Consider the following 72,089-nt stretch of genomic DNA (forward strand, 5'->3'; position numbering starts at 1 on the left):
TGGATGGCAAACTGCTTAGAAAATCTATTTCAATTTCCCTCTCTGTGTTCCTCCCCACATGAAAAACTACAGTTTACTATAGAATACTACAACTTACTATAGAAGTATGTGGTAAACTGTAGTATACTGTACAATACTATACCACACACTGTACTATCCCTCGATCATGTGTAGTACTTAGTATAGATTTTTTTGTATACTGTAGAATACTACAGAAATGTCAGCAAAAACACTGCAGTCTGCAAAAACAATACCATTTTTAAACTAGAATAAATACTACAGTATTTCATTTGCATATACCCTGGCCATTCCCCTCCCCATGTCCCAATTTGAACCACCACAAGTGAGAAACCTACATGCCAAGTATAGACAATATATTGTGTTCTCTACGGGTTATAAAGAGGAGCAGAAATACTGAATGCTGTTCATTACCAGTGGTGGAAAAGTACCCAATTGTCATACTTGAGTAAAGTAATGATATCTTAATAGAAAATGACTCCAGGAAAAGTCATCCAGTATAATTCTTCTTGAGTAGAAGTTTTAAAGTAGTATCAAAAATAAATGTAATTGCTACTATATACTTAAGTATACAAAATAAAAGTTTAAATCATTTCAAATTCCTCATATTAAGCAAACCTGACTGCACCATTTCATTTTTTTTTTTTACTTGTGGATAGCCAGGGGCATACTACAACACTCAGACATAATTTACAAACAAAGCATTTTGATGGTGCCGGAGCAAAAGGCAGACATTTTACGTGCCCCCAACCGATTTTGTTTTTTAATTTTTTTAATCTGCGTTGTTTGTTAACTTTTTTAGTCTTTTGTACATAATGTTACCGTTGCCGTCTCTTATGACCGAAAATAACTTCTAGACATCAGGACTGCTATTACTCACCACGGACTAGCAGAATCCTTTTTCTTCTTTCACGACTCTGACGAGCCCAAGGCGGAGGATATACGGCTCCCTCAGGAACAGGCCCCAACCCCAGTGATCTACGTGAACAGGAGGCGGAGAAAAAGAGGCCAGAGAGCGGGCTGCCTTCTGAGAAGTCGGAGGCGGTCGAATAAACCCCCACTTCCCTCAATTCTGCCAGCAAACATGCAATCTTTGGACAATCAAATGAACGAGTTACTGGGAAGATTAAACTACCAACGGGACATTGAAAACTGTAACACCTTATGCTTCACGGAGTTGTGGCTGAGCGATGACAATATCAACATATGGTGCTCTTTCATGCCGTCCCTAGGAGGGGTGCGTCACTTGAGTGGGTTGAGTCACTGATGTGATCTTCCTGTCTGGGTTGGTTATAATCTCCACCCAGCACAGCCAGAAGAGGACTGGCCACCCATCATAGCCTGGTACCTCTCTAGATTTCTTCTTAGGTTTTGGCCTTTCTAGGGAGTTTTTCCTAGCAACTGTGCTTCTACACCTGCATTGCTTGCTGTTTGGGGTTTTAGGCTAGGTTTCTGTACAGCACTTTGACTCTCGACCACCTATACTCCACACACAGAGATGCATATAAAGCTCTCTCTTGCCCTCCATTTGGCAAATCTGACCATAATTCCATCCTGATTCCTGCTTACAAGCAAAAATGAAAGCAGGAAGCACCAGTGACTAGATCAATAAAAAGTGGTCAGATTAAGCAGATGCTAAGCTACAGGACTGTTTTGTTTTGTTCCGGGATTCCTCCAATGGCATTGAGAAGTACACCACATCTGTTATTGGCTTCATCAATAAGTGCATTGATGGCGTCGTCCCCACAGTGATTGTACGTACATACCCCATCCAGAAGCCATGGATTACAGGCAGCATCTGCACTGAGCTAAAGGGTAGAGCTGCCACTTTCAAGTAGCGGAAGCTTATAAGAAATCCTACTATGCCCTCTGACGAACCATCAAACAGGCAAAGCGTCAGCACAGGACTAAGATCGAGTGGTACTACACCGGCTCTAACGCTCATCGGATGTGGCAGGGCCTGCAAACCATTACAGACTACAAAGGAAAGCACAGCCGAGAGCTGCCCAGTGACACAAGCTTACCGGACGAGCTAAACAACTTCTATGCTCGCTTTGAGGCAAATAACACTGAAACATGCATGAGAGCATCAGCTCTACTGGAAGACTGTGTGATCACGCTCTCCGCAGCCAATGTGAGTAAGACCTTTAGACAGGTCAACATTCACCAGGCCGCAGGCCCAGACGGATTACCAGGACATGTACTGCGAGCATGCGCTGACCAACTAGCAAGTGTCTTCAACCTCTCCCTGTCCCGAGTCTGTAATACCAACATGTTTTAAGCAGACCACCATAGTGCCTGTGCCCAAGAACAAGGTAACCTGCCTAAATGACTTCCGACCCGTAGCACTCACGTCTGTGGCCATGAAGTGCATTGAAAGGCTGGTAATGGCTCACATCAACACCATCCTCCCAGAAACCCTAGACCCACTCCAATTTGAATACCGCCCCAACAGATCAACAGATGATGCAGTCTCTATTGCACTCCACACTGCCCTTTCCCACCTGAACAAATTAACACCTATGTGAGAATGCTGTTCATTGACTACAGCTCAGCGTTCAACACCATAGTGCCCTCAAAGCTCATCAATAAGCTAAGGACCCTGGGACATAAAACCTCCCGGTGCAACTGGATCCTGGACTTCCTGACAGGCCGCCCCCAGGTGGTAAGGGTAGGTAACAACACATCCACCACGCTGATCCTCAACCCCTCAGGGATGCATGCTCAGCCCCCTCCTGTACTCCCTGTTCACTCATGACTGCACGGCCAGGCACGAGTCCAATACTATCATTACATTTGCATGACCCCATTCTCATTGACGGGGCTGCAGTGGAGCAGGTTGAGAGCTTCAAGTTCCTTGGTGTCCACATCACCAACAAACTAACATGGTCCAAGCACACCATGACATTCGTGAAGCGGGCACGACAAAACCTATTCCCCCCAGGAGAGATTTGGCATGGGCCCTCAGATACTCAAAAGGTTCTTCAGCTGCACCATTGAGAGCATCCTGACTGGTTGCATCACTGCCTGCCTGTTATGGCAACTGCTCGGCCTCTTACCGCAAGGCACTGAGGCAGGTAGCCTAGTGGTTAGAGCATTGGGCCAGTAAACGAAAGGTAGCTAGATCGAATCCCTAAGCTGACAAGGTAAAAAAAATCTGTCTTTCTGAACAAGGCAGTTAACCCACTGTTCCTAGGCCGTCATTGTAAATAAGATATTTGTTCTTAACTGGCTTGCCTAGTTGAATAAAGGTTTAAAAAAATGCACTACAGAGGGTAGTGTGAATGGCCCAGTACATAAGCTTCCTGCCACCCAGGACCTCTACACCAGGTGGTGTCAGAGAAAGGCCCTAAAAATTGTCAAAGACTCCAGCCACCCTAGTCATAGACTGTTCTCTCTGCTACCACATGGCAAGAGGTACCGGAGTGCCAAGTCTAGGTCCAAGAGGCTTCTAAATAGCTTCTATTTAGAAGCCATAAGACTCCTGAACATCTAGTCAAATGGCTACTGAGACGATTTGCATTGCCCCACACCACTGCCACTCTCTATTGTCATCTATGCATAGTCACTTTAATTAAGTCTACCTACATGTACATACTACCTCAACTAACCGGTGCCCCCCCCCCCCCCACACACACACATTGATTTTGTACTGGCACCCCCCTGTATATATATATATATATATATATATATATATATATATTTTTTTTTTTACTGCTGCTCTTTAGTTACTTGTTACTTTTATCTCTTATTCTTATCTGTATTTTTTGAAACTGCACTATTGGTTAGGGGCTCGTAAGTAAGCATATCACTGTGAGGTCTACACCTGTTGTATTGGGCACATGTGACTAATCAAACTTGATTTGATTTGTGTTTAGTGAGTCCATCAAATCAGAAGCAGTAGAGATGCCAGAGATGTTCTCTTGGTGAGTGTGTGAATTGGACAATCTTCCTGTCCTGCTAAGCATTCAAAATGTAACTAGAACTTTTGGGTGTCGGGGAAAATGTATGGAGTAAAAAGTACATTATTTTCTTGAGGAATGTAGTCAAGTAAAAGTTGTAAAATATATCATTAGTAAAGTACAGATACCCCCAAAAACTACTTCAGTAGCACTTCAAAGTATTTTTACTTAAGTACTTTACACCACCATTCAGAACCAAGTCCTTGCTATCTACAGAAAATCTTTTGGTATTTCTCCAGTAGAGTTTCCTCAAGGAGAAACTCCCCCTTCAGTAAATACTACAGTCAACAAAAACACCACAGTAAATACTACATTACAGTCTGCAAAAAGCACTATAGTATTTTTTTCACGTGGGTCTCTCTCTCCCAGATTCAAATTCTCTTCTGCAGTGGCATCGGAATGCTAAGTAGAATGTTTCAGAAGCAGTAACCAATTCCACAGATATTAACGTACTGGCCTATGTATTTCATTTAATTTCATTTCATTTAATCTCTCTCTCTCTCTCTCTCTCTCTCTCTCTCTCTCTCTCTCTCTCTCTCTCTCTCTCTCTCTCTCTCTCTCTCTCTCTCTCTCTCTCTCTCTCTCTCTCTCTCTCTCTCTCTCTCTCTCTCTCTCTCTCTCTCTCTCTCTCTCTCTCTCTCTCTCTCTCTCTCTCTCTCTCTCTCTCTCTCTCTCTCTCTCTCTCTCTCTCTCTCTCTCTCTCTCTCTCTCTCTCTCTCTCTCTCTCTCTCTCTCTCTCTCTCTCTCTCTCTCTCTCTCTCTCTCTCTCTCTCTGCAGTGCTCTCCTTCCTTTGTTTGCTTGTTCCTGATCTCAGTGCTTAGTTCCCACCCAACAACAGCTGCTGAGCTCTGATAGGCTGAAGCGGGTATGAGGCGGGGCCGACCTGTTTTTATATTTTTCTTGATCTGAGCTCAGTACAGACCCCAGTTCAGTATCGGCGACAGACAGAGTCAGGAACAATCTACACTCGCTCTCACACACAACCTACATCCCCAGACCTGTCGAAAATAATGATTTACTAGCACTACGTACACAGGGAGATTACCTTAACCCAAACCTGGACTATACTACTCTGCTTTCGGACCAGGATAGCACGGGGAACTAAACGTTTTTTCTCTTCTCCTTCCTGCTGCACCCTTTCTTTTTCCTGCTGTGGTCTCTGCTGTCCGAGCAGGTGTCCTCTAACGCCCCCCAGCGAAAAAGTGCGGTACAGCCAGAAGATAGGCAGCCCGAGCAGCCTCATCGTGGGCCCCTCCAGTTTAGCTGTCCGATGCGGAGTGAGGATGAGTCCTGCTCTAGAAGCCCTTATGCAGGCAGACGGGACGCTTCCCTATCCCGGGAAAGGGGTGATGCTTGAGCCCTTTGTGCACCAGGTGGGGGGCCACTCTTGCGTACTGCGTTTCGGCGACCAGACCATCTGCAAGCCCCTCATCCCCCGAGAACACCAGTTCTACAAGAGCCTGCCCCCCGAAATGAGGAAGTTCACCCCCCAGTACAGAGGTAAGCTTATTCCCTGGTCCAACCTAAACCTACAATATAACGCTACTATCATCTGAATAACATCCATTATGCTGTGTGCGCCACTGCTACTGCCCCACATTTCTCTCCCCATCTCCCATCTTCTCTCTCTATCTTTCTACATCCACCTCGTAATCTCTCCCTGGTTTCTCCACTGATATGGTCAGCTGCAGTGTTTTGTAACATTAGCTGCATTTAGGATTACAGAAGGTCACTGGAGATGGCAGTACCACAGCAGCACAAAGGGATTCGTTTCATGGTGGTGCTTAAGTGGGGGAGTGGGGACAGACAGTATGTGACTGCATGATACATCAGGGCTCTGCAGTGTCAGGTTATGTAATGGTGGTGGGGGTGTGTATGACAGGATCTTTATCCCCTGATGGATAGGTGTGAGCCAGGCATTCTGCATTAGACAGAGACAACCCTCCCACACAAAGGTGTCCTTGGTTGGGTGTCAGTCACACAAACAGGATTTCATTTTGTTCCATTGGATTCGATCACCTTTGAAATATCACAGAGGACCAACAGTATCACTATCTTGTCTGCTCAGACCATAGTCGGCCCCAGGCCCTCTCCTGACAGTAGGGATAAAAGCCCAGTAGCCCTGCACCTGCCTGCATCTCCGAAGAGGGCTAAAGTTCCTGGAGGAAGGATCCAGTTCCCAGCATACTCAATAATAATGGGGCTGATCATCAGAGTCGGAATGCTGAGTGGGAGAGATAGCGGTGTCTGACTGGATATCAGCCTGTCATGGATAGTTAAATAAAGGTTCAATAAAAAAAATGTGTGGTTAACGAATACACACACAAACACTCTCACACACCTTGGGTGGAAAATCTCACTCTGTGTTGTTTTTCATTGACCGTGATGCTACATACGGTGTCTCCTGACACTTGCACTCACAGATCGGCCTACACACGCACATCTCACACACACTTTCTATCAAGTCACTCCTACCCTGGCCATGTGACAGAGTTGAGGCACTAGCGTGGTATCTGACTCCGCAGCAATGCGTCGTGGAACTATAAAAAACCCCCGTGTGATTTGGATGGGAGATGAAGCTGTAGAAAGAAGAGCACAGACGTCTGGTGACACTGAGAATATTACATAACAAACACATTCACTTCTGCTCAAAACACTTTTACACACACTCTCACACTCTTACAAACGTATGTTGGCCCATATACAGTCACGTTCACACACTCGCATACTCACAAAACACATGAGTCGCAGGCACTTAAACACTCATCCTCACATGCCCCGCTGACAGTGCAGCTCTGACAGTTGAAACAGGCCTGGCCAGTAGAGGGTTAACTGCTGCAGGGTAGTGACATCACTGTGCATGACATCACTAAAGGCGGGAGCTGCAGAGGAGAGATAAGCACTGGGTCCCATTGTCCTCCATGTCACTGGCCAACACACCCGTTATCACCTCATACACATAGGCCCTCTGTCTTGATGCTGCATAGAACCTTCCCTCCAGTGTAAACCAGGGATGCTTTTGTTTGTATTTCAGAAAGGCTGGGATTTGCTTTTGTTGTCAGTCTTATTATCATGTTTATATTCAATGTGATGCTGAATATCCATCCTCCTCCCTATCTCTCTCCATCTCCCAATCCCTCCCTCTCTCTCTCTAATTTATCTGTCAGCCCCTGCAGCTGTGATGTTTGCTCTTCCTGTCTTGACACCCACTGCCCCCTTCCCCCAGCCTGCAGAGAGGGTTGCAATACGCAGGCCCTTCTACAGGGGTTTATTAGGTAGAGTGGGGTAGGGGTGTGTGCATGTTTGGGGAACGCATCATAAATGATCCCAGGAATAAGTAAGTGTGTACAGTTTTCTATGAAAGTGTTCTGGAGACCCACCACCCTCCTCCCCACCACCCTGTCCTTCCCACCACCCTCCTCCCCACCACCCTGTCCTTCCCACCACCCTCCTCCCCACCACCCTGTCCTCCCCACCACCCTGTCCTTCCCACCACCCTGTCCTTCCCACCACCCTCCTCCCCACCACCCTGTCCTTCCCACCACCCTCCTCCCCACCACCCTCCTTCCCACCACCCTCCATCCCACCACCCTCCTCCCCACCACCCTCCTTCCCACCACCCTCCATCCCACCACCCTCCCCCCCACCACTCCATCCATCCCTTCCCTTTTTAATTTGTTAGTGTGTTTGGATTATTGCCTTGAAATGCTGTATAAAAAAGCAAGTCAAACCTGAATGGACTCTTAAAATATAGAGACGGTGCTCACAAAATGCCCGACTTGATGGAACTGTTGTATCTTTATGAAATATAATTCAGGTGTGTTGTTGTCATGGTTGTTTTTGAGTTTATACAGTGTATCTTTGCTGTCGTTTCCTTTGGGTTGCCTTGAAACATTGTAACACTATGTGTATCAGTTAATGTGTGGTTTTGGGTGGGTTTGGTAGTTTCTCAATAAAGGTTGGACTGAGTGTCATACATTCGAGCCTCCTGTGGTGTTTGTGTATCTCTTTGCTTCTTGGGTTCATTCTCACGTACACATTTGAAGTACTTGGGAACACATACATTGTTGTTGCTGCTGCCTCCTTGCCCCCCTACCCGCTCTCTCTCTCTCTGCTGCCTACTTGCCCCCCTACCCGCTCTCTCTCTCTGCTGCCTCCTTGCCCCCCTACCCGCGCTCTCTCTCTGTGATGCCTACTTGCCCCCCTACCCGCTCTCTCTCTCTGATGCCTACTTCCCCCCTACCCGCTCTCTCTCTCTGCTGCCTTCTTGCCCCCCTACCCGCTCTCTCTCTCTGCTGCCTACTTGCCCCCCTACCTTCTCTCTCTCTCTGCTGCCTCCTTGCCCCCCTACCCGCTCTCTCTCTCTGCTGCCTCCTTGCCCACCCTACCCGCTCTCTCTCTCTGCTGCCTCCTTGCCCCCCTACCCGCTCTCTCTCGCTGCTGCCTCCTTGCCCCCCTAACAGTTCTCTCTGCTGCCTCCTTGCCCCTCTACCCGCTCTCTCTCTCTGCTGCCTCCTTGCCCCCCCTACCGCTCTCTCTCTCTGCTGCCTCCTTGCCCCCCCTACCCACTCTCTCTCTCTGCTGCCTCCTTGCCCCCCTACCCGCTCTCTCTCTCTGCTGCCTTCTTGCCCCCTACCCGCTCTCTCTCTCTGCTGCCTCCTTGCCCCCCCCTACCCACTCTCTCTCTCTGCTGCCTCCTTGCCCCCCTACCCACTCTCTCTCTTTGCTGCCTCCTTGCCCCCCTACCCATTCTCTCTGCTGCCCCCTTGCCCCCCTACCCACTCTCTCTCTCTACTGCCTCCTTGCCCCCCTACCCGCTCTCTCTCTCTGCTCCCTCAATAGGAAAGCCTGTGTTTGTTTGTGTTTGTCTTTCTCTTTACAGAGTGTATTTGGCTGGAAGCAGGACCCAGTTGGTAAGAACTGCCTATGACTAACCAGTTACTGGGAGGTTTTGGCTTCATCATAGCATTAAAAAATACAATGCCGGGTACTAACCGCCTTCCTATCGTTCTCTTTCCCGCTTCCCTCCATCTCTCCCTCTCTCAGGTGTGGTGTCAGTCAGCTTTGAGGAAGATGAAGAGGGCAACCTGTGTCTCATCGCTTACCCCCTCCACAATGAACCAGAGAACATGGAAAACAAGGACCCCTCAGCTGAATGCGAGCCTAAGAGTAAGATGATCAAGTGGGGCAACAAGAAATCATCGTCCCTATTGCTAGATAATGACAACTACAGCAAAGACCGGGTCAGACAGAGCACTAAAGAGAACAAGAGCAAAAGGTGAGCACATACACTGTTACATCGGTACACATACTGTATATACAAATATATCCAAACACCAACATAGATTCATAGATTCTATACAGCAAATATGTACTGTATGGTGATTGGCAGATATCTAACCTCTCTTTCCTCTCTGTGTGTGTAGTTATAATGGTGCGGAGGTGCAGCAGCAGGCTGAAGTTCTCCGCTACAGCCTAGATCGGAAGCAGATCAAACACAACCCCTGGAGTCTGAAATGCCACCAGCAGCACCTCCAGAGGATGAAGGAGAACTCCAAACATCGCAACCAATACAAATTCATCCTGTTGGAGAACCTGACATGGCGTCACGCGGTGCCGTGCGTGCTGGACCTGAAGATGGGCACGCGGCAGCATGGTGACGATGCGTCAGAGGAGAAGAAGGCCAACCAGATCCGCAAATGTCAACAGAGCACTTCCGCCTCCATCGGTGTCCGGCTTTGTGGCATGCAGGTGTACCAGTCAGACTCAGGCCAGCTGATGTTCATGAACAAGTACCACGGGAGGAAGCTGAGCCTGCCGGGCTTCAAAGAGGCCCTTTTCCAGTTCTTCCACGATGGGCAGCGTCTGCGGCGCGAGCTGCTCTCCCCGGTGCTGCGGAAGCTCCGGGAGATGCAGGAAACCCTGGAGTCCTGCGAGTCTTACCGCTTCTACTCCTCCTCCCTCCTCATCATCTATGATGGGGAGCCCCCCCGCCCTCGCCCCCCCACTCGACGCCACCGCGGAGGAGAGGAGGGTGATGAGGACGAGCTCTCAGATGAGGAAGAGGAAGAGGGGGCGTTTGGGTTCACCCGTGGCTCGGCAGCTGGCAGCAGTGCTGGAGGTAGCAGTAACGGTAGCAGTAACGGTAGCAGTAACGGTAGCAGTAACGGTAGCGTCGGTCGCTCGTCCCGTGGTGCAGCAGGGGAGGCCAGCAGCCCGGCAGTGGATGTGAGGATGATAGACTTTGCTCATACGACATGTCGCCATTACGGGGAGGACAGTGTTGTGCATGAGGGTCAGGACAGCGGCTACATCTTCGGCCTGCAAAACCTCATCACCATCATCTCCCAGCTGGAGGAGCACAGCGCCGACTAATGACTGAGCCTCCACTCTGGGAAACTCAAACCTAACCTGGGAATAACAGCACTGAGCTGTAGCTGTAGCCCTGCTTTACCCTCCTCCGACAATGGCCTGGTCCTAATGGCCACCACACGGCTGGGGGTCTGACCCCCCACCTACTGTAGGGGACAACCAGGGAGTTTCTGGCCCGGGGGAGAGGCCACGCTGAAGTCGGTTCTGCACTCCCCACCCTCCCCCTGAACCAACATGGGACAGGACCACTTGTGCACTCGTTTGCATCTTGTCTCTGTGACTGTTCTCTTTCTTCCTTTCTTTCTTTTCTATGTGGTGGGAGAGATTGTGACTGAGACTCTATTAACAGGCTCAAGGACTCCTGCATCGTTCTGTCCTCCTTTCCTCTTGTTTCCACCTCTCTGCTCCTCTGTTACAGACTGTTTTCTTTACTGTATGGTCTCTCTGAGAGAGAGACGTAAAGCTTAAGTGTAGTTCTGGGAGTCAGACTTGGTGCTTATTAAACTGTAAGGTGACATGAGGTGTTTGTGGATAGAGTTTGGACTGATATTCCCCCAACAGCACAGCACACACGAGTGGGGGTTGCTTCTGTACAGACTGAACGGGGCTGGCAGCTTTGTAACGAGTGATCTCCTCGCTCTCCTATGGCTGACATTTCATATTTCCACCATACCCCCCCCCCCCCCGTACTGTTTTGTCCCTAAATCATCGACATTTAAAGTAGGGGGTAATAAGGGGATTACTTCAATACTTTGTAACTTTCTTTGTTGGTCATTCCTGAAATGGTGACTGAAGAAGAGAATATATTGATTAGGACAATAAATACTATATAGAGAAAGTGTATATAGAATCTTTATTTATTTGAAATATTTCTTAAAAATAAACTAAACAAAAAAAATGAGAAACAAAATGGAGAAAATAATTACTACATTCCATATTACTGTTCTAAATGTTCTGTTCTGATGACATTAGTGAATCTAGTTTTTTTGCAAGATACCTCTCTTGTATACCTGTGTGTCAACAGTATGTTGTATGTTGGAAGTAAAATAAAGACATTTCTTTGTGGAAAAGGACTTTCCTGTCATTGAGCGCATAATACTTCTAGGAAAGGGATGGGAGGGGCACGGGGTGTTGTAAAATAAGGTGGAGGGTGTGTGGGGGGGGGTTTGTAAAATAAGGTGGAGGTTGGGGGGGTGTTGTAAAATAAGGTGGAGGGTGGGGGGGGGGGTTGTAAAATAAGGTGGGGGGGGGGGGTTGTAAAATAAGGTGGGGGGGGGGGGGGGGGTTGTAAAATAAGGTGGGGGGGGGGGTTGTGAGAGGAAAGACAGTAAATAGAAATGACAGGGCTGTTAAATTGACCACTGAAATACTCTTGTGTCACCATGGCACACCACACTTGCAGGGAGGAAGTCTGTTTAAATAAGCCATCCTGTGGGAAAATGAGTCACTTCTTCTACACAGGTGTGGTTCATGGAGAGAATAAAGAGGACTGAATCTGATGTCACTCCTTCACCCTGTCCACCCAGTTACACCTCTTTCACAGCCAAGGTCAATGGCAGTTCACAACTCAATTAAAACAATTAACTAAATGGAGTTTATATGATTTAGAGAATGTCCCTTTGCCTGTCGATGGACTGGTCTTGGGGTCTATGAGTGCACAAAGGAAAAATTAAGGACACTTTTCATTACATGCGTCACACTATTTGAAAGTTTATCCTGTTATGCAGTTGAGATGATTTTCTTTGTTTTCAGACCGGCTGAGACGTCTGTGACTGCCACACCTGTTGTAGCACGTTTATGACCCTCGTGTTAGGGCTCAGATTATTCTCAGCAATCCAGAAAAACTACAAGAGCGGAAAATATTTGGTATTGTGTAAAGTAGTAGGCTGGTAGAACCAGGTGTTATGTTTGTTCCTTATATAATGACAAAATGGGGTGTAGGTTTACTACTTTTAATGAACATATACTTCAGCTAGAAAACTCCATGTTTAGCCATGCAAGACATTCTTCAACCCCCCGCATAGCCTGCTAGGTAGCGTAGTCTAAATGTTATTAACACATACCAACGCATCTTTTTTCCTTTAATTAAAAGAAAACTACTTTTTAATGCAACTACACGTCACATCACATTTGTTTACTCAACCTGCATAACATACAATTTTCAATAACACACATTTCTTTCCCCCCAATTTGTATTTTTTCCAACTAAATATAGTCTGTCCAACAATAGTCTATTGTGGCTCTTTTTTTTTCACATTAACAAAACATTCAGTCCAGGTGCCCCTTTTTTTCAGCAATTCTCAATAAGCCTTTCAGGGGCTCTGACAGTCCTTTTTGGTCGTTCTGCTGAAGTGCTTCCTGAAACATTTGGACAGCGTTCATTGTCAGTCAGGGTGTTCTGACTGAATTGTCCATTTCTAAAGGCATTTGACGCTTCAGCAGTATCCTCCTGATGATCCTCAGTCCCTTAGTGAATGGCTGAAGCCTAAGATCCACTCTGTTTCGTCTCAGTTGTGATCCATGCTCCGTTTGGATCTCATAGGATCGCGTTGCAACTTCTCTCTGCACACACCCTTGCTGCATCCAGGTTCCTGTAGTGATGTCTCGGAGTCGTACATGATCTCCAGGTTTCAGTTCAGGTAAGTGTCTTGCACTTTTGTTGTGTCGCTGTTTTTGTTTGTCTTTCTGTTTTTTCTTTGCGAGTTTGACTTTGTGAGCACCTCTGGGTGTTAGCAAGTCCTCATGGATGGGTAGGTTGGTTCTGATGCGACGTTCCATCAATATTTGTGCAGGTGAAAGTCCGTTCTGCAGCGGTGCGCTGCGGTAGTTCAGATTTTTAGGAAATCCTCCTTTCCATCGTGTGCCTTTTTCATCAGACCTTTGACAATTTTGACTGAACTCTCTGCTAAGCCATTGGACCTTGGGTAGTTGGGGCTGGAGGTGTTGTGTCGGAATCCCCAGTCGTTAGTGAACGATCGAAATTCGGAACTTGAGAACTGTGGGCCATTGTCTGAGTACAGTTCAGACGCAACCCCATGTCTTGCAAAGACTAATTTCAGGTAGATGATTACAGCTTTGCTGGAGGTAGCTGGCAGTGTTGCTACTTCAGGGTAGTTTGAGTAGTAGTTGGTAACAACAATGTGACTTTTGCCATTGCAGTCAAAAAGGTCAACTCCAACTTTGTAGTAGGGTCTGTTGTGTACTGGATCAGGCATTAGCGGCTCTGCTTGCTGCTTTGGCCTGTAGGTCAAACACAGTTCACATGAAGCAGTGGTCTGGCTGATTTCCTGGTTCATTCTTGGCCAGTACATTACTTCTCGTGCTCGTCGTTTGCATTTTTCCTCACCCAAGTGGCCCTCGTCTATTTTCTGTAGCATTTCTTTGCGTAGTGTCAATCTTGTCGCCTTTGAACACTATGTCATCCACATAGGTGAGCTCTGCTCTGCACATCCAGTAATCCTGTATTCTTCTCGGACAGTTGTTTTTCTGTGCGGGTCATCCTATCAGTGTTGTTTCTTTCAACTCTGTCATTGTTTGGTCAGCTGCGGTCTCTCTTTTGATCTGCTCCATTCTCTCAGAAGACACAGGAAGTGATGCTACGATCAGGTCGACGTAGGCTTGAATCTCAGTGTTTTTCTGTGTGTCGAAGCTCTTCTTCTCAACTGCTCGAGAAAGAGTGTCGGCGGCGAACAAGAACTTTCCCGGGGTATAGATCATCTTCACATCATACTTTTGCAGTCTGATCAACATTCTCTGGATTCTCATTGGATAATCATTCAGAGGCTTAGACATGATTGACACCAATGGTTTGTGGTCGGTTTCTACATCGAAGTCTTGTCCGTAGACGTATTGGTGAAACCTTTCGCAAGCGTATGTGCTCGCCAGCAGTTCTTTCTCTATTTGTGCATACCTTATCTCTGCGCCTGTCAAGGCTCTGGACGCATAAGCGACGGGTTGCCATGTGTCGTCATGCTATTGCAGAAAAACTGCTCCCAGGCCAAACTGTGACGCGTCTGCAGAAATCCTTGTGCTTTTCTCTGGATCATAGAACCTGAGCACTGGCTCTTCTGTGATTGTCTTCTTTAGGTTTTTGAAGCAGTTTTCCTGTTCATGGGACCATTCCCATTCATTTTTCTGTTCCAAAAGACATCTGAGTGGAGCGGACAGTGCTGAAAGTTGAGGTATGAACTTTGTACAGTAGGTGATCATGCCCATGAAGCGTCTCACATCGTCCTTGTTCTTCGGGCGCTCCATGTTGTTGATGGCTGATGTTTTCCTCGGGTCTGGTTTGACTCCTCTGAAAGTACGTCTCCCACGAAGGTAAGTGTTTTCACACCAAACTCGCATTTGTCCTTGTTTAGTTTTAGGTTGACGTTCCGTGTCAGTTCCAGCACTTGTCTCACTCTCGCATTGTGTTCTTCTTTTGTGGACCCCCAGATGATGATGTCATCCATCAAGGTCTCCACTCCTGGGATGCGCTTGAAGGTCATGGGGATTGTCTTGTGGTAGACCTCTAGTGCTGAGAGAATCCCATATGGTAGACAAAGACATCTGTACCTGCCCTCAGGTGTGTTGAATGTGCATAGCCTTGAGCTTGCATCATCTAGCTTCATTTGCCAGAATCCTGATGAGGCATGAAGCTTACTGAACCACTTTGCTCCAGCAAACTGCTACATTATCTCTTCTCTGGTTGGCAACTTGAAATGCTCTCTCTTGATTGCTTTGTTGAGATCTCTCGGGTCTAGACATATCCTGAGATCGCCGTACTTTTTCACCACAATAACCAGTGAGCTTACCCAGTCTGTATGTTCATCCATTTTTGTGATGACGTCCATCTTTTCCATGCGTCATTACAGTCGTTACATGATTTGCCATGTGCAGGGCATTTTTTGTTTTGTAAGGCGTGAGACATATACTGTCCCAAGATGCAAAGAAATACATAAAACAATACATGACAAAACAACAAATGGTGTATTTTCCATTTTTCACTGTGTTTTTGGAATTCTTCTCACAGACACAGGAATGGTAACGTGTGGTGCTCCTCTCTTTTTATTGCATGCACTGACGCCTCATCCCTACGCAGCTCTTTAGCTTGTGCTCTGGTGGTTTCAGCAGCTCGACACATATTCACTGCTTTATCCACAGTTAAATCTTGCTCACGCAGCAATCTCTCCTTGAGTCCATTATCAAGTATGCCATAGACTATCCTGTCTTTCACTAGTGAGTCTTTCAGATTTTCAAATTCACAAGTTTTGCTCAGTGTGTTCAGCTCAGCCAACTACGGGTCCAAACTGACTCCCTGTTTCTGATCATGAGAGAAAAACTTGTATCTCTCAAACGTGACGTTCTGGCTTGGTACAAAGTACTCCTCAAATTTAGCCATTAGCACAGTCAATGTTAAGGAAGCTTTCAATTTGTCATCATCTCCCCCTGCACCACTGGCTGCTAGGTAGATATTGAATCTCTGCTTGAAACGTTTCCAATTGTCAGCTAAATTGCCTATTAACTGCATAGGAGTAGGAGGACTAAGCCTATCCATGACGGAGAACAGGAACAGTGTCAATTTCTCTTACGTATGTTGCTCATCAACTTGCTCGTCAACAGATTCCAATGCAGCCTCACTCTCGCTGCTGTCACTCTCGCTGCTGCGGCCCGTTGTCGCAAGCTAGCATCTTCGACTACTCACGTCACTTGACTTGTGGTAGAATGTTCAATTTTCGATGCGGAAATTTGCAGAGTTACTCCTTTCTTATCTCTGTCTCGTCATAGCGACTACCAATCTGACACCATGTTATGTTTGTTCCTTATATAATGACTCCTTTTAAATAACATATACTTCAGCTAGAAAACTACATGTTTAGCCATGCAAGGCATTCTTCAACCCCCCGCATAGCCTACTGGGTAACGTAGTCTAATTGTTATTAACACATAACAACACACCAGGGAGTGGCAATCTCCCTAAGTAACATTTTGGGTTTACATGTACCCTCTGACCCTCGTATTGGAAGCCGTTGTTTCCGAGTGGCAGCAGAGCCTTTGCCTTACCAGGATTGGAAAATGCTGAACTGGGTAGGGTAATACCACAGCTTGACAATGTGGAAAGTATGTGAGGAATGCTGCTTTACACTACAGGCATGGCTCACCTGATGCATGTGTGAGATAGTTGAAGGGGCGAAGTGACAGGATACATAAAGAGGCTTAGAGGCCTTTATCAGTAGTGGAGAAGTGATGGGTTGTTAAAGTGGAGTGTCGGTTTAGAGACACCGGATATTATTTGTACTTGGATTATTATAGATTGATGGGCTCATTTTACATGACATTTTTTTGTTATCCAGATGTCTTTAGAGGGAGAGATTGTGGATGTAGTGAAGTTGAATGATGGAGGCTGAGAGAGACAGTATATTTGATCCATCATCAAGGAGGTCCATGTTGAGGATGTAATTAATGTGACACATGGAGGTTGAGAGAGAGAATGCTGAGGTCTAGATAGGCCGATGACGTCTGTGGAGTCTGACGTGTGGGCTTGATGTTTACTGGGCTGATGGAGGCCTAGGCTGTGGAGGGCGGCTTGATTATGCACCATGAAGGACACACGGCGCCTGGGGGAAAGTCACGCAGACTCCTGCCCACCCCTATGTCCACCATGATCCGATCCCAAACGGTATGAGCTGAGTGGCTCACTCAATCAGGGCCTGCAGTCAGGCGACCCACATACACAGACACGATGTGTGTGCCATCCATTCATTCACCCATGATACACTGATACTAAGGCCTCTGCTGTGTACTGTACCAAGCCTTGCACTCATATCTGCTTACAGTAAGACTCAAAGTCAAATCAAATCAAATGTATTTGTCACATACATATGGTTAGCAGATGTTAATGCGAGTGTAGCGAAATGCTTGTGCTTCTAGTTCCGACAATGCAGTAATAACCAACAAGTAATCTAGCTAACAATTCCAAAACGACTACCTTATACACTTTTATTTTATTTTTATTTTATTTCACCTTTATTTAACCAGGTAGGCTAGTTGAGAACAAGTTCTCCTTTACAACTGCGACCTGGCCAAGATAAAGCATAGCAGTGTGAACAGACAACACAGAGTGTAAAGGGATAAAGAATATGTACATAAAGATACATGAATGAGTGATGGTACAGAACGACATAGGCAAGATGCAGTAGATGGTATCGAGTACAGTATATACATATGAGATGAGTATGTAAACAAAGTGGCCTAGTTAAAGTGGCTAGTGATACATGTCTTCCATAAAGATGCAGTAGATGATATAGGGTACAGTATATACATATACGTATGAGATGAATAATGTAGGGTATGTAAACATTATATTAAGTAGCGTTGTTTAAAGTGGCTAGTGATGTATTTTCCATCAATTCCCATCAATTCCCATTATTAAAGTGGCTGGAGTTGAGTCAGTGTGTTGGCAGCAGCCACTCAATGTTAGTGGTGACTGTTTAACAGACTGATGGCCTTGAGATAGAAGCTGTTTTTCAGTCTCTCGGCCCCTGCTTTGAAGGACCGTAACGGGGAAGCTACAAAATTAGTCATAAACACATCCATAATTGTACAGCAGATTTCCAAATGGTTAGCCCTGCCTCTTACGTCACAACTTAGAGTAGTAAAGTCGCATTGCGTTCAAGGACAGTTTCAATAACAACCCATCTTGCTGTAGGCCCAATAACTGACGTCAGCTAGAACTGCCGAGTCAACAAGGACATCCTCGAATTACTGGAAACGTCATTAATTCATCTTCATTACCAAGCAGAAAACTGACAACTCACCCCCCTACCAGACCTACCGGACCAACACCAACATCAGCTATGAACTGATTTGTCATCAAAAGAAAGGCAGAGATCAGCTATTTCATCTGTGGTCAATTTCACACTCTTGTGCATATACCCTGCCTCTAGTCTTTTCTAGGAAAATTGTGTAATTCGTTATCATTATCAAGGTCGATACTAAAACTGAACTTGGCCATAGTTAATCTCTTATCAGTCGCCCAGGCTTGCAGTTTGAAGCCCTTCACTGCTCTGCCTCTGTTCCTCATGCAGTCCTTTTGTAAATCCTTGTTCCAAGCTACTCGTTATGGTGCTCTGTAATTATAGCCCCTTTCATAAGCCTCTTCAGAAACTCTCTGTGGCTTTCTTTCTCTTACTGACTGGGATTTGGTGTGTACTTTTGTACTATGTTTGGGGGTGGAGGGGTATGTGTGTATAAGTGTGGGTGACTGTGTGGGTGGGTGCATTTGATAATATAATATAATAATATATGCTATTTAGCAGCCGCTTTTATCCAAAGCTCTGCACCTGTGATCTGAGGACACTGTGTTTCATCAAGGGAACATATGGAGAGGGAGGAAATAGAGATGGACAGGGAGGGATTAAATGGTATGATAAATATTCATATACAACAGCATGAGGAATGATAATCTGTTTTGCACAAATCTAAACATGGTCAATAAATCTGTAATCCCTGTTCGTCACATGATGAGCTCTGGCTTTAATGAATGACTGATGTGATGGAGGGTTAATTTTGTTAACAATTATTTTTTTAATCAAACATTTTTCTATTTTTAAGGCAAAATAGACCCAGAAAAAAACTAGAACTAAAGAAACATTATTATTTATTTCAGTTGACTAAAATGAGAAGAGAAAAAATGTGTTCAGCAGTGGGAAGGACGGGTCACTCCAGGCAAACACAGCCTACATCAGCTGGTAAGCTGCGGTTGAGCAATCGATCAGTGTGGGCAGAGCAGCAGACAGGCTGAGCCTGTGCATGTGACTCTTGCTTCACCTAACTATCTCACCACCAGCTTTCTAGTTAGCTACCATTTGCCTGGTTAAAAAACACATGCTGCTTTACAACATTAAAAACAATAGCAGCACTGAGTTTAATAATAAAACAACAGTCTAGCTATGTTTATCTCTCCCTTGAGTAGGCTATAGAAAAGTAGGCTGTCTTTGAATATGTAATCTCATACAACCCTCACGCTTTTCCCACTGCATTTCATATACATGTTCTGTAGCCAACGTAGCCAAGTCTCCCTAACGCTTGGTCGCAAATGGCTCTTCCAATTGGACAATGACCCCAAGCATACTTCCAAAGTTGTGGCAAAATGACTTAAGGACAACAAAGTCAAGGTATTGGAGTGGTCATCAAAAAGCCCTGACCTCAATCCTATAGAAAATTTGTGGGCAGAACTGAAAAAGTGTGTGCGAGCAAGGAGGCCTACAAACCTGACTCAGTTACACCAGCTCTGTCAGGAGGAATGGGCCAAAATTCACCCAATTTATTGTGGGAAGGTTGTGGAAGGCTCCCCAAAACGTTTGACCCAAGTTAAACAATTTAAAGGTAACGCTACCAAATACTAATTAAGTGTATGTAACCTTCTGACCCACTAGGAATGTGATGAAAGAAATAAAAGCTGAAATAATGTTAATGTTAATAATGTTTTCGTCATTTTGACAATGACTAGATTAAATCATTATTCAAATGACAAAAATGTGACTAAGACTTAACGATATTTTCGTCAAAATGACTAAGACTAGACTACATTTTTTTTAAAGTGCCAAAATTAACACAGACGAGATGTGGATTAGAGCATTGTGTGTGTGTGTGTGTGTGTGTGTGTGTGTGTGTGTGTGTGTGTGTGTTACGTGCTCCACTTTCCACATTTTGGGGGATTTTCAGGTTGCCATAGTAACCGAATCAGTTCTGTAACAGAGACAAGTCTCCATGGCAACAGCACCAGTAGGCATGGAGGGGTTGGCATGTTCCAGTTAACCAAACAGTTCAGCATTTTTAGGAAAGACCTCGAAAAAGGACAGAACAGAAAAGAGGTGAGATTTCACTTCAGTTGCAGCAGAACTTCAATTCCAGTACACACAAATCTGTTCAAATCTCATGCCATCCTTCTCGTAGGTATTATTTTCTCAAAGCTTTTCTATACAGATGATGGTCTTGCTCTTGCCTTGATCGTACTACAACAGTAACACTTTGCCTCACAGTTGGGCTGACTTCGATAAACTGCCTCTTGGTCTAACTACTATATTATACTGTCCCGATTGGCCAGAAACTTTGACTTGTCACAATCTCACCTGCAGTTCATTAGGTTTTAAGAGCTTTATCAGGCTCTAATGAGGATAGTCATTGTATTAGGCCATTCATAATGTAGGCTACTGATAACACTAATAATGCTGTCTGCTAAGACCTACTGGCGCCAAAGTTCATGGAGAATAAGAGCACCTCCTCCCAGCTGCCCACTGCACTGAGGCTAGGAAACACTGTCACCACAGTCACCACTATAATTGAGAAGTTCAATAAGCATTGCCCTGCACTCGCCCAAGCCTCCCCGATTTCTCCTTCACCAAAATCCAGATAGCTGATGTTCTGAAAGAGCTGCAAAATCTGGACCCCTACAAATCAGTCGGGCTAGACAATCTGAACCCTCTCTTTCTAAGATTATCTGCCGAAATTGTTGCAACCCCTATCACTAGCCTGTTCAACCTCTCTTTCATATCATCTGAGATTCCCAAAGATTGGAAAGCTGCCGCGATCATCCCCCTCTTCAAAGGGGGAGGCACTCTAGACCCAAACTGGGTCTATATATCTATATATATCTATCCTACCCTGCCTTTCTACGGTCTTCGAAAGCCAAGTTAACAAACAAATTTCCGACCCTTTCGAATCCCACCGTACCTTCTCCGCTATGCAATCTGGTTTCAGAGCTGGTCACGGGTGCACCTCAGCCACGCTCAAGGTCCTAAATGATATCATAACCGCCATCGATAAGAGACATTACTGTGCAACCGTATTCATCGACCTGGCCAAGGCTTTCGACTCTGTCAATCACCACATTCTTATCGGCAGACTCAACATCCTTGGTTTCTCAAATGATTGCCTCGCCTGGTTTACCAACTACTTCTCTGACAGAGTTCAGTGTGTCAAATCGGAAGGCCTGTTGTCCGGACCTTTGGCAGTCTCTATGGGGGTGCCACAGAGTTCAATTCTCGGGCCGACTCTCTTCTCTGTATATATCAATGATGTCGCTCTTGCTGCTGGTGATTCTCTGATCCACCTCTATGCAGATGACACCATTCTGTATACTTCTGGCCCTTCATGGACACTGTGTTAACTAACCTCCAGACGAGCTTCAATGCCATACAACACTCCTTCCGTGGCCTCCAACTGCTCTTAAATGCAAGTAAAACTAAATGCATGCTCTTCAACCGATCACTGCCCGCACCTGCCCGCTCATCTGACTTAGAATATGTGGATAACTACAAATACCTAGGTGTCTGGTTAGACTGTAAACTCTACTTCCAAACTCACATTAAACATCTCCAATCCAAAATAAAATCTAAAATCGTCTTCCTATTTCGCAACAAAGCATCCTTCACTCATGCTGCCAAACATACCCACATAAAACTGACCATCCTGGCGCTCCAGCTCCAACAGGTGTATCTCACTGGTCACCCCCAAAGCCAATTCATCATTTTGCCACCTTTCCTTTCAGTTCTCTGTTGCCAATGACTGGAACGAACTGCAAAAATCACTGAAGTTGGAGACTCATATCTCCCTCACTAGCTTTAAGCACCAGCTGTCAGAGCAGCTCACAGATCACTGCACCTGTACATAGCCAATCTGTAAACAACCCATCCGACTACCTCATCCCCATACTGTATTTATTTATTTATCTTGCTCCTCTGCACTACAGTATCTCTACTTGCACATTAATCTTCTGCACATCTACCATTCCAGTGTTTAATTGCTATATTGTAATTACTTTGCCACCATGGCCTATTTATTGCCTTAACTCCCTTATCTTACCTCATTTGCACTCACTGTATATAGATTTTTTTTTCTTTTTTTTCTCTATTGTATTATTGACTGTATGTTTTGTTTATTCCATGTGTATTTTGGTTAAAGCTGCTGGTGCAAGCGATGTACAGTATCATTTTTTAACGTGGTACATGGTTTAACCTCCTGCTGTTTGCTTTAAATGATCAACCACAACTAACCTTGATTGTATTGATTTGTAAGAGGCTAATGAAATACACAATGGGACACGAACTGTCTGTCTGTGTGTTGAGCGCCAGAGAATTGGGTATATTGTAGGTAACAGGATCGAAGGTCCTGTAGATTCTTGTCTGGGCTGATGTCCATTCACCACAGGCCGCCTTTTATCGTCTATCATCACTACCATTCAGACTTGTACCATCAGCATTGTGTTTTGTTTGTGTGATTGTGTTCAAGTCAGGGGAACCAGGCCCTGCCACCCACTGGGCAGCCAGCCCTGCCAGGCCCACTCAATCACAGCAAAAGCACACAAAAAAAACATTACTGTTACAAAAATGGAATAGACGTTGAATTGATGTCTGTGCCCAGTGGGTGTGCTGTGCTCGTCGTAAACTATGAATGCGCTTTTGAACGAGCTGTAGAAACAGAACTTTCAGCAAAGTGACCTTTAAGCACTGGCAAGACGTGACACACAGAGTACAAAGGCCATGCACACGTGAAATAGCACATCACAAAGAAAGCACCACGTACTGCGCAGGTCTGCCTGCATCAGGATTGTTGCTGTCATCAGTGCGAACCATGGAGGTACCTATAGCTGAGAGACAACCAAAGGTGTTGTGTTGGAAATTGTAAAACAGGAAGGAGCACTGTGCTGTATCTGAACAGGTGCTTATATTACCTTAGAATGGGTCCAATGAGCCCTGGATATCAGCTGAGATCTGGCCGGCGATGATCACTGCGTGAATGGGGGTGTTCTTTACAGCTCAAAAACACCTGTTCTTGAGCTGTAAACACTGTCCTCTGCCCCTATTGCCCCTGGTCCACTTCAATATTAGGGCACTTTTGTCTTATGACTGCCTCATCACATACACCTGACCATCAAAACCCCACCATGATACACATAACAACCAAATAGACCGCTGATTGATTCTAAAACAGTGTAGTGTGAAGGTTAGTAAGATGACCCTCCAATTATTGATAGACAATACCAGAGATCAGGGCTGAATTTATATTTTATTTTGAGTATATTGATGCATTTGTCATTGTGTTTTGATAATTAATTACTTATCAAGGACACTGCTAAAGTCATATTTCACCTGAACGAAGTAACCTGTGGTGGTTGTGAAAATATGACCCAATTTATTTCTTCAGATTGCAACATTTACTTGTTTATTTGTTTGTTCATATGAACAAAGGATTTATAGGGACATATGAGAGAGAGAGAGAGAGAGAGAGGGAGAGAGAGAGAGAGAGAGAGAGAGAGAGAGAAAGAATGAATGCACTTGACCCTTCTGGCAGTCGCTGTCGTTGATGCTTGCATAAGACTGAAGGTCAGACATAAGCGCTGACTGCAGTTTTTCCTGTTCTGCAGCACTCAGAGTGAAGGGTCAAAGGTTGATCTGATAGGGATGTACACGATGAGCTCTGTTCTACTGGTAAGGAACACAGTATCTCATTTAGATAGGTACACAATGATCTCTGTTCTACTGGTACGGAACACAGTATCTCCATTAGAGAACTGAGGTAGCCCAAAAATAACTTTATAACACCTACAGTATAACACTATATATCCATATATCCACTGAAAACACACCATCACACTTTATATTACAATATTTTAATTCTTTATCTTTCTCATACACAATCTAACATTCACATAATTCACTATAAAAAGCCAATATATGTACTGTATTCACTTTGAACCCTTAACAGGTCCAATGCCCAACTCTCTGACGGGCCCTTTGTTCACAAGCTCTTTGATTTCTTCCTACTTCCTGAATGAAAGTGTTCACATTTACCTGGTGCCTTTTGAAAGAAAGTGTTCACACACACACCCTTTCATATGGTGACCTATTGTGGTTACCGCTATGTGGAATCAATTAGCAATCATGTATCATACATGTAGTTTAGATGTTCACACTTTACAAACACGTTTCATTTCTGTATTTCTTTGTACCTTTATTTAACTAGGCAACTCAGTTAAGAACAAATTCTTATTTATAATGAAGGCCTGCCTACCAAACACCTCCACGACAAGAGAGACACCACAACACTTCATAAAGAGAGAACTAAGACAACAACATAGCATGGCAGCAACACATGACAACAACATGGTAGCAACAAAACATGGCAGCACACAATGTTCCCCTCTCTGGGGCTCGAGGGCGCCAGACTGCCCTTCATTACACACACCTGTCACCATCATTACACTCATCAGCGATCATTGGACTCACCTGGACTCCTTAACTTTGTTGATTGCCCATTTATATCTGTCTGCTCCTCAGTTTGTTCCCTGTGTCAACATTGACGTCGTTACGTTTTGCCCTGTCCAGACGCTGTCCTTATTTGTTTCTTGTCTATTATCCATTAAATGTTCACTCCCTGTACTTGCTTCTCATCTCCCAGTGTCAGTCCTTACAGAATGCTGACACCACTATTTGAAGCATCGGGGAGTTCTTGTTTTTTGTTTTTGTTTGTGACGTCAGGTCCTGGTGCCACCGCCGATGGAACCGGGGGTGTCTCAGCTGGCTCATCTGACTTCCATGCCGTAGCTGGCTCGAGAGGTTTCCTTGCCTCAGTTGGCTCGGTAGGCTCCCATCCCACGTCATGCTTCAGCCGGCTCGTCGGGCTCCCACGCCTCAGCCGGCTCCCACGCCTCAGCCGGCTCGACGGGCTCCCACGCCTCAGCCGGCTCGACGGGCTCCCACGCCTCAGCCGGCTCGACGGGCTCCCACGCCTCAGCCGGCTCGACGGGCTCCCACGCCTCAGCCGGCTCGACGGGCTCCCACGCCTCAGCCGGCTCGACGGGCTCCCACGCCTCAGCCGGCTCGACGGGCTCTCACGCCTCAGCCGGCTCGACGGGCTCCCACGCCTCAGCCGGCTCGACGGGCTCCCACGCCTCAGCCGGGTCGTCGGGCTCCCACGCCTCAGCCGGGTCGTCGGGCTTCTACGCCTCAGCCGGCTAGTCCAACGCCATGCCTCAGCCGGCCCGTCAGGCTCGCCCAGGTGGGATGCAGGGTGGTGCCCCTAGAGGGGGGGGGGGGGTACTGTCACGCCTGCTCCCGCTTCCCCTCTCTGCCCTTCATTACGCACACCTGTCACCATCATTACATGCATCAGCGCTCATTGGACTTACCTAGACTCCTTTACTTTGTTGATTGCCCCTCTATATCGGTCTGCTCCTCAGTTTGTTCCCCATGTCAGCATTAATGTAGTTTATTTTTCCCCTGTTCAGACACCGTCCTTGTTTGTTTCTTGTCTATTATCCATTAAATGTTCACTCACTGTACTTGCTTCTCATCTCCCAGTGTCGGTCCTTACACAACATGGTAGCAGCACGAAACATGGTACAATCTTCTGGTACAAGGCTCAAACATCTTGTGACAGGTATACAGAGATGACCAGTTTACAGAGGAGTATCGAGTGCAGTGACGTGTCCTATAAGGAGCAATGGTGGAAAATCTGATGGCCGAATGGTAAAGAACATCCAGCCGCTCGAGAGCACCCTTACCTGCCAATCTATAAATCACATCGCATGGGTAGGATGGTCATCTGAATCAGTGTTAGTTTGGCAGCTGGGGTGAATGTGGAGCGATTACAATAGAGGAAACCATGTCTAGATTTAACCTTAGCTTGCAGCTCTGATATGTGCTGTGAGATATAGTTTATCTAGTAGACAAACCAGTTTAAAATCTATAGGTTTACCAAACGGTTAAGTGATTAACCATTAAGCGCAGTTGGATTAAGTGATGGTCAAATATATTTAAACAAATGAGAAGAGAATCATAGGAAAAGTTTTGTGAGCATTGCATTGTGAAAGGCAATTACTTTATATGAAAGATATTTCTAGATGAAACACTGATTAGGTTTGGTGAAAAGTTCCTTTGTGATTAGGCGTGTTGTACTAAGTCAATTGAAAAAGTGATTAAAGTTGTGAAAAACAGCCTTTTTGATTATCTGTTTTGAGTTTTGTACCAAGAGTTGTGAAATTTTACCAAATACTTGTGAAAATAGTACCAAAGCGATAAAAGAAACCCTGTTAAATAACCCTTTCTTTGAAAAAAAGGATGAAAAGGGTTCTAGGTAGAACCCTTTGCCTTACAAAGAACCCTCATCTCCCCCAAAAAAAGAATTGGATAAAAAACAGTTATTGATAGAACCTTATCACTCCGTAAAGAACCCTTTTGCAACCCTTTTTTCTAAGTGTGTAGAACTGTACCATAACTAGACTCTGCTAGGTACCAACACACACCATGCATTTGAACTAATCACAACTTTCTCATTAAAGCCCCAATCAGCGTAGCTGCCCTTGACTGCCACTTACCCAATGCTTATGGCTTTGATGGATGTGTGTTTAAAGAGGCGGACAACAGAGAGAGGGAGGCAGATGGCAGGGAACTGTTGTGTCTAATGAAGTCCGGGCCATCGTCATTGACCATGTGGAAAACAGAGGCCTTACCATGGCAGAGGCTGCCAGATTAGTTCACCCCAATCTGAAAAGATCAACTGTCAATTCCATCATGAGAACATTTCGGCAAGAAAACCGGTAAGTCTGCATTATGCTTTACCATTACATTTACAGTAAATGACATGTTGTAATGCATGTAAATTCACTAAACATGTTACAGTATTCTTACAGTATTATCTATAGACAGTATACTCAGTTCTACCCTTAGAATTGACAGAAGACCCCTTGGTGGTGGCCATGGCCGTGTGCTGACCGACCAGCAGGAATGGAAATGGTGAGGGCCAGGAATGACATGCGGCTGTCCGAAATAAAGCACGCCATTGAGGAGAACAATGACACCTTTGTCAATGTGGCATCCATCAGCCTACCAACAATCGCCCGACAGGTATCTCTGAAACACATTTACCTGGTGCCTTTTGAGAGAAAGAACAAACGAGTGAAACAACTGCGGGCCGAGTATGTTCAGATACAGCACTGTATACTGTATTACTGTTACTATTTGATACAAATCCTAATTCACAATATCATATTGAAATTATACTGTAAAAATAACTAACCAAAATATATTTTTAGAGGGTGCTGGTGTTTGATGCTGCTGTGAACCATCACAAGTATATCTTTATTGAAGAAGCGGGATTCAACCTGACCAAAACTCGGCACCGTGGGTGGAACCTTATCGGCCAATGGGTGACCGCCCAAGTGCCTTGACAACTTAGGAAAACATCTCCATGTGCGCAGCCATCTCTGAAGATGGTGTGGTAGAACATAGGCCATTACTTGGATCCTACAATGTTGCACACCTCATTGTGTTTCTCAATTAAATTGAGCAAGGTGTCAAGGTGAAAAGGACACCTATGTCATTGTGTGGTACTAAGTTAGGTTCCACCAGGCATGGTTTCGGGCCCATCCCCGTTTCGTGACCCTATACTCTCTTTTTTTCAGCACTATTGAGGATTTGTTTTTCAGCTTAGAGGTGGAAGGTGTACGATTGCCATTCGTGCCACCCTCCTTCTGGCTATGGATGAGGCATGTGACGACATTATTGCAGACCCATGTCAAGCTTGGATTCGCAATGCCAAAAGTTATTTCTCACGGTGCATGAACAATGAGGACATTCACTGTGATGTAGATGACCATTTTTGGCTAAATCCTCAAGACAGGCTTGATGCAAATTAATGCATGCTAAATGTGGTGTTTTATTTTCATTCATTTAATTTGTTTAATTTCTTACATTTGATTACAGACAGTACACCAATGTTGCAATTATTTATATGAATAATATATTTTGTTGCATGAATGATTGTAGAGGATGTCTTCATTGATCCCACCTTTAATTAAACATTGGATAGATATTATGGAAATGAATTTTCTGTACATTTTGTTGGGTTATGTAAGTGTATTGCCTAATGTGTAAACTGTGTAATCTACTGTAATTGACAGTACTGTAGCATATTACTTTCAGCACTTCTAGGGGCGATTTGAAACACACATAGCACTTTTTTGCTATTAGATTAACTGGTAATTAAAACAAATCAATTGAAAAGATATCGTTATGTTTTGTTTTGGTGATTAAACCAATGTTTTCATTACATTTCACAATGAACGTATATGTTGAATCAATGGTTGTGTGGTGAGAGATGTTTACAGTACAAATGAAAGCACAATGATGGGTTTTGACTGAAAGATTGGCTCCGTTACAAGTGTGACCGGTTTAGAGTTTTGCACTAAGAGTTGTGAAAATGTACTACATACACTACATGACCAAAAGTATGGGCATTAATATGGAGTTGGTCCACCCCCACCCTCCCTTTGCTGTAATAACAGCCTCCACTCTTCTGGGAAGGCTTTCCACTAGATGTTGGAACATTGCTGCGGTAACTTGCTTCCATTCAGCCAAAAGAGCATTAGTGATGTCAGGCACTGAACCATGAAAACATCCCCAGACCATTATTCCTCCTCCACCAAATTGTATTGTTGGTGTGATGCATGCAGGCAGGTAGTGTTCTCCTGGAATCCGCCAAACCCAGATTAGTCCGCCAGACTGCCAGATGGTAAAGTGTGATTGATCACTCCAGAGAACATGTTTCCACTGCTAAAAAGATGAATAGGACAGGGCTCAAAAGAAGGATGGGACATGGCTCAAAAGAAGGATCGGATATGGCTCCAAAAAAGGATACGACAGGGCTCAAAAGAAGGATAGGATATGGCTCAAAAAAAGGATAGGACATGGCTCAAAAGAAGGATAGGATATGGCTCAAAAAAAGGATAGGACAGGGATCAAAATAAGTATAGGATATGGCTCAAAAAAAGGATAGGACAGGGCTCAAAAGAAGGATAGGACATGGCTCAAAAGAAGGATAGGACATGGCTCAAAAGAGGGATAGGACAGGGCTCAAAAGAAGGATAGGACAGTGCTCAAAATAAGGATAGGACAGGGCTCAAAATAAGGATAGGCCAGGGCTCAAAAGAAGGATAGGACAGGGCTCAAAAGAAGGATAGGACAGGGCTCAAAATAAGGATAGGACAGGGCTCAAAATAAGGATAGGACAGGGCTCAAAAGAAGGATAGGACAGGGCTCAAAATAAAGGATAGGACAGGGCTCAAAATAAGGATAGGACAGGGCTCAAAATAAGGATAGGACAGGGCTCAAAATCCTCAGATGAAAATAATACAACAAATGTTTTGTTTGAATCAGTAATGTTACACATGCACTACTCTTTATTGCAGCAGCCAACTGTATGACTATCTGTGCCTTTATATAAATAACACAGACAGAACTGTAGGGGTTGGGGGAGCTGTCTTTCTCCAGTTGTGTGTGCATAATCTGGAATAATCTGGATTAAGACTGTGGACTGGACAGCAGTACTGAAGCACTGTGTTTAATGCAGCTGGGTTATGTTGTTGCTGCATCTACAGTATAACACCACAGACAGTAAATGGTATAGAGATACTGCTGACGTTCCCAGGTTAAGTGGGTGTGATACTCATAAATTTAACCTGAGCCACAATAGTACAGGTCAGAACACAGGCCCTGAGCCTTTCTGAGGAATGAAGAAGACATGTCTCTACAGTAATTGTGTTACGATGTGGTGTTATGGGCTACTGTTCTGGACAATTGAGCTAAAGGGTAATTCAAAATGTTTATAGAGTTTTGCATAGCTATAGATGCTGTGTATAGATTTGGTACAATGTGTTCAGAGAATAATGAACTGTTTCATGTTTGTGAGTGTGTGGATGAGTGGAGGCAAAGAGAGGATATTGGAGGTAGTAGAGTGAGCTCTCCATTGCTGTACAGTAACCGCATGGTGGAGAGAGGGACTTTCTGCTCTGTGAGTGAGTCATATTGTGGTTCTCTACTCTGCCCGACTGGACAATATGTCTTTAAATGGCACACCCACAGTATCTCCAGTCAGTGCTTAAGTGAACCTCTTGTCTGCGTCATGGCCCACTACAGGTCAGAGAACAGCTTCCTTTCCCACACCTTAGCAACTCAGCTACGTGTGTGTAAGTAAGAGAGGTGGGTGGTGTAGGTATTTAAGTGTAGTTTCCTGCAAATTACACAACGCCTGAGGTTGTGAGTGGCAACGAACACTATGGTGATGTCATTATTGGTTTGTGAGAGTAATTGTCAATGAGACACACAATGACAAAAAAATCCCACTGAGTGATGTCATTTACACCCAGTAAAATGTGCAGCTATTTTCTGTTATGTTTTGTCAAATTGTATTCTGGTTTTCTGTTTTCTATCAGGTGTGCTGTGTTGTAAGACACCTTTTAAATTTTTTGTTGTGTTAGAGCACGTCTTTTGTTGCGATAACTACTATTAGCAGATAGCCATGTTTACTACACTGTTAGCCATTTTTGTAATTTTATCAGTAACTTACTGTATTTATCAACAGTATGATACTGTTTACAGTAGATACAGACAACAGGGTCCAGATGCTACAGGCTGGCCACTGGCAGGGCCAACCAAGCATAGAGCAGCAAACCTTGTGAAGATGTCAGTACACACAATACACTACAGCGGCCTATCATTCCTCCAGTACTGTACAGTACACAGTCAATCAGAGAAGTCTGTGTCTGTCAGTCTGCAAGCAAAAGTAATAACCCAAGGCAAGTAAAGAACAGACACCATTTTTGTAAAAATAAATATTTAACTAGGCAAGTCAGTTAAGAACAAAAATTCCTATTTACAATGACGGCCTACCAGAAGGTCAAAGGCCTCCTGCGGGGACGGGGGCTGGGATGTTTTTATTTTTTATATATATATATATATATATATACAGTTGAAGTTGTAAATTTACATACACTTAGGTTGGAGTCATTAAAACTCATTTTTCAACCGCTCCACAAATTTCTTGTTATCAACTATAGTTTTGGCAAGTCGGTTAGGACATCTACTGTGTGCATGACACAAGTCATTTTTCAAACAATTGTTTATAGACAGATTATTTCACTTACAGTTTACTGTATCACAGATCCAGTGGGTCAGACGTTTACATACACTAAGTTGACTGTGCCTTTAAACAGCTTGGAAAATTATGTAATGGCTTTAGAAGCTTCTAATAGGCTAACTGAAATCATTTGAGTCAGGAGGTGTACCTGTGGATGTATTTCAAGGCCTACCTTCAAACTCAGTGCCTCTTTGCTTGACATCATGGGAAAATCAAAAGAAATCAGCCAAGACCTCAGAAAAAAATTGTAGACCTCCACAAGTCTGGTTCATCCTTGGGGCAATTTCAAAACGCCTGAAGGTACCACGTTCATCTGTACAAACAATAGTACACAAGTATAAACACCATGGGACCACGCAGCCGTCATACCGCTCAGGAAGGGGATGTGTTCTGTCTCCTAGAGATGAACGTACTTTGGTGCGAAAAGTGCACATCAATCCCAGAACAACAGCAAAGGACCTTGTGAAGATGCTGGAGGAAACAGGTACAAAAGTATCTATATCCACAGTAACAACGAGTCCCATATCGACATAATCTGAAAGGCCGTTCAGCAAGCAAGAGGCCACTGCTCTAAAACCGCCATAAAAAAAGCCAGACTACGGTTTGCAACTGCACATGGGGACAAGATTGTATTTTTTGGAGAAATGTCCTCTGGTCTGATGAAACAAAAATAGAACAGTTTGGCCATAATGACCATCATTATGTTTGGAGGAAAAAAGGGGAGGCTTGCAAGCCAAAGAACACCATCCCAACCGTGAAGCACAGGGGTGACAGCATCATGTTGTGGGGGTGCTTTGCTGCAGGAGGGACTGGTGCACTTCACAAAATAGATGGCATCATGAAGAGGGAAAATGATGTGGCTATATTGAAGCAACATCTCAAGACATCAGTCAGGAAGTTAAAGCTTGGTTGCAAATGGGTGTTCCAAATGGACAATGACCCTAAGCATAGTTCCAAAGTTGTGGCAAAATGGCTAAAGGACAACAAAGTCAAGGTATTGGAGTCACCATCACAAAGCCCTGACCCCAATCCTATAGAAAATTTGTGGGCAGAACTGAAAAAGCATGTGCGAGCAAGGAGGCCTACAAACCTGACTAGGTTACACCAGCTCTGTCAGGAGGAATGGGCCAAAATTCACCCAATTTATTGTGGGAAGCTTGTGGAAGGCTACCTGAAATGTTTGACCCAAGTTAAACAATTTAAAGGCAATGCTACCAAAAACAAATTGAGTGTATGTAAACTTCTGACCCGCTAGGAATGTGATGAAAGCAATAAAAGCTGAAATAAATCACTCTCTACTATTATTCTGACATTTCACATTGTTAAAATAAAGTGGTGATCCTAACTGACCTAAGACAGGTAATTTTTACTAGGATTAAATGTCAGGAATTGTGAAAAACTGAGTATAAATGTATTTGGCTAAGGTGTATGTAAACTTCCGACTTCAACTGTATATAGGACAAACACATCACAACAAGAGAGACACCACAACACTACATAAAGAGAGAACTAAGACAGCATTATAGCATGGCTGCAACACATGAAAACACAGCATGGTAGCAAAACAACATGGCAGCAGCAGAACATCGTAGCAGCACAAGACATGTTACAAACATTATTGGGCACAGACAACAGCACAGGGCAAGAAGGTAGCGACAACAATACATCACGCAAAGCAACCATAACTGTCAGTAAGAGTGTCCATGATTTCATCGGATATGAGTAGACAGATATTGGAATACATGAGAGAAAGATGTTTGACCCAGCATCAGAGGATACATTCCAGGGAAAGAAAGAGAGAGAGAAAATTTGAAAAGAGAGAAAGATGGAGAATAGAGTCAGAGACACCATCAAAGAGAGAGAGAGGGGGAGGGAAAGAGAGAAAAGGAAAATATAGAAAGACGGGTAGAAGAAAGAGAGAGTTATCTGAGTAGTCATGTCCTGGGCTGTTTGATTGTTCTTGGTGTGTTCCAGCGAGCCAGCAAACAGACAGGAAACAAGAGGAAGAGGATAAGACAGCAGAGTAGAGAAGAGAGGAGTGACTCACTCTGCTCAGTCCTGTGGTTGTGGTGGTCTTGTGATTACTGCTCCCATTGCTTTCTTGCTCTCTCTCTCTATCTCTCTCTCTCTCTCTCTCTCTCTCTCTCTCTCTCTCACTCACACACATTGTTACTGTCTGTATCTACAGATTCTTTCTTCTGGTGAAGACACAGCATGGTGTGGTGTGGTGTGGTGTGCATGCGCGCGTGCCTGCCTGCCTGCCTGCCTGCGTGCGTGCCTGCCTGCCTGCGTGCGTACCTACGTGTGAGCGAGCATGCGTGTGTCACACCCTGGTCTGTTTCAACTGTCTTTGTGCTTGTCTCCACCCCCCTCCAGGTGTCGCCCATTTCCCCCATTATCCCCAATGTTTTTATACCTGTGCCCTCTGTTTGTCTGTTGCCAGTTTGTTTTGTTTGTCAAACCTACCAGCGGGTTTCCCCTTGCTCCTGTCTTTTTCTAGTTCCTGTTTTCTAGCTTTCCCGGTTTTGACCATTCTACCTGCCCTGAGCCTGCCTGCCGCTCTGTACCTTGTCACACCACCCTGGATTATTGACCTCTGCATGCCCTGACCCCGAGACTGCCTGCCATTCTGTACCTTACGGACTCTGATCTGGATAACTGACATCTACCTGCCCTTGACCTGTCGTTTTGCCTGCCCCCTGTTCTAGTAATACACTTTTGTTACTTCGACACAGTCTGCATCTGGGACTTCTCCTGAAACGTGATAGCATGTGTGTTTTCATACGAGCATGTCTGCGTGACTGTGTTTGTATCTGTGTATGAGGTACCCCATGCTCACACTATCTAACCTTCACTGCACCTGTCCCTACAACAACCCCTCAAGGCCTTGCCTTCACTTCCTCTCTCAGTTTCTCTGACAACTGTCTCATATTAACTCCCACTTTCACTTCCTGGTTTAAGCAGTGGCTGTCTTACAACAAACAAGAACAGGGCAAAGAAACCAGTCCTGCCAGGAAGACATAAAGGGAGATAAGAAAACAACAACATCAGTACAGGTAAAATGTATATGTAAAAAAATATATATATTTATTGTAGTCCAATGTTTTATTGTGGTATTGAAAATATTTCATCACCACTATCAGTAAGAGTGATATTATTATTTTTGAACCTTTATATAACTAGGCAAGTCAGTTATTAAGAACACATTCTTATTTACAATGACGGTCTACATCGGCCAAACCCGGACGATGCTGGGCCAATTGTGCGCCACCCTATGGGACTCCCAATCACGGCCGGTTGTGATACAGCCTGGATTCAAACCAGCGTGTCTGTAGTGACGCCTCTTAACACTGAGATGGAGTGCTTTAGACCGCTTCGCCACTCGGGAGAACAATGCCATTTGTTCAGATAACAGATGATTTATTGATCTATTAAATAATTCCTTCAGGCATCAGTCTCACTTCAGAATCCAAACCGGATGTAATATATTTCTTGCCACTAGTTGGCTTTGTGACGCTAGTCTGATTTCCAATAGCGAACACTGTAAACAGAAAGAGTTGCGTACTTCTTCACCCAGCACGGTCACTGAGCTGGCAAGCTAAAGTTAGCTAGTGAGTCACAGAAATGTACGTTCAGTCTGTTAATTATTTCAGTCCGATTGGACTTATCCTACTCAAATCAACATGGCTCAACATAGTTTTTCGTTTTTGACCTCGACATTCTTGCTGGATAGATACTTTGATAGCTAACATGTGGGCTAATCTCCTGTGGATGCCTCCCTCTAGTTCCCTAGAGCAGCAGACCGGTTAGTCAACTTTGCTTTCGAACATTGTAATCATCTGTAAAGTTGTTTTACATTAAATCACACTAGCTAGCTAGCTATATTTTGTTAAAAAGCCTGTTGATGTAATTGGTTGTTTATTTGGAGCTAGCTTACTAAGCTATCACTAGCTAGCTAGGTGGTTAATGTGGCGTAGGCAACAGTACCTTTACAGTGTTACTGAATGACAACAATATAGCCTTGTAGTTGGCAAGTTGGTTGATATGGGGTGCAGTAGGCTATAGTACAACAGTACTAAATGATAACAACGTGCCTTGTCACTAGCTAGTAGTTGGTTGATGGGGTGTGGTAAATTAGGCTACAATACAGCAACAATAGCCTTCCTACTGTTCTGTTATTCGTTGGGTCTGGAAATGGTTAAATTAGATAATATTATAGAAATATCACACATTCCTGCAGCTGGGGTGGTGTCACATTGTCTTTATCCATACCATAGCTGCAGCTATGCCTTTTACTTGAGAGCTCTGTCTTTGCCAGGTCTCCCTTGACAAAATAATGTTTTTTTTGACCTGGTAAAATAAGCTTGTGTCCACTCTCACTAGATATAATTGTGTGGTTCGGTGGCAGATTTTCAAAAGAAAATAGACATATACAGTATATCATCAGCAATTTTCAACCAGATAAGATACACAGCTAACCCACATTTAATTGAATTCATAAATGTGGACACTAATTATTGTTAATATTCCAATCCTCTAGGCCCTCCATTCCCAAACCTGAAGCCCCCTGTCCCCAGCAGGAAATACCAAGAAAAACTTCCTATTGAGGAAATGTAAGATAACTAACTCAATGTCATATTTAGATTTAGGGTTACTGACATGAACAGAAGCATATACAAGCAATTTATCAAATGTATTTTATAAAGCCCCTTCTTACATCAGCAGTTGTCACCAAGTCCTTATACAGATACCCAGCCTAAAACCCCAAAGTGCAAGCAATGCTGATGCATAAGCACAGTGGCTAGGAAAAACTAGAGAGGAAAACCTAGAGAGGAACCGGGTTCTGGGGGGTGGCCAGTCCTCTTCTGGCTGTGCTAGTGGAGGTTATAAAACAGTACAGCGTTTTAGGCCAGATCGTTCTTCAAGATCGTTCTGCCTCAGGTCCTGCAGCCTTTATTTAATTGTTGTAGACTAAGCCCTAGAGGTTTTGTAACGTCACAGGATTTAGCATACTTGTCAATCCAGATCTGAATATTTGATATCCTTTTTACTGTACACTGTTTTTTTTTCTCCTAAGCTAATCACTGAATGTCCTACTACAAGGATGTGGTCAGGTTGACACACTTATGAGCCACAATAACACAGATCACACACACCACAGATTGCGAGGGCAAGTACAATGATCAGTTGGGAAATTGAAGTCTGCTGCATGGTTGCCCCACATACAAACACACTTAATTTAGGTTAGTGTGTAGTCTAGGCTTTATCGTTAAAATAATATAGTGTCTATCTTTCAGATCTGTCAACTAGGCTCGGTGGGTGTTTCCACAAAGATGTTCCAGACCTGGAGTGGCACGCTGGAACTTCCAGAGGCTTGTAGACCTGAAGCAGTGTGAGGTAGGTAATTATCACACACACGTATACACACTCACTCTGTTTTGGTGTATAATTATTTTCACTTATGAAAATTGTTCCTCTCTTTTAGATCTGACACCCCTACTAGCTCAACCACAGTTCTCACAGCTGCAGTCGTCTGCTCCTGCACCTGCTACACCGGCCACGACAGGTGATTCAGGTAATTATCACATGCTTGTATAGACACACGCATACTCTTCCTCACTTTGGGCTCTATTCAATCACATCCACTTTAGCCGACATCTGCATAGCAGTTGTTTTGGCGGTGTCTGAGATGAAACTGTGTTAGAGCTGTCAAATTCACCAGCGGCTCCTGGCATTATACCTAAAGCGGACATTGCCGTTGGCTGCACAGAGTCGTATTAACAGAAATCTCATGCAGCCCTGTTTACAAGTTAGAACACGGGAATTTGAGATGTAATCTCCACCTCATTTAGGCTGATATAAATCCTCATTATTTAGTTGAATGATTTAGAATTTGAGCATTATTTCTCTATAACCTGCACTTTCTCATTCTGAACTTGTAACGCGAGTAGGACGGGTGTAGTTTCGTGTCAGTGATCAACAGCAGCTTCTTCCTGATTTGACAGATCCTACTCAGTTATACCTCAGACACCGGCAAAACATCAGCTATGCGTGTGTCGGCTATCGCCGGTTAACTCTTAATCTGATTGAATCTAGGCCTTACACTCATTCAGTCTGTTTAGTTGTATGATTATTGTCAGTTAAGAAAATTATGCCTCTCTTTTAGATCTGCCACCCCCAGCAGTCCAGCAGTCCTCTGCTGTGGTATTTAATTTACCGGCTACACCGGTTCCTACTACACTGGCCGTGAAGGGAGAATCTTTTGAGGATTCCCAGATGGATACAGGTCATTTAGAATGATATTACATACACATACGCTCACTCACACCAACAGATGTGCACACAAACATGTTGTTGAACTGTATACTTACTGTCACGTTGTGCATCTCTCTTTCAGATCTGCCATGCACTCCACCACTACCCCAGACAGCCTCACCCAGAAGTGCATGCACCGGGCCTATCACAAAGCAGAGATGGGTGGCTGACAAGGAAAAATAAAATACAACATGCACACACACTCTCTCTGTTACACACACATTATCCCCAATGTAAATAAATTGTAATTATTTTATTTTAGGATTGGAGATATCTTACGCCTACATATTCATTATCAATAGCTACACAATTACTCTATCCAATCAAAGTGTGATTGATAATATTGTAAGATTATTGCTTAATTTGTAGTTTGAGGAAATTCTGTGTGCTTTTTTTCTGAGTTGAAAAACATGCCTCCCTCTCTCTCTCACTCACACACACCCAATGTAAATACATTGTTTATTTTATGTATGCTCTATTTTATTTGAGGATTGTGTGCAATAAAGTACATTCACAGTTAAAGCAACAGTTTGGTTTATTGGATATTTCTCTGATTAAAATAAATAAATGACCAAAAGGAAGTTGGCAGACCTACAACCAACCCCCTGGGAGTGTGTGTAGGTTTTGTCATCTGGAGCTGACACGGCCCCAACAGCCCTCACATATGTACAGGGTTCCCATGAGTGGCAGGCAAATATGTTTGTTTTGCAAAATACGTTTTTATGTACCAAGGCCATTCCCTGGCTACCCACCCAAATCGCTCAGGCTAAACTGACTTTTGTTCTCCACAATGAATGTATGTAAAACTCAGGATGAGATATCAGGCAACCAAGGCCAAGGAATGGCGAAAGAGATGACCTGGAGGGAGTTCCAGACCTCAGCTTTTTATGAAGCAGAAAACCACAGATGGTTGGCTAACAACAAAAAATGACACACACACACGTAAACACATTGTAATTACTTGTTTATTTTATATGTATGCTCCATTTTATTTTAGGTTTGGAGATATTTAGGGCTACAGATTGTTATCCATTTCCCACAACAGACATATGCAGTTGTGCTTACTCAGTTGGTGGAGAGGTCATGGTTAGGAGAAATGGTGGCTGACAAGGAAAAATAATAGAGTGACCAATAGTTACTGTATTGTGATAGTTTAGTGTTTTAATTACTCAACAAGTAGCGCCCCAAGATGGGATCCAACTGTGTCTCAAAAGCAGTATAAAAGGTCAAATAAGGTCACCAGAATTTCTGTTACAAGTCTGGCTCCCACGAATCAGGTGCAGGTGCTTACGCCAATCCACCTTCCCTATCCACAATGCCCTAGCAAAACCAAAACATACTAGAATGTAACAGCTCTCTCTGTTGCCCCTAGTGGCCATTTTACACGTCATTTCCCGACATCCTCAAACATGGATGCACGTCTAACCTGGCTGATTATGTCACCACTCTGAACAAACAATGCTTTTTAAAAAAGTAGACAGTGCAGGTGTGCCATGTATTTGTGCATATTTTTGCATTTACGTTCAAATGTCTGCAGAAGTTAAAGTGTTGCCCCTTTCTTCTCTTGTGAGGCATGTCCCAACATATACATGGTAATACAACGGTCAACAAACATGCCTGTCAATACAATGTTCAGTTCAATTAGCTGTAGCATGATATCAATATATTGCACAATACTACATACTCACCCAGATACATCTTGATATTAGGAAACTACAAGCCGTTAAAACAAATGGGTCATTCTCTGACTAAAATATCCTGTCACATTTGAACATAACAAGTCATTCCAAGAAATCATCACACAACTGTTTGTGTTATTTGGTGTTTGTACCTACTCCACATTTCACAACTACATACGCATTTCCACATTTCACATATTCCTATTTCGCAACTGTTTGAGCCACAATATTACATTACAGACCCATTCTGCCTCCTGCTGGATATATTTAGTACTATTTGACAGCATGATCCCTTTGCATTGTAGAGTGATGGGGACACCTGCTGGTGGCAGAAAACATGTGGACTGCTGATGTCCTTGAATGATTTGATTCATTTAAAGGCGTCCTTTTGCTTCCCATCTGAAAAAGTTATTGCATATACTATTTTCTACATTGCAGAATAATAGTGAAGACATCAAAACTATGAGATAACACATATGGAATCATGTAGTAACCAAAAAAGTGTTAAACAAATCAAAATATATTTGAGATTCTTTAAAGTAGCCACCCTTTGCGTTGATGACAGCTTTGCACACTCTTGGCATTCTCTCACCCAGCTTCATGAGGTAGTCACCTGGAATGTATTTCAATTAACAAGTGTGCCTTCTTAAAAGTTCATTTGTGGACAGTTTCATCAAGCTCTATGATGAAACTGGCTCTCATGAGGACCGCCACAGGAAAGGAAGACCCAGAGTTACATCTGCTGCAGAGGATAAGTTCATTAGAGTTTCCAACCTTAGATTGCAGCCCAGATAAATGCTTCACAGAGTTCAAGTAACAGACACATCTCAACATCAACTGTTCAGAGGAGACTGTGTGAATCAGGCCTTCATGCTTGAATTGCTGCAAAGAAACCACTACTAAAGGACACCAATAATAAGAAGAGACTTGCTTGGGCCAAGAAACACGGACAATGACCCAAAACAGCTCAAATAAGCAAAGAGAACCCCTTCAATGAGTAGGTGTTCTAAAACTTTTGACCGGTAGTGTATTATGACGACATTTTGTGACGTTGTTGCTCGTTTTGGTCTTCGGCAAAGGTTTCTTTGGATGTGCTCCCTCAGAACAACAGATCAATCAATACATGCTTTATTTCAAATGGGTATTGTGTCCATTCCTTATGTCACAGCTTACTGGAATACATTTGTCAATAATATCTGCTGGAAAAAAGTCTGGTTATTACAACACAAATACCTGCTCGTTAACAAGGTCAAAGATGTCTCTTTCAGAATGATCCATAAGTATTACCCTGCGAATCAATACCTGAAGAAACTCAAAAAAGACATTAACATTAACTGTACTTTTTGGGTTGAGCATCCAGAAACAGTTTTGCATTTATTTTTGTCATTGTCTACATGTAAAGAAATGACGGAAAGATATTCATAGTTTTATAATTGCTAATATTCTTGATGACTTTTGTTTTTTATGGGAGAATGTGCTGCTCAGTTTCCTTAACTGTAATAAGGATAAAGAAAAACAATTGTACCTCATCAATCTAATTGTGCTAATGGCAAAATGTAATATTCATAAATGTTAATTCACGAATGAACACTCTTCCGTGTTTTCTATAAGGAATTTGAACAGTACATTAAGACCATTCTACATTCTTCCATTAAGAAAGCTGTTAAAACAATCAATATGTGTGTATCTTTTAATGTCTTTGCATAATCTGTAGTTTGTTGTACTTCCTAGCATATGTTATCATTGTCTGTTTGCATACTTCTTGTATGTATACTGGTTTTTCTGTATATTTTATTTAAAAAATAATACGATTTATTCGGATGCTCCTGCACACATTTTTTCCTGAGGCAAGCCGAAGTTCGGTAGCTGAAGTCTACACCCCTTCGTTGGTGATTGGTCAACAGTTGGGATTCTTCGATTAAGTGTTTGTTGCACTGAGCTCACTAGCTTGTGGTCACAGATAGAACAAGAACATTGAGCTAACTAACAATGGATTAGTCATAGATAGAACAATGAGACAGATATTTCACCGGATGTATAAATGTGAAGCATCCTCTTAGCGTTTACACTCACTACCAAGTATGGTAGAGAGAGGAAGCCCACTGGCTTGCAGCGGGAGAAGATGGAACAAGGTGGATTTTGGCCGACATTCTGCACATTTTCTCAATAGTTTTTTGTTCCAAACAAGAATCTGTTATGAACAGAGTGGACTAAGTTTTGTAACATTACCCTTTGCAAAAATTCACATTGTTTAAAAGGAGTGTCAAGGCAAAATGAGTTACTGCACACATGCATTTTAAAGAGGAGGCGTTCTCTAACAGAAATATGCAGATGTATGCTAGAACGCGCCAGAGGGATCTCGCTAGCTCATGCTTGGCCCTGCCCACCTTCTTGCTGGTGCTGCCCACTATGACTCATTTGTTCCCATTGGTCTTGTTATTCTTTAAATTACGGATCGCAACCAACTGAAAAGTGCACACAGCGCCACCTACTGTACTGGAAAGTGAGGCTCGTTATTCATCTATAAATCTTATCTAGCCCTGTGTTCCACCAACTGTTCTGGAGTGTGAATTCATTACACTTTGAGACACAAAAAAGGGAGGGGAAAAGGGAAGAAAAATTGCCCTACCAACTAACCCTACACCCATTAAAACCTCACCAGTATTCCACTACATGGCCCTGATCTTACACCAGACCGGCAGCCTGGGAGGACGGGACTCTATCATTCAACACATCTTGTAACTCCTCTGCAGTAAAATCACACGTACACTAAAGTACCACTCTGCAGCTGCCACCACAACATCTATTTTCTGAGATGTATGTTTCATTTCTGCGTTACACTTAATAACCATGGAGATGAACACTAAGAAGCCAACCTTACCAAAGCACATGTTATTCCTACCACTCTATTGGCCTCGGTCTACTGACAAGTAACCTCTTAAGATCCCTTGCCCTGGACCCATCTTCCTCTACTACTCTCTTCACTGCCTCAGCATAAGACACCTCTGATCCTGGAAACCTCAACCTGTCTTTCTCTCAACGGACACTTCTGCTCTCCAACACCATAGTTCCCCCGTATAGTTAACAAACACAACCTTTCCCACAGATACTACACATTCCTTTTTGCTCATGCCCTCCTTCACACTTCTCACATCCAGGAACGTGCCCTCCTACACACTGCTGCAACATGACCATAAGCTTAGCACCTAAAACACCATAATGGGTTCTGGACAATAGCTCTCACGGGATAACTGACAGATCCTAACTTGACTTTGTTGGGTAAAGATTGCATCAAAACTCAGCAGGACAGACAGTGTCTTCTCCACCTAGTCTGCGTCGCACCAAATGGCAGGCATCACAGACATCGGGAAGTAATTCATCTTCCCTCTCGTCAACTTTGCATATTCAGCTAGCCATTGGCTCGACCAACTCCGTCCCCCCCCCCCCCCCCCCCTAGTTTTTCAAGTGAAGGTCTTTTAATGGAGCATGCGAGGCAAAGACATTTACTTCACCTAGCCGAGTTATGCTAGGAGGAAAACTGAACCTAGTATGCAGACGCCTTCAGGAAGAAAGTTGTATGGAAAAAAATGTCACTTTTGGAGTAACAACGACAATCTGCTTCTTTAAAGGGAAACTTCACCATTGTTCAACTTCATATTCATCATCTTCAACAACATTCCAACATTAACATATATGAATATGGTGGGTTTCTACCACAGGAGGTTGGTGGCACCTTAATTGGGGAGGATGGGCTCGTGGTAATGGCTGGAGAGGAATCAGTGGAATGGTATCAAATACATCAAACACATAATGTCCATGTGTTTGATGCCATTCCATTTGCTCCGTTCTGGCAATTATTGTGAGCCGTCCTCCCCTCAATAGCCTCCACTGGTTTCTGTGTTTTGTAGTAAAAACGGTAGAGGAAGATAAGTGTTTCCAATGACATCATCGGTGTGTATCGTGTGATCTTGACCAATTTACTAATTGGTTTATAATGTCATTGGAAACATTTATCTTGCTCTATATGTTTTACTACAAAACATAGAAACTGTACAATTGTCACAAATGTTGATGTTAAGGTGGTGCTGGAGAGGATGAATATAAAGTAAAAAATAATGTTACATTTCCCTTTAACTGCTAATGTCCCATTATTACATGATTGTTTGTAAGCATTATTGGGCTTATTTGTTCATGTTTAAACAACATCAGTATTGTATGTATAACCCATAATAATATACACATCAAGCATTTTAACAGTAGCTAGCGGTGTGTGGGTAAAATCACCGGGGAAGCCAATCCAGGGAAAAAAAAGCCATATTACAACCTATGTGTAACCTGTTAGTTCATATGCCTCGACACTGTGATATATACTGTAGGCCTCAGGCCAAGACAATAAGAAGACACAGTGGCAGAATAAATTCAACCAGACATTTGTTTCATTACAAAACCGGAGTTTTGACTATTGATTTAGAACCACACAGAGTTAAAGCAAGTCGCAAAGAAAACAGGAACTGCATCCACTATTCCAGCATCATTTCAACTTCAACATTTTATCATAATCTTATCACCTATGCTTAGTCTAATACATCCACAACTAAAAAATATAAAAAACGATTTAGTCCAATCAAAGTAAGCTAAATATGATGTGGCTGTTGATGGTACTGATTTCTGTGTGTGTGTGTGCACGGTGTGTGTGTGTGTGCGCGGTGTGTGTGTGTGTGTGTGCGTGGTGTGTGTGTGTGCGCGGTGTGTGTGTGTGTGTGTGCGTGTGTGTGTGTGTGCGCGGTGTGTGTGTGCGCGTGCGTGCAAGAAGAAAAAACATGTTGACTCACAATACTTGTAGAGAAATGCCAATGCCATCCTCCTCTTTCATGTTGCCTAAACGGTCTATGACTCTGTCATACAGTACATGCTTTTGGTTTTTATTTTCCTAGGCCACCTGGTTAAAAAACTTGCTTGCTAGCCTAACTTCCTTTCATGTGCATCGATGCGCCAGGCCGGCTAGTTAACATTCGCATACTACGTCTAGCTACATGTTGAACTTCAACCCTCTCAGTCCAGGGGTACGATATAATTTATTTATGGTTGGATCAGAATCCCTGTTATAATCATTGGACAGTATGGTGAATTAAGTAAAACCACAAGTCCAAATCCTTATAGCCATCCATGGTTAATTTAGGAGATGGACGATTTTAGCTCGCTAGCTAGCCACCGGAGGACAATAACATATAGAGATGAGATTTGTCCTGTCAATAATGATGTTTGGCTTGTGATGTGATTGGTCTGAAGCTAAATCCAAACTGGCTTCCCTTAAAACGTTTTTTTTTTGTGCACCAGGACCATTCACCGATGAGCTCACTCAGTGTAGCTCAATGCTGATTAGCTATGATTTTATTATTATTTATCAAGGGAAGCCAAATGCTTGTCGTCTTCCCTTGCATTCAATGCTATGGGCGGCAGCAATGTCATACTCTTCCTGACCAAACAGCATCAGATAATGTAGATATGCTACACATACTGAGACAGAGGGGCGGTGTTTCGTTCATTCGGATGCTTTCTCCGATGGAATACATTCAGCCTCTTGCGAATTGAAGAAAATGAAACACAGAGACTATAGAAAAATAATTTTGTATGTGTTTTCTTGGTAATTTTGGGGGGGAAGCAGGCCACTGTATTTACACACTGTCACTGACCCTGAATCTGCCAGGTCTATCCACTGAAAGATGGCTTGGTTAGAATCTGTTAGATTATTCTTTGGACACTGTGCTAACACTGTGCCAAACGAGCTTCAATGCCATACAACACTCCTTCCGAGGCCTCCAACTGCTTTTCAACCGATTGCTGCCCGCCCCCTCCCGCCCGACTAGCATCACTACTCTGAACGGTTCTGACTTAGAATATGTGGACAACTACAAATACCTAGGTGTCTGGCTAGACTGTAAACTCTCCTTCCAGACTCACATTAAGCATCTCCAATCTAAAATTAAATCTAGAATCTGATTCCTATTTCGCAACAAAGTCTCCTTCCTTCACAAACATACCCTCGTAGAACTGACTATCCTACCAATCCTTGACTTCGGCGATGTCATTTACAAAATAGCCTCTAACACTCTACTCAGCAAATTGAATGTAGTCTATCACAGTGCCATCCGTTTTGTCACCAATGCCCAAAATACTACCCACCACTGTGACTGTCGCCAAACCCACTGGCTCCAGGTCATCTATAAGTCTATGCTAGGTAAAGCCCCGCCTCATCTCAGCTCACTGGTCACCATAGCAACAGCCACCCGTAGCATGCGCTCCAGCAGGTATATTTCACTGATCACCCCCAAAGCCAACACTTCCTTTGGCCGCCTTTCATTCCAGTTCTCTGCTGCCAATGACTGGAACGAATTGCAAAAATCACTGAAGTTGAAGTCTTATGTCTCCCTCACTAACTTTAAGCATCAGCTGTCAGAGCAGCTTACCGATCACTGTACCTGTACAGAGTCTATCTGTAAATAGCACACCCAACTACCTCATCCCCATATTGTTACTTGCTCTTTTGTACTGCAGTATCTCTACTTGCACATCATCATCTGCACATCTATCACTCCAGTGTTAATGCTAAATTGTAATTATTTTGCCGCCATGGCCTATTTATTGCCTTACCTCCCTACTCTTCTACATTTTCACAGATTTCATATCGTGTTATTGACTGTAAGTTTGTTTATCCCATGTGTAACTCTGTGTTGTTGTTTTTGTAGCACTGCTTTGCTTTCTCTTGGCCAGGTCTCAGTTGTAAATGAGAACTTGTTCTCAACTGGCCTACCTGGTTAAATAAAGGTGAAAAAAATACTTAAAAAAAAAGATGTACTGCTGTAATAATGAGGATGGAAGTGTGGTGCTGTTGCCTGTTGGTGACTTTGATGACTACTCTGAGGCTCTCAGAAAAGCAACCCCCCAGCTGATTGTTGCCAGACAAACCAAATTTGCTGAAGTACACTAGAATGAACAGAACCATTGAATTCCCCATAACTGAGTGCTTCATTGAAATACAGTGGGCTTGTTCGGCATTGTAGCCGATAGTGCAGGCAACTGCCGACTGACTGATCTTGCAGCATAAATAACTATTCCTTATTATTTGTAGATCAGTCAGTCAGTCACAATTTACCCATGATACATTATGTTTTTGATCCTCTCGAACATGGCTAGTGATTGGGCTTCTTCAACGTTGCAGAGGACAGTGCAGGAGACTGCCGATTGACTGACTGATCTACAAAGAACTTTGCATCATAAATAACTACTCATTATGATTTGTAGATCAGTCAGTCAGTCACAATTTACCCATGATACATTAAGGTTTTGATACTCTTGCACACAGGCCATTGGGCTCGTTTGACTGGTAAGGCGAAAGCAACTGACTGTAGATGAAAGTTGAGGAGTGAAGCCGGGGGAGATGCAGCTGCGACAGCCAAAAGTCAGACACTGATGTGGTTTTCCAACAGTCGATGCAACATCAAATCAACTTTGACTTGTCACATACGCTGAATACAACAGGTGTAGACCTTACTGTGAAATACTTACCTACAAGCCCTTAACCAACATTGCAGTTTCAAGAAAAATAAGAGTTAAGAAAATATTTACGCAATAAACTAAAGTAAAAAAATGAACACAATAAAATAACAATAACGAGGCTATATGCAGGGTCAATGTACATGACAGCAGTGGTAATTGAGGTTATAGGTACATGTGGGTACGGGTAAAGTGACTATGAATAGATAATAAACAGCGAGTAGTCTGGGTAGCCATTTGATGAACTGTTCAGCAGTCTTATGGCTTGGGATTAAAAGCTGTTAAGGGAGCCTTATGGATCTAGACTTGGCGCTCCGGTACCACTTGCAATGCGGTATTGAAGAGAACAGTCTATGACTAGGGTGGCTGAAGTCTGACGATTTTTAGGGCCATCCTCTGACACTGCCTGGTATAGAGGTCCTGGATGGCAGGAAGCTTGGCCCCAGTGATGTACTGGGCTGTACGCACTACCCACTGTAGCGCCTTGAGGTCGGTTGTCGAGCAGTTGCCATACCAGCCGGTGATGCAACCAGTCAGGATGCTGTCGATGGTGCAGCTGTATAACTTTTTGGGGATCTGAGGCATTGTTCCCATTGTTTATAAAAGTTTTTCTTTATTATGTCAAAATAAAACATGTCGCCAACACCCATATCACACAATCATAAACTGAAAATATACATGTGTACATTGTACAATCAATTGGTGGGAAAGACTGTATACATACATGAAAAGCAAAGTTGGTACCATGGTTCACACTCTAATGATCGGTTGACAATAGAACCTCCCACAATGCAGGTAGTGGCTGCAGGATGAAGTTGGTGAAGAGCAACTGCAGAAACTGGCAGTCAAAACTTGATGACCTTTGATCACATTATTTTTGTAAAGTTCCTGCAGTGGACATGTAGTTGCAAGTCGAAAAAAAATGTATCCCCATAATGCAGCACGGTTTGAATGGGTTATGTGCCCATTCGCTTACATTTGTTTGCAGGAAGTAATATCTTTATTGTTTCATGCCAACGGCGTGTCAATGTTTGTATTCTATGTATCTTCGTCATAATAAGAATCTATCAAAGTCATCACATTTCTCATGGAGACAGTGGGGTTATGAAAAAGCTGGCCGACACACATCTAGCCATATGCGTTGAGGGCCAGTACTGTGCTACAACGACCTGGGCAGACAGAAGGAAAATATTGACCCTACCGCATAGTTTTCAGTTTACTTTTAACTCTAGAAACTAAAGAAACACCCACTTTCTGTTGAACTGACGTGTTGAAGCGCCTGTGTAGTGGTGACGTGTCTCTAAAGTGCTTTCTTTCCAAGCGCAGAGCTTTTTGCCCGTAGTCAGAACGAAAACTGGAGAGACCCACTGTCTGACACAGGGACCATACACTAAGAACGTAACGCTTGGGACATCATCATGGGCAGTGAGTATCCCCTAGAATGAAGTAGCTAGCTAAAGGACGATTTCACATAAACAGGAAACATTTGAATCAGATGCAAGCAATGAGAATTGTCTATGGTTGGATCTATTTATGGAGGCCATTTTCATTGTAACGTTAGCTAGCTAGCAAGCATTTAGCTAGCTAACATTTAGTTTGACGACGAGTACTCCGTGTTTAAACATATTTTGAACTCCTGTCTTCAACAACAATGACTGCAATGAAATGGTTAACTTTGTTATTTGTGAAGAAACTAACGGTTAGACTAACGTTAGCTAGCTAATTAAGGTTAACTAATTTAGCTCGCTAACGTTAGCTGTCAGTGTCAGTTGATAGCTAGTTAACTAGCTACTTGCTAACATTACATTAGCTAGCTAGCTAACAGCTGTACATATTTGTTAGTTACTTCGTATTATTAAATGCCCAGTCAGCTACATTGATAACTTTTTAATATCTACCATTGTTACATGATCATTGATATCTCAGAGCTCGGTAACTTTGCAGGTTTATCTTGCAGGGGTTATGCTAACATAGCTAGCTAAACTTGAAGCAGACAACCAGACTAGTGATGACGACGCACAGCTAACAGTCAGTGTTTGCCCCATAAGTAGCTCCATGTCATAAGCAGCAAATTCTAACTGAAACCCTTTAGCTGGTATGCAAAATGTTTAATTTAACTATTTTGATAGTGCGATCTGTTTTCATAGTGAATTCGCTCATATCCAATGATGCAAACCTCCAGTTATGCATGTATCGCTATGCCACGTCCCCCTATAAATAGGTTCACTGCCCTTGATTGATGTTTATTATGGGGAACCAATAACATCCCTCCCTTTGTCTGTTTTTTAGTCAAATTCCTGGAGGTAATAAAGCCCTTCTGCGCTGTATTACCTGAAATCCAGAAACCCGAAAGAAAGGTACAGTATTTACTTCATGACAAGAATCGTTTTACTTTAAACTTTATTACCTCTGTATGTGTTATGTTGTTAATGATGTCATTTTGCTTCCATGTCTCGCTGTAATTGTTGTTCAACAGATCCAGTTCAGAGAGAAGGTACTATGGACAGCCATCACTCTCTTCATTTTCCTTGTGTGCTGCCAGGTAAACATCTGCCTTTTTGTTCACACAATATTTTCTAGCATGTTAAACGAGTAGAATTAAATAAATTAAAACCTCAAACCTGAATGTCTGTCACGTCTATCATCCAGATTCCCCTGTTTGGCATCATGTCATCAGACTCAGCAGATCCCTTCTACTGGATGAGAGTGATTCTGGCCTCCAACAGAGGTGGGTTGTCACTATTGCAGTGTAGAGACATCAAATTAGAGTAACAGGTGAATAAATGAATTGATAAGTCAATCAAGGGACATATCAACTAATTAGTAACTGAGTGTGGGAATTGATGGTGTTTAATGAATGTTGAGTTGATCAATTGGAGGGATTTATCTCCGCCTTGAATGGGTGAATGGTGTTATTTATGAATGAATGGCTGAACATCTCTATGGCTCTGCTCTCCTGTTAACGTCCCCTGGGTCTCTCCCTCAAGGTACCCTGATGGAGCTGGGTATCTCTCCGATCGTCACCTCAGGCCTCATCATGCAGCTCCTGGCTGGGGCTAAGATCATCGAGGTGGGAGACACACCCAAAGACAGGGCCCTCTTCAATGGAGCACAGAAATGTAAGATCACAAGCCCCACTTCCTGTTCCTAGTTTGAGTATCTTTGACTTGATTCTATCAAGCACAAGCATTACTGTGAATGAAGCCATAGATTCTTTAACCCCTTGCCATCTCCTACAGTGTTTGGTATGATCATCACCATTGGTCAGGCCATCGTGTATGTGATGACTGGCATGTATGGAGACCCCTCCGATATGGGCGCTGGGATCTGTCTTCTCATCATCATCCAGGTGGGCCCTCCTCCCCACCCCTCTGAGTCATATTCTTATCCCTACTCTTTATCTCCCCTATCAGATCCAGGCTTGGTCCTAATATAGAGCAAGGTTCACATCATATTCTTGAATCAATCCAACCCTCTCAGATTACTTCATGGAATGTAGGAAGAATAGGTATATTTAAAAGAAGTCAAATAGGGCTCCAGTGCGAGTGGTTTGTCTCTGTCTTTCTAACCCATCTGTCTCCCCCTCTAGCTGTTTGTGGCCGGTCTGATCGTGCTGCTGCTGGATGAGCTGCTGCAGAAGGGTTATGGTCTGGGTTCTGGTATCTCTTTGTTCATCGCCACCAACATCTGTGAGACCATCGTCTGGAAGGCCTTTAGCCCCACCACCGTCAACACTGGCAGAGGTATGGGGCATTGAAACTGATGTGCCATGTCTGGGTGTACATTTAGGACAGACTTACTAATTTCCAAGTAGTAATTTCATATAAGACCAACTAGGGCTCCTATAGATCCAGACTTGGCCTTGAAACGCCCCAGGAGTATGGCCAGGTGGTCTCTAGATGTGAGGCTGATGTTTGAGTATCTTGTCTTGTGTTCAGGCACAGAGTTTGAGGGGGCTATCATTGCTCTCTTCCACCTGCTGGCCACACGGACAGACAAGGTGCGCGCCCTGAGAGAGGCCTTCTACCGCCAGAACCTGCCCAACCTCATGAACCTCCTCGCCACTGTCTTCGTCTTTGGTGTAGTCATATACTTCCAGGTCAGTAACGCAGTTCATTGTCTGTCCTAAAAACCAGTTAAAGGAGTTGAACACATTTGTTGTCAGATAATTAGTTACTCAAAAAACAACACAATGTGGTAGTTTTTTTTCTTCACCTTTTTAGTAATGTCCATTTAGACTTAATAAATGTATACTGTATCTCACCATGTCCGTCTCTTCCTCCCATCTCTCCACAGGGCTTCAGAGTGGATCTGCCCATCAAGTCTGCCCGTTACCGTGGCCAGTACAACACTTATCCCATTAAGCTCTTCTACACCTCCAACATTCCCATCATCCTCCAGTCTGCCCTCGTGTCCAACCTGTACGTGATCTCTCAGATGCTCTCCACACGATTCAGTGGTAACTTCCTGGTTAACCTGCTGGGCACCTGGTCAGTAAGTACACACCCTTTAAAAAAAAAAAAACTTTTTATCCCTGCTCTACCATATCTGAACTACCATGTCTAAACTAAATTTAACTACATTTGACATGTTTGTCACATGAACATTTCCAGCGGCACAGACTGTATGAGATGACCAAACGTGTGTGTTTGTAGGATACGTCGTCTGGTGGTCCAGCCCGTGCCTACCCAGTGGGTGGGCTCTGTTACTACTTCTCTCCCCCGGAGTCATTTGGCTCGGTCCTAGATGACCCCATCCATGCTGCCATCTACATCTGCTTCATGCTGGGCTCCTGTGCCTTCTTCTCCAAGACCTGGATCGAGGTGTCCGGCTCATCTGCCAAAGATGTAAGTCCTGCTACCACATGTGCTGTACATTTGTTAGACTATGTATTCATCAACTAATTATATTTAATTCAAATTACTCAAGCTGTTTTGATGTAGAAATCTTTTTAACTAAACATTTCCAGGGCTTTTGTGGGCAGCGTGTGTCAGTGGACCTGTAGAGATTATGTAAACATAGTGTGTTTTGTCTCCCAGGTGGCTAAGCAGCTAAAGGAGCAACAGATGGTTATGAGGGGACACAGAGAGACCTCCATGGTCCATGAACTCAACAGGTGAACAATCTCAGCCATCTCTCTAACCTTTAGCCATAACAATCCACATCATCATAGCTTTACCAGGGTTTAATATTACACTATTCCAAACTTTCTTCAGGTAATGATTGGTGCATTACTACTCTGTGTATTCAAGGTACATCCCCACAGCAGCTGCCTTTGGTGGTCTCTGTATCGGTGGCCTTTCTGTCATGGCAGACTTCCTGGGTGCTATTGGCTCGGGAACGGGTATCCTGCTGGCCGTCACCATCATCTACCAGTACTTTGAAATCTTTGTCAAGGAGCAGAGTGAAATGGGCAGCATGGGAGCCCTGCTCTTCTAGACAGACACCTGGCTGCCAACACCTGTGACGAAACAACCCTCTTAATGCACATGGACAGATCAGACCAAGTCCCACCAAATCTCCATCTCTAATTATTATTCCCATAATTTATGTCCATTTAGATTTTTAAAATCTGCATAATTAATCTGTCTCATTTCCCGGGTGCTTTCTGGCATCTCCCCCTGACATGGCCTATAGAAGGTTCAGCTCGAACAGAATGGTTTGTGTAGCAAAGTGGTGGCACTGACTACATCCTGACATTCACAACCCTTGGCCTGCTCCCCCTTTGAGTCATAACACATAGATCAATCTCTCAACTCAGTTTGCTTGATGCCTGGGACTGGTTAGCCTTCTCAGAGTCATCTGGAGTGTTTCATATCTGTATAAAATGGTCTGATCCACAGGGGGGGGAGTGTTCCTTTTCAGACTGAGAGAAGAGCTCTGTGGCTCATGTATGCAATCATGTGTGCTACACTGGGATGAGGGCAGTCCCTCTCTTACTGGACTTCTTTCATACAACCCAACACAGTATACAGTATACACAGTATATACATTAATTTCCATCATCTCTATTACCCGGAGGATATAGATGGGTACGAGTGTACAGTATACCTTCACAGCTGGGCTCTTTGGTACAATCTTTATCTGGGGTGTTGACCTGATGGCCACTCATTTCACTGAGTAGCAAAGGAAGTTTTGGACCAGGCTCAGAACTATTTAGAACATAACCATGTTTGTCTGCCAGACGTGACTGTTTTAAAGCGGTGATCCAATATAGGATCAGGTAGAGTGTAGGGCTCTGTGTGGTCCAGCTTTGTCAAAAAGTGTGCAGCAGTGGAAGAGTTTATCAAGTGAACCACTCAGCAGAAGGGCCTTAATGTTGAAACTGGACGTGCGTTTAGGGAGAGGTAATCGTATATATGCCACGTTCATACCTGTTGCCCACGTTGTTGGGTAAGATTGGGTGAGGAAAGATTTATTTTGTGTGTTTTTGTCTGCTTTGAGCATGACTGTATTAAAAACACTTTCACATGTTGTGGATTTTGGTTTTCTGTATATATGCCATGCATTGAATCCATCAACAGTGTAAAATACTTTTTTTTAATATGTAAAAAAAAAAAAAAAAATAGTATGCTGTTCCGAACAAATGTTTTCCGGGGGAAAAAAAAGATCTTTCTCAATAAAAACTCATTTTAGGGAAAAGTTGTTTTTTCTTTGTGAAGATTACACTAACAACTTGAATTATTGTCTGTATAAATCCATCACAACACACTTAGAGCGAAGTAGCTTTGTGTCACATGATGAAAATAACTTTCCAACATCTAGAAGTGTAAACTCATGGGCTATGGTGTAAACCAACGTTTTGTATCTAGCTACTTCAGTCAAGTTTATTGTCCCCCACGATGAAATCGGGGAGGGGACTGTGGATCTCTGCCCCTTAAAGCCGATTTATGCTTGGTGTTGAGGCTCCGAGGTGTAACCGATGTGAAATTGGCTAGCTTGTTAGCGGGGTGCGCGCTAATAGCGTTTCAATCGGTCGACGTCACTCGCTCTGAGACCTTCCTTGCTCTGCAAGAGCCGCAGCTTTTGTGGACAGATGGGTAACGATGCTTCGAGGGTGGCTGTTGTCTGCGTGCAGAGGGTCCCTGTTTCGAGCCCAGGTAGGGGCGAGGAAAGGGATGGAAGCAAAACTGTTACAGAGGGTGTGACACAATTGCTGAGGTTGCGGAGGCCAAATCGAGCTCCGTACACCTCCCAAATATGTTATTAACGAGGGTTCTGAATATCTCCGCATTGACATGATTGGTTGACGTTAGGTGGAGGCGGAAGGTTCTTTATAAACACAAACCCACTTCCTTAACAGCTCTGCTCCACGAAACGTATTAAGTATGCCCTGACTTCTGCAGAGGCCGTATGACAGCATGTTAAGTCATACCTGTACATTAAAGCCGATCTATGCTTGATATGGCCATGTGGCCCGAAGATTCTGTATGGAGGGTTGTGACCGCATCGCCGTGCGTCTCCCAAATGTTTTAACAATGCGGAGGGCTCCATATAGCTCTGCATTGACATGATCGGTTAACAATTTATGGCCATTAAAAGCCAATGTATGGTAATTCAAGCATCGCATTTGCCATACAGTATTTACTGCAATGTGGCCTCTACATAAGGCAGGGCATTCATACTTCTATTGCACTTCGAGAAGCAGAGCTGTTGTGAAGGACGTTTTCAAGGAAGTGTGTTTGTGTTTATACAGGACGCACTGCCCCCACCTACCGTCAACCAATCATGTCAGTGCGGAGCTATATGGAGCCCTACACATTGTTACAATGTGTGAGGCGCACGGTGATGTGGTAGAGCTTGATTTGGCCTCTGTTAGCTGGACCATATTGCATCGAGCTTAAATCGGCCTTAGTTACACGCGTATGTTAACGCCGTATTAACGTTAGCGGACTTTTCTTAGCGGATTTACAATCATCGCGAATCGAATTAGGGGCGTTTCAGGCCCGACGTGAACATAATTGTACACTCGCAAACTCCATTAGAAACGAGGGCTAAGGGGCTTAAGTTGCAAACTTCCCTTGCTTGGCTAATCATTTGGACTGACGACAAATATGGCTGCGGCGATTCCCCCAAGGGCATATGACGAGGGTGTGTCTTTTAAGTGTTTGGACTGCAACCTATTCCCTAAGAATTTATGTCAGGAACTAAGAGGGGCAGCTAAAATGGGTCCTTCGTTCTTACGTCCTCAGATGCACTGACACAAAAAAACGTGGGTTATGTGAACGATGAAGTAGTTGTGAAACAGCTAGCTAGCTATACAATACCAAATTATTCTCCTTTTGTAATTGATAAAGTAGTATAACATCAGTCGGGAAACTCGGCACCGCAGGGACACCTTGAAGGGCACAACACGTCAGTAGACACCACACCGAAGAAATGTCCTCAGTCAAGGAGGAAGGTAACGTTACGTGCTGTGTGAATGAATGACCGCTTCTCTTCAAACTGGTTAGATGCAGTAGTTAGCTAGCTTACGTTGCTCGATCATTGTATTTTATAATTATGATTATACTTAGAACGAGGCATTGTTTTCTCTCCAATGCTTGTAGAACCAGGTTCAGCCAGAGAGAGATTTTCTAAATCTATGTCGCTGATTTCAGACATGGTGTGTGTGTTTCAGTACAAGTAGACGGACTGCTCTCGGTGTGATAACTTATGAATGGGTGATTCTACAACTACGGGCACTTCTATGTCCTCGGGTCAATTTGGGGGATTTTATAAAAATAAAACAAATATTTGTATGTTAAGTTCACACTGTAATCACCGCATACTTTTTTAAACACCTCTCTATCTTGAGCTACTTTTCAGATGCATTTTATACCTCAATTTGTCAGACCCTTGTCCCTGACCCAGACTTTTAAACTTCTACTATGTTTTTATATGAGAACATTAATAATTACACATTTATATAATGTCATGTAATAGAGTCAATTAAATAAAATCTATATCAATATTTGTGAGAATGCCCTTTATATTGTTGTTTTTTTACACCTTTTGGAGTGGTGTCATTTCCACCACTAAGGACAAAATACCTAATTTAATAAAGTTTTTTTTAATAGAATGTTACTTTGGTTACCAAGGAAACAGTGACACTGAAGCACATGGCTGCAGTGGACAGTTGTTCCATATGTGATGTCCAGAAGTTGAAGAAAAATCGAGAAAAATGTATGTTTTATGTATTTAGTATAAACTATATGCTAGCTGTAATACTAACCAAAACATGCTAAGCAGTCTGTCAATTTTCTTCAGAAACTGTAGAAGTGTCATTTCCATCACAAACTTAAGTGTGGTGGAAATGACAGAGCATGGTAGAAATGACACATCCATTATCTTGTTTTTACTTGTTTTTTTTCTTTAGGTTTATTTAATAATGTTTGAAATTAATTTAATCTAAAAAATGCTCCAAGGTGTGCACAAGTTGAAAACTAAGTAGTGTTTGTCTTTATTCTTAGAAGATACCACATAAAACAGCACAGAGGTCACAGACCAAATAGAAACAAAATAGAAAATGATTATATACGATACCAGGAACATCTGCAAAAAGTCAGGGAGAGATACTGGAAGAAAAGGGAGAAGTGAAGTCTCACTCTGAGCTTACAAAGCAAGAACAAATAAACAAGAGAAGGCAATGAAAATGCAACCAACGGAATAGAAGACAGACTTTAAAGAGAACAGTTGCAATGGAGACCTACTTATCAGGCAACACACCTCAGTCACCAGATGACTTGCAGCCAGAACATGAGGCTAACATACCTGCCCCTAACTTGCCTGCCGCTGATGCAGACCCTGATACCCCTTCCTCATCGTCTGCAACAGGAATGAGAAGTCGATTACTTGCTGGAAGGAAAAAGGTTGGAAGGGGTCGCTCAAAAGCATACAGAGATCTTAGTATGACAAACGTCAAACTTGATAATGCTTTACGGAAAGCTGAGAAATACAAAAAAAAAGGCATGATCGACTGATGAACAAAATGGAGAGACAAGATTCCCCAAAGACAAAACAGCAAATTAAGGGACCTCCGAAGAACTTGAAGGATTTTATTGTTTCAAAATGCCATCATTGCAGAGTTAAAACAAAAGTATAAAAGAAATGTCCAGTGCCAAGGACAAACAAGTTGCTTCAAAGTATGGCTTGGTCGAAGCCACAAACAGAGAATTTGGATTTTTAGCAAAAGCAATGAGGGCAATTTGAAAACAGGCCATCCAAGTCTTCAATACTCCAGGAAAAATCAGTGGAACAGAATTAGCACTGCCACAGAAGAGAAAATCACTAGATTCTATGAACGTGATGACAACAGCAGAGCAACAGGGAAAAGGACCCACTAACGAGGAACAAGAACAAAAAGCAGAAAGCGCTTCTTGAATAGCACAATTCAGAACCTTTATCAGAAGTTTAAGATAGAATATTCAGAAATTCAAATTTCCCACTGTGAATTCTGCGAAATATGTCCTTTTTGGGTTGTCAAGCCAGCAGTTCAAGATAGGGACACATGCCTCTGCAAAACCCACGCCAACCTTAAGTTCATGGCTGACAAACTACAGCATCACAAAGGGATCAGCTGCAGCAACATTGAGAAAGTTATTGAGTATTTGTGCTGAGAGAACCTGAAGAAAGAGTGCATGTATAGAGAGTGCTCCCTTTGTCAAGCAAAAGAACTTGAAACATCTGACTTTGATGCTGGTGAGCAGACTTGGTGGTTTGAGTGGGAACCAAGCTGAAGGGAAATACAGAGGGGCACATGGCGAAGGTCACGGTACATTTGACAGTAAAAGAAAAGGTATGTGGCACACTCTAGATCCTATTGGAGGACTTCTTCAAAATGGATGTTTAATGACGTGATGGAAATTACATTTTGTCTGTGAGAAAATTACAAAAATATATACATTCCTGAATAGTATAATCACAACCATTATCAGATATAGTTTCTAGACGAATCAAAGACAAGTACAATACTGGTAAAATGGTGTTTGAATAAGTTTTAATTTCTGAAAGTTTACACAGCTAAAGTCCCCTAAATTGCAGAATCACCTGAAATATAAATTGGCTGGCCATTCATTTACATCACATTTGACTGTGTATAAGTGTATTTGATTGGACATATTAGGGTTGACTAACTCCAGTCCACAATCCACTTCATGCCACTTGAGTCAGCGGAGACTTTTCTCACTGATATCTGCCTGTCCTCTCCACACCAGGTAAGGACCGTGTCATCTTTGTGACTAAGGAGGAACATGAAGCACCGAGCAACGCTGAGCTGGTGGAGGAGGATCCTGATGACCCCTATGAAGAACGAGGTGAGTAGAGAGAAGTAGTGCTTCTCAATTAGATTACATTAGGCCCAGATTAGCTCAATTGCTAACTAGATTGACATGAGGACATGCCCCATGCCTTACATGTTTTCATGGGTTTGTTGTGACATTGGCCAGACTTGCTGCCCTCTGTGATAACCAGTAACCTAATAGAGTTGCACTCCTTTCTGGTATAATTAGTATCTGTTTCCCTTTTTCTCTGTCTCCTCCCAAGGTCTGATCCTGCCCAATGGGGAGATCAACTGGAACTGCCCCTGTCTGGGAGGGATGGCCAGCGGTCCCTGTGGAGCATCGTTTAAGGAGGCCTTCTCCTGTTTCCACTACAGCAAGGAGGAGGTGAAGGGCTCAGAGTGCCTGGAGCAATTCAGGGGCATGCAGGAGTGTATGCAGAGATACCCAGAACTCTACCCCCAGGAGGATGACAAGGAGACCCAGGGAGGGCCATCTGAAACGGATCCTTCCAAACAAGACTCTGCCCCTGAACCAACCCCTACACCTGCGGCCCCTGTCCAAGACTCTAGTCCTTCCACCGCCCCTGCTGACACCCCACCACCTTCAAACAGCTCAGCCTCAGGATAAGCATGATTCACGACAAGCCCTTTCTATGGATGTGTTAAGGTGATCCTTTTTGTATCAATTATTTAAACTGATAAATGAAAGTGTTGACTATTCCCCCCCACTCTAACCCAGATTGGGTTTTCCCTCATAGAATATAAGATACTTGTAGAGGGAGGAGGGTAAGGAAAAAGATGGGGTAACTTCACTCTAGGTGTGTGTATATTTCTTTCTTTGTGCTCCTTCGGGAAAAAAACAAGACCATGTGCTGTGCTATCCTTTGCCATTACTAGTGTTCTGTTTTTGTATTGATTGTTCTCTTTACTATAAAGTCCCATTAGTAATTGCTTTTTGTATTTTAAAAATGTAATTTCTACTTTATTTTTCCATTTGTCTTTTATTTAATTCACACCTGTTTTTTTTATTTTCTAATTTTCTCAGATTCTGTGGGTGCCTTGCAAAAGTATTCAGACCCCTTGGACTTCTTCACATTTTGTTGTGTTGCGAAGAGATTAAAATTGATTTAATTATTTTTTTTGTCAAATCTACAAAAAAGACAAAGTTGAATAGAAATTAAAACAACAAAAATATAGTTGCTGCATAAGTATTCAGCTCCATGAGTCAATACATGTTAGAAACACCTTTAGCAGTGAAACCAGCTGTGAGTCTTCTTGGGTAAGTCTATAAGAGCTTTACACACCTGGATTGTGCAATATTTGCCCAATTATTATTTTAAAAATTCTTCAAGCTCTGTCAAGATGTTGGGGACCATGGCTAGACTCTCAAGCAGAAAACAAAGTCTCGCCATAGATTTTCAAGCCGATTTAAGCCAAAACTAACTTGGCCACTCAGGAACATTCACTGTCCTCTTGGTAGATTTGGCCTTGTGTTGTAGGTTATTTTCCGGCTGAAATGTGAAGTCCTCTGCTAGTCTCTGGTGTAAAGCAGACTGAAGCAGGTTTTCCTCTAGTTTGTTGCCTGTGCTTAGCTCCACCCCCTTCATTTTTATCCAGAAAAACTCTATTTGCCGATGTCAAGCATACCCATTCCATGATGTAGCCACCACAATGCTTGAACATAAGGAGGCAGTTACTCATTATTGTGTTATGTTGGGGTCAAATCCAACACAAGGCTTGAACATAAGGAGGCAGTTACTCATTATTGTGTTATGTTGGGGTCAAATCCAACACAAGGCTTGAACATAAGGAGGCAGTTACTCATTATTGTGTTATGTTGGGGTCAAATCCAACACAAGGCTTGAACATAAGGAGGCAGTTACTCATTATTGTGTTATGTTGGGGTCAAATCCAACACAAGGCTTGAACATAAGGAGGCAGTTACTCATTATTGTGTTATGTTGGGGTCAAATCCAACACAAGGCTTGAACATAAGGAGGCAGTTACTCATTATTGTGTTATGTTGGGGTCAAATCCAACACAAGGCTTGAACATAAGGAGGCAGTTACTCATTATTGTGTTATGTTGGGGTCAAATCCAACACAAGGCTTGAACATAAGGAGGCAGTTACTCATTATTGTGTTATGTTGGGGTCAAATCCAACACAAGGCTTGAACATAAGGAGGCAGTTACTCATTATTGTGTTATGTTGGGGTCAAATCCAACACAAGGCTTGAACATAAGGAGGCAGTTACTCATTATTGTGTTATGTTGGGGTCAAATCCAACACAAGGCTTGAACATAAGGAGGCAGTTACTCATTATTGTGTTATGTTGGGGTCAAATCCAACACAAGGCTTGAACATAAGGAGGCAGTTACTCATTATTGTGTTATGTTGGGGTCAAATCCAACACAAGGCTTTGCATTTTGGCCATGAAGTGTATTCCTTTGCTGTTTTTTTGTTTGTTGCAATATTCATTTTGTGCCTTGTTGCACACAGGATGCAAGTTTTGTATATTTGTATTCTTTTCACAGACATTTAAGTCATTATTGTGGAGTGACTACAATGGTGATCCAACCTCAGTTTTCAACCATCAGACATTGCACTCTAGCTGTTTTAAAATCACCAATGGCCTCATCAAATCAAGTGTATTTATATAGCCCTACTTACATCAGCTGAAATATCAAAGTGCTGTACAGAAACCCAGCCTAAAACCCCAAACAGCAAGCAATGCAGGTGTAGCAGCACGGTGGCTAGGAAAAGCTCCCTAGAAAAGCCGAAACCTAGCGAGAAACCAGGCTATGAGGGGTGGCCTGTCCTCTTCTGGCTGGGCTGGGTGGAGATTATAACAGAGCATGGCCAATATGTTCAAATGTTCATAAATGACCAGCATGGTCAAATAATAATAATCACACTAGTTGTCGAGGGTGCAACAAGTCAGCACCTCAGGAGTAAATGTCAGTTGGCTTTTCATAGCCGATCATTAAGAGTACCTTCACCGCTCCTGCTGTCTCTAGAGAGTTGAAAAAAGCAGGTCTGGGACAGGTAGCATGTCCGGTGAACAGGTCAGGGTTCCATAGCCACACGCAGAACAGTTGAAACTGGAGCAGCAGCACGGTCAGGTGGACTGGGGACAGCAAGGGGTCATCATGCCAGGTAGTCCTGAGGCATGGTCCTAGGGCTCAGGTCCTCCGAGAGAGAGAAGGAAAGAGAGCATACTTAATTTCACACAGGACACGGGATAAGACAGGAGAAATACTCCAGATATAACAGACTGACCCTAGCCCCCCGACACAAACTACTGCAGCATAAATACAGGAGGGGTCAGGAGACACTGTGGCCCCATCCGATGATAGGACAGGGCCAAACGGACAGGGCCAAACAGGCAGGATATAACCCCACCCAAAGCACAGCCCCCACACCACTAGAGGGATAACTTCAACCACCAACTTACCATCCTGAGACAAGGCCGACTATAGCCCACAAAGATTTCCTCCACGGCACAACCCAAGGGGGGACGCCAACCCAGACAGGAAGACCACATCAGCGACTCAACCCACTCAAGTGACACACCCCTACTAGGGACGGCATGGAAGAGCACCAGTAAGCCAGTGACTCAGCCCCTGTAATATGGTTAGAGGCAGAGAATCCCAGTGGAGAGAGAGCAAGGTCGGTTCGTTGCTCCAGAGCCTTTCCCTTCACCTTCACACTCCTGGGCCGGACTACACTCAATCATATGACCTACTGAAGAGATGAGTCTTCAGTAAAGACTTAAAGGTTGAGACCGAGTCGGCATCTCTCACATGGGTAGGCAGACCATTCCATAAAAAATGGAGCTCTATAGGAGAAAGCCCTGCTTCCAGCTGTTTGCTTAGAAATTCTATGGACAATTAGGAGGCCTGCGACAGAGGAGTGTGGGGCATTGGTGAGGAGTAGGAACAGGGCATTTAGAGTACTGAAAAGGACACATAACTTCCAACATCTGATTTGGTATAAGCAGGCCCAGGCTCTGGTCCGTCAGGCAAAGAGGTCATGTTGGCATTGGTTCTGTGACACCATTGGGAGAAGTGGGGGATGATTAAGAGGATGAGTGGGGTCAGAAGGGAGTGAGATTATCCAGTGTTGACGAGTGGGGAGGATGTGGCAGTAACAGATGAGAAGAAGGCAGAGATAATGGCCAAAGCGTTTGTCCAAGTGCATATATCGGCAAATTTGTCAGAGGAGAGAGAGAGAATGAAAAAGGAGCATCCTGGAGTGCTAGATAGGAGGGAGGATGTAAATGATGCATAATTTATCATGGCAGAGGTGAAACGGGCAATAGGTAAGGCTGGGTTAACTTCACCTGGGAAAGATGAGGTGATGAGGCACTGGATAAGGTATTGGGGTTGTACAACAGTGTGGGAGGAGGGCAAACTATCAGGCAGTTGGAAGGAGACAGTAGTGGTACCAATTCGGAAGCCAGGGAAGGACCCAACGAGGCCAACAAGCTATTGGCCAATAGCCTTAACATCAAATGTATGTAAGATTATGGAGCGTATGATAACGGAGAGGCTAACTTACTTCCTGTAAAGCAGGGGGTTAGTATCGCCAGATCAGAGTGGATTCAGGAAGGGTAGGGGAACAATGTGATCAGCTTAGAAGCAGGGGTCAGGTAGTCTCAGGTGAACAAGGAGACTGTTGTAGCTGTATTTTTTGATGTGGAGAAGGCATACGATATGATGTGGAAGGAGGGGTTGTTAATCAAGCTTGATATTATGAGGGTAGGAGGAAGAACATACAACTGGATAAAGGATTTCTTGTTTGGAAGGTCTATCCAGGTGAGGGTGGGGAAATCTCTCAGGAAGCTACATGGTGGATAATGGTAAACCACAGGGGAGTGTGATTAGTCTTCTGTTGTTCTCAATCATGATCAATGATGTTTACTCTCAGGTACAGCTGGATTTTGGGAGGTCGTTATTTGCAGATGATGGGGCCTTATGGAAGAGAGGAAGAAATGTTCCATACATAGTAAGAAAGGTACAGGAAGCAATTGATGAGGTAGAGTGGTGGGCATTAATGTGGGGATTCAGGTTCTCTGCAGAGAAAACTCAGACAGTGTTCTTTACCAGGAGGAAGGTGGGAGATGAGGTATGCTTGAGGTTATATGGGAGAAACTTGGAGAGGGTGGGGGGGCTTCAGGTTCCTTGGGGTATACTTTGATACTAGAATGACCTGGGCAGAACACATTGAGAGAGTGGTGGGAAATGTAAGAAGATACCAAATGTGATGCGCTGTCTGACAGGGAAGGAGTGGGGGGCTGGGCGTGCCTCATTGAAGACCATATATGTTGCATTGATCCAATCTGTAATAGATCATGGAAGAATAGCGTATGGTTCGGCAGCCCGGACATCATTGGAAAGGCTAGATGTCATACAGGGACAAGGACTCTATGTAGTGGGGCGTTTCGGACGTCTGCAGTGGCTGCACTACAGGTGATGGGGGACATGCCATTGCAGATTAGGAGACAGCAGCTGGCAATTAATTATCAGGTCAACCTACAGGGACATGGGGTATCTCATCCTGCAAAAGGGATTTTAGAGGCATGCTGGGAACATGAGCAAAGACAGAACACAAGCTTTGTGTGGGTAATAACCAGACGAAGGAGATGGGACTGTATGGAGGGGAGTTTAGTCCAACGGTAGCTATTCCTGTGAATCCACCATGGCTACTCCCGTCTCCAGTAGTAGTTCTAGAAGTGTTGGAGAGACTACAGGAAGATAGGGAGGGTGTTGATCCATCTGATTTGTTTAAGAAAAGTCTTGATACTGTGTATCAGGATTTTGCCATTTACACAGATGGTTCAAAAGATCCAAGGACAGGATGTACTAGGTCAGCATTTGTAGTGCAGGAATGTGGGGTGGCAGTCAGGAAACGTATTACAGATCACATGGTGGAGATGATGGCCATACTGTTGGCCTTGCAGTGGGTGGAGGAAGTTAAGCCAGAAAGAGTAGTTATTTGCTCTGATTCATGTGCAGTGCTAAGGAGTCTCCAGTCCTTTATATCACGTAGCAGACAAGACCTGCTTTATGAGGTGCTACAAACACATTGGAAGGAGTAAACAAATATAATAGTATACAGATAATATTTACATGGGTCCCAGCTCATGTGGGAGTGGAGGGGAACGAGGCAGTTGATGTACTGGCTAAACAAGCACTAAGTAGTGGGGATATTGATGCGGTAGTTTCAATGAGTAAGGCAGAGGCAAAAAGCATGATATGGACAGTGATGGTGGAGAAATGGCAGGAGCAGTGAAATAGAGATACTAAGGGTAGGCATTTTTTTAAAGTACAGAGGAAAGTTGGGGAGGTGAGATCGGCAGGAAGGGACAGAAGAGAGGAGGCTGTATTTCCAAGATTAAGGGTGGGACACAGCCAGTTGAATAAGACCTTACATGTGATAGGAAAGAATCCAACAGGAAAATGTGAGAATTGCCAGGAAACAAACACTGGACAGTATTGTTTGTTCACTTTCACTTACTTAGCTAGAATACAGCTAACTAGTTCAGCCTACTCAAACACCTGTCTCAAACAGCTGGCTATGGCTATCCAACACTGGAACTCTTCCAATTCAAGGTAAGCTTTTGGTTTTATTCATTTATTGCCACCGGGGCCTACCGGTGTAACTTCTAAACTGCTTGCTTCTGACTGTACACTGTAGTGAATGATTGTTTACTAAAGCGTTAGTTGTAGTAGCTACAGTATGTTGACTATGACGTTAATATGGTGACAACGATGTAGGCTGTGTGTAGCGTTTAGCAGTAATGATATGAAGGTTTGGCTTGGAAAGGTTTTCAAATCAAATCCAATTTTATTTGTCACATACACATGGTTAGCAGATGTTAATGCGCGTGTAGCAAAATTCTTGTGCATTTCTCTTGACTTTTTTAGCCTGGTCACAGACAGCTGGTGTGTTGTGTACTGAAGTCCACAAGCAAAGAGAAAAGGTGAGAGGAGGAGAGCGAGTAGAGATGAGAAGGATTTATACAACGATCACTGCTATCATGCTGTTTGTATGTGGCTGCTATAAAAGTGAACTGTGTTTGCGTGTGATCAGAGGTGTATTCATTCTGCCGATTCTGTTGAAAAACGTTTCGTAAACAGAAGCAAACTGAACTAAACGGGGATAAACATACCTGAATTTGTCTAATAGAAATTATTGTTTGTAACTGTTGGACTAATGATTACAACCTAGATCAGCTAGTTGCAGGCAAGAGTGTGCAAGGCGGTATTGAATGTGTCAATGTCTGTCTCCTTGATTGCTCAAATTTCTCTCAACCTGTGCACCTACATTGTGAACTTTAATTCATAGGCTAGATTGTAGAAAACTCATGATGGGTATCGGGAAAATTTGAGTATCATGTAGTAGCCTAAACCTATCGATGTTATATTGAGCTGGGTGAACGTAATATGAATGACAGTCATCCACTATGCTGTAATAGAAATAAGGCCATGCTCGTAAAGAAAATTATTGTCCTCCCTCATCTTAAACGGCACCGACCTCCACTGATTGACATAGTTGAGCTGTGAGTTGTTGTGGATTCTGACTGAGGTGTGTTTCCAGTGCTTTTGAAATAAATGTGACTGAATCAGCTTGATCTGAAGTGAATAATGATATTATAATAAATTGTTTAAATTGTTGTGAGACATTTTAAATGTGTAACGGTTTTCTTGAGTCGAAGGAGAGGCGGACCAAAACGCAGCATGGTTATTATTCATGGTTCTTTAATAAAGAAACAATACATGACTAACAAAACAAGAAATGTGAAAAACCAAAACAGCCCTATCTGGTGCAAACACAGAGACAGGAACAATCACCCACAAAACCCAACACCAAACAGGCTACCTAAATATGGTTCCCAATCAGAGACAATGACTAACACCTGCCTCTGATTGAAAACCATATCAGGCCAAACACAGAAACAGACCAACTAGACACACAACATAGAATGCCCACTCAGATCACACCCTGACAAAACGACACATAGAAACATACAAAGCAAACTATGGTCAGGGTGTGACAAAATGAACCCTTGTATCTATTGTGAACAGCAGTATGTGGTTGCTGTTAGAGTTAAGGTGAGTTGGCGCTCTTAGACAGTTACAAGATACTTTGTTGAAGTTTGATTTTCCCAATCCTACTCTAAAATAATATGGAAACCATACAGCAAAGAGATGTCACAGTTCGAAAATGTAATGTAACAAAACCTGCATCTGAGTGCCTAGTTCTGAGATCCATAGTTGTTACTTAAACCAATCTCACAATAACTTCATTGTGTAGGGAACACTACTTCAGAACCAGGTCACAGCATTACATGACAACAAACCTAGAATAGCAAAAATGTACATAGGCACGAGTCACAGTCATCTAAACACAATCTATATTTGAACCATGAGTTCTGTATCAGCAGTGTGTGACTGTGAACTGTCTACTTTTATAGAAAGAAACCTGTCAGTTCTGAACATATGTACATGAAAACATTTGACCATTACATTTTTTTTTGGGGGGGGGGGTGGTTGAATGACTCATTTATTTATTTTTATTTTTTTATTTGCATCCCAGACATAATTGCCTCCCACCCTTATGAATTCTCAATCAACCTATTTCTGGTTAATACATAGTCATTATTAGAGATGCTTCCATTGTATTTTGCTGATTAAGGGGGGTGGCAGGTAGCATAGTGGTTAGAATGTTGTGCCAGTAAACGAAAGGTTGCTGGATCGAATCCCAGAACTGACAAGGTAAAAATCTGTCGTTCTACCCCTGAACAAGGCAGTTAACCCACTGTTCCCCAGTAGGCAGGCATTGTAAATAAGAACTTGTTCTTAACTGACTTGCCTAGTTATGGTCCAAAAAAATTCTGTAAGGTTCATGTAAAAAAATATATATATATATTTAACAAGGTAGGCAAGTTGAGAACAAGTTCTCATTTACAATTGCGACCTGGCCAAGATAAAGCAAAGCAGTTTGACACATACAACAACACAGAGTTACACATGGAGTAAAACAAACATACAGTCAATAATACAGTAGAAAAATAAGTCTATATACGATGTGAGCAAATTAGATGAGATAAGGGAGGTAAAGGCAAAAAAAAGGCCATGGTGGCGAAGTAAATACATTATAACAAGTAAAACACTGGAATGGTAGATTTGCGGTGAAAGAATGTGCGAAGTAGAAATAGAAATAATGGGGTGCAAAGGAGCTAAATAAATAAATACAGTAGGGGAAGAGGTAGTTGTTTGGGCTAAGTTATAGATGAGCTATGTACAGGTGTAGTTATCTGTGAGCTGCTCTGACAGATGGTGCTTAAAGCTAGTGAGGGAGATAAGTGTTTCCAGTTTCAGAGTTTTTTGTAGTTTGTTCCAGTCATTGGCAGCAGAGAACTGGAAGGAGAGGCGGCCAAAGGAAGAATTGGTTTTGGGGGTGACCAGAGAGATATACCTGCTGGAGCGCGTGCTACAGGTGGGTGCTGCTATGGTGACCAGCGAGCTGAGATAAGGGGGGACTTTACCTAGCAGGGTCTTGTAGATGACCTGGAGCCAGTGGGTTTGGCGACGAGTATGAAGCGAGGGCCAGTCAACTAGAGCGTACAGGTCGCAGTGGTGGGTAGTATATGGGACTTTGGTGACAAAACGGATGGCACTGTGATAGACTGCATCCAATTTATTGAGTAGGTTATTGGGGGCTATTTTGTAAATGACATCACCGAAGTCGAGGATCGGTAGGATGGTCAGTTTTTTTAGGGTATGTTTGGCAGCATGAGTGAAGGATGCTTTGTTGCGAAATAGGAAGCCGATTCTAGATTTAACTTTGGATTGGAGATGTTTGATGTGAGTCTGGAAGGAGAGTTTACAGTCTAACCAGACACCTAGGTATTTGTAGTTGTCCACATATTCTAAGTCAGAACTGTCCAGAGTAGTGATGCTGGACGGGCGGGCGGGCAGGTGCAGGCAGTGATCGGTTGATGCGCATGCATTTGGTTTTACTTGTATTTAAGAGCAGTTGGAGGCCATGGAAGGAGAGTTGTATGGCATTGAAACTTGTCTGGAGGGTTGTTAACACAGTGTCCAAAGAAGGGCCAGAAGTATACAGAATGGTGTCGTTTGCGTAGAGGTGGATCAGAGACTCACCAGCAGCAAGAGCGACATCATTGATGTATACAGAGAAGAGAGTTGGCCCAAGAATTGAACCCTGTGGCACCCTCATAGAGACTACCAGAGGCCCGGACAACAGGCCCTCTGATTTGATACACTGAACTCTATCAGCGAAGTAGTTGGTGAACCAGGCGAGGCAATCATTTGGGAAACCAAGGCTATCGAGTGTGCCAATGAGGATGTGGTGATTGACGAAAGCCGAAAGCCTTGGCCATGCCAATGAATACGGCTGCACAGTATTGTTTCTTATCGATGGCGGTTAAGATATTGTTTAGGACCTTGAGCGTGGCTGAGGTGCACCCATGACCAGCTCTGAAACCAGATTGCATAGCGGAGAATGTGCGGTGGGATTCGAAATGGTCGGTAATCTGTTTGTTAACTAGGTTTTCAAAGACCTTAGAAAGGCAGGGTAGGATAGATATAGGTCTGTAGCAGTTTGGGTCAAGAGTGTCCCCCCCTTTGAAGAGGGGGATGACCGCAGCTGGGCCTGGGCCTGTTCATGGGCTTGTTCTGAGATGCGTACAGTATGTGTGTTTTTCTGAGTTACATGTTTTAGCGGAGAGGTCAGAGGTCAGTGCCAGTTTGCGTCCCAAATGGAACCTGGTTCCCTAAGTAGTGCAGACCCAGTAATTGTCGACTGAAGGTGTGTGCCACATCATATTCACTAGAATATCAATTATTACCCTTCTCTGGTTCTGCCCTGCTATTGGTGCGGTGAGGAGGGGGAAAAGGCCAGATAGCCATGAGAGTGCCTAGAGAAGGGTGACCCTCAACGCTGGTAGCTGTCCGACAATCTATGTCACATTTACTCTGATAAAGAGTGGACAGCAGTGAGCTACAGAGCTGCATGCCCATTTTCACTGTGATCCTGACATTGTGTGTCTCTATGGGTTTGTCCCATAGAGACACACAAGTCCCCCACAGTAGACAGGATGTTGAACCTGGAGGAGCTGTGTAGGAGCCTGCCCCTGGACCCAATGACACCCAACCAGGGCTGGGACCCCAATGAGCCACACGCACCTGTCAGGAATCACAACCTCACTCCAGAGGAGGAGAGGGTAAGTACACAGACATACTGTCACGTCTATGGAATGCAGACCCATGTCAACGAGCATAGACATCACACTCAGGGTGATCTACTCAGGGTGATCTACTCACCTGTAGATTTTTCAATACTTATCGGTTTATCTTTGAGTGGAACCATAATGCTTTTAATGTGGTATTTTAGGAGTAACTAAACTAGAGGCATATCCCATTTATAGCCAAGGAATTATCTTATTGAGGCCAGTGTCATAAACTTCATAATCTTTTTTTTATCTCATCCAGAGAATTGTCAGTTTAGGTGTCAAATCATGCCCATCTTTGTATTCCTCAGTGAGAGTGAATCTTTAAATTGAAAAAGGATGAGTGAAGATTACAGGATGAGTGAAGATTATTAGCTTGTGGGTTGATTCCAATTATTGTTGGAGAAAATTGGGGACACTGAACATAATAACACACAGTGCATGTGATTCATTTGATCCAATCTATTGAGAGTCAATGATGTGTTGACGCACGGTTCACATTATGTAATGCTCAGCACAATGGCATTTTTTGGGCTTTAGGGTAGGAGACAGTGTTGGTTCACCCCCTCAGAACCTTCAATCAGCTTCACTACCGTTTGCCAGAACTGGGAGAAAATGACACTGTCAAAGATTAAGAGAGATACGAGTGAGTGCTTTCATGGCTAGAGAGGGGGAGCAAAACACAAAGGACCAGAAAGTTAGCAAAAGAGAGGATGCAAAAGAAAAAGAGGGTCAATGTCCTTGAGTTATTTCAAAACAATTACGCCACATTCTGACCTCCTGTCTCACCCCCTCCTTTCGTCCTCCTCTCTAGCTGGCCCTGAGGAGTGACCTGCGCTTCTGAGTTTACCCGGGAGCTCAGGCTGTATGGACACATCAACATGTACTGCTTCTGCCTCCTAATACACATTAGGTACTTATTAATATCTAAAACACCACTCCCCATCTGTAGTAATCTCTCTCTCGATTCCATGATAAGGTCCCCTTGATCTGTGTGTGTGTGTGTGTGTGTGTGTGTGTGTCCTCAGGGCCTACCCTATAGATCAGTATCCCTGTCGTACACGCCAAGCTGCCTCCATCATGCTCATCATCATGGATAACCTGGACCCTGTAGTTGCCCAGGTAACCACCACTCTCACATACTGTACATGGCATACAACAGTTCACTTCTCATTTCTGATTTAACTAAAACAATGTATTAATCCACCTAAATCACTCTGTCTATTGTTGCTTTATCATCTTCCTCTGCTCTGCTCTCCAGTTTCCCCAGGAGCTGGTTACCTATGTGGGGAATGGACAGGTTTTCTGTAACTGGGCCCAGGTAAGGACAGAGCACGTGAGTATGATGGTATTACAGTATGTAGATATCTGTGTGCAATAATGTGTGTGTAATTTGACTTGTACTGTGTGGAAACACATTCATTGCTATATACAGTATCTTTGTGTATGTGTAGTTCCGTCTGGTGATGCACTACCTGAGTGAGATGACATTGTCACCAATGGCATGGTAACCACACATCCCTCCCTCCGTCTATCCTCCCTACTCTACAGCATTTCAATTAGATGCTGTTTTTCCGTTACCATCTAGGTTTTCCCATTTTGATTTGGAATAGTCCATGGCACCATGATTAGTCCTAACAGTCAACAGTAGAGGGCACTAGCCCCTTTGTAAACTCACATTGAAATTGTCTTAAAGGGAGACTGGGATTTTGGCAATGGAGCCATCTATCTACTTCCTCAGAGGTAGATGAACTCGTGGATATAATATTTTTGTCTCTGCGTGTAGTTTGAAGGAAGTTGCTAACTGGCGTTAGCGCAATTGATAAATAGCGTTAGCGGAATGACTGTAAGTCTATGGTAACTGCTAGCATGCTAGTAGACACCATGGACTTCCAGCCATTGTGCTAATGCTAATCAGAATTGGCTCACAAAACTACATCTAACTTCCTTGCAGAGACATAAAAATGGTATCCATGAGTTGATCTGACTCTGGAGAAGTAGTTTAATGGGCTTCATTGCCAAAATCCTGAATTAAACAATTTACCTGTTTCTCTTTCTTCTCCCTTCCCCTCTCTCTCTCTCTCTCCCTACCTCTGTAGCTGACAGTGCTGAATGCAGGTCTGATGAACTGAGGGGCCGGGTTTTGGTGACGTCAGAGCTGGGGGGGTGGGCATGAGCGGGGCACAGGCCAAGACTGCTGTCATCGCTGGCTGTGTGGGGGTCATTGTTGGGAAGGGGCCGTAAGTAATCATGTCACTGTTAATCTACACAATTATTTTTCAAACTATGTACACTCCTAATGGAAATACAATTACACCAGAGTTTACATTTACATAAAACACTGGCGACACACTGGTGTGGGGCTAAGTCTACATGGATATGAAGAACAAAAAAGACCATGAATGAGTTGGAGACCCCTGGTCTGGTTACGGTTAAGGTTGAGGGGGTTTCTCTCTAAACGTTGGTCTCCCCCTCCTCTCCACCAGCCTCTGTAGACATGTAGCTGCCATCAATAAGCTGTCTGAGGCAGGGATGTTCTTCTGGGACTATGGCGACACCTTCCTCCTGGAGACCCAGAGAGAAGGTGAGTCCTACAGTTCAACCATCACCACCAAACTGAGTAGATATAAGTCATTGACACAGGGTCAGACATTATTTCACCCTCCTAATGGTTAAGGTTTGGATTGAGGGTAGGGTAATCCAAGATCT

General features: G+C 43.6%; 3 protein-coding genes and 1 long non-coding RNA gene across 15 annotated transcripts; all 4 read left to right on the plus strand.

Annotated features, from left to right (window-relative positions):
* The first annotated feature begins 4,793 nt into the window (after positions 1 to 4,793).
* On the plus strand, positions 4,794 to 11,423 carry LOC110494284 (inositol hexakisphosphate kinase 2). Its single transcript, XM_021569229.3, has 3 exons — positions 4,794 to 5,481; positions 9,028 to 9,259; positions 9,408 to 11,423. The coding sequence occupies exons 1-3, from the start codon at positions 5,265 to 5,267 to the stop codon at positions 10,354 to 10,356; spliced, it is 1,398 nt and encodes a 465-aa protein (XP_021424904.3). The 5' UTR covers positions 4,794 to 5,264; the 3' UTR covers positions 10,357 to 11,423.
* A 21,933-nt stretch (positions 11,424 to 33,356) lies between these two features.
* LOC110494287 (uncharacterized) lies at positions 33,357 to 38,148 on the plus strand. Of its 11 annotated transcripts, none has more exons than XR_016487966.1 (7): positions 33,750 to 34,367; positions 35,852 to 35,924; positions 36,389 to 36,481; positions 36,609 to 36,708; positions 36,797 to 36,886; positions 37,478 to 37,597; positions 37,709 to 38,148. It is a non-coding gene; the product is annotated as an uncharacterized LOC110494287 (long non-coding RNA). The 11 variants fall into 11 exon arrangements; XR_016487971.1 differs by having other exon boundaries at positions 34,262 to 34,367; positions 36,415 to 36,481; XR_016487965.1 differs by lacking the exon at positions 33,750 to 34,367 and adding an exon at positions 34,842 to 35,116.
* A 10,111-nt stretch (positions 38,149 to 48,259) lies between these two features.
* LOC100135961 (Sec61 alpha form B) lies at positions 48,260 to 52,376 on the plus strand. Its single transcript, NM_001124302.1, is given in 12 exon segments — positions 48,260 to 48,284; positions 49,149 to 49,216; positions 49,336 to 49,401; positions 49,509 to 49,587; positions 49,847 to 49,978; positions 50,099 to 50,208; positions 50,449 to 50,602; positions 50,798 to 50,958; positions 51,156 to 51,353; positions 51,515 to 51,706; positions 51,899 to 51,975; positions 52,112 to 52,376. Coding segments are annotated over 12 exon segments (1,431 nt in total). The 5' UTR covers positions 48,260 to 48,277; the 3' UTR covers positions 52,299 to 52,376.
* Positions 52,377 to 54,576: 2,200 nt separating this feature from the next.
* LOC110494288 (mitochondrial intermembrane space import and assembly protein 40-A) lies at positions 54,577 to 59,317 on the plus strand. 2 transcript variants are annotated; one of them, XM_021569234.3, is made up of 4 exons: positions 54,577 to 55,260; positions 58,055 to 58,153; positions 58,383 to 58,786; positions 59,165 to 59,317. In XM_021569234.3, exons 1-3 carry the CDS (start codon positions 55,239 to 55,241, stop codon positions 58,745 to 58,747), a joined length of 486 nt encoding a protein of 161 aa, XP_021424909.1. In that variant the 5' UTR covers positions 54,577 to 55,238; the 3' UTR covers positions 58,748 to 58,786; positions 59,165 to 59,317. The 2 variants fall into 2 exon arrangements, with proteins under 2 accessions (XP_021424909.1, XP_021424907.1); XM_021569232.3 differs by having other exon boundaries at positions 58,383 to 59,317.
* The last annotated feature ends 12,772 nt before the right edge of the window (positions 59,318 to 72,089 follow it).

Source organism: Oncorhynchus mykiss, chromosome 17 (genome assembly GCF_057628025.1).
Source record: "Oncorhynchus mykiss isolate SJ-2025 chromosome 17, ASM5762802v1, whole genome shotgun sequence".
NCBI classification, from domain to species: Eukaryota; Metazoa; Chordata; class Actinopteri; order Salmoniformes; family Salmonidae; genus Oncorhynchus; species Oncorhynchus mykiss.

Coding starts and splice junctions, on each gene's coding strand:
- LOC110494284 (XM_021569229.3), top strand. CDS start 5,265: ATGAGTCCTGCTCTAGAAGCCCTTATGCAGGCAGACGGGACGCTTCCC. Junction 5,482..9,027: donor GTTCACCCCCCAGTACAGAG/GTAAGCTTATTC, acceptor TCCCTCTCTCAG/GTGTGGTGTCAGTCAGCTTT. Junction 9,260..9,407: donor AAAGAGAACAAGAGCAAAAG/GTGAGCACATAC, acceptor CTGTGTGTGTAG/TTATAATGGTGCGGAGGTGC.
- LOC110494288 (XM_021569232.3), top strand. CDS start 55,239: ATGTCCTCAGTCAAGGAGGAAG. Junction 55,261..58,054: donor GTCCTCAGTCAAGGAGGAAG/GTAACGTTACGT, acceptor TCTCCACACCAG/GTAAGGACCGTGTCATCTTT. Junction 58,154..58,382: donor TGACCCCTATGAAGAACGAG/GTGAGTAGAGAG, acceptor TCTCCTCCCAAG/GTCTGATCCTGCCCAATGGG.